General features: G+C 36.1%; 4 protein-coding genes across 5 annotated transcripts; 3 read left to right on the forward strand and 1 right to left on the reverse strand.

Annotated features, from left to right (window-relative positions):
- Positions 1-18,443: 18,443 nt before the first annotated feature.
- LOC108977422 (kallikrein-6-like) lies at positions 18,444-19,567 on the reverse strand. Its single transcript, XM_018947101.1, has 3 exons — positions 19,262-19,567; positions 18,904-19,177; positions 18,444-18,830 (listed from the first exon to the last, which is right to left on the reverse strand). Exons 1-3 carry the CDS (start codon positions 19,558-19,560, stop codon positions 18,468-18,470), a joined length of 936 nt encoding a protein of 311 aa, XP_018802646.1. The 5' UTR covers positions 19,561-19,567; the 3' UTR covers positions 18,444-18,467.
- Positions 19,568-42,522: 22,955 nt separating this feature from the next.
- Positions 42,523-43,570, forward strand: LOC108977402 (trypsin-1-like). Its single transcript, XM_018947069.1, has 3 exons — positions 42,523-42,791; positions 42,861-43,131; positions 43,202-43,570. Exons 1-3 carry the CDS (start codon positions 42,523-42,525, stop codon positions 43,559-43,561), a joined length of 900 nt encoding a protein of 299 aa, XP_018802614.1. The 3' UTR covers positions 43,562-43,570.
- Positions 43,571-46,537: 2,967 nt separating this feature from the next.
- On the forward strand, positions 46,538-47,840 carry LOC108977420 (trypsin-2-like). The gene is made up of 3 exons (XM_018947098.1): positions 46,538-46,926; positions 46,994-47,267; positions 47,347-47,840. The coding sequence occupies exons 1-3, from the start codon at positions 46,559-46,561 to the stop codon at positions 47,701-47,703; spliced, it is 999 nt and encodes a 332-aa protein (XP_018802643.1). The 5' UTR covers positions 46,538-46,558; the 3' UTR covers positions 47,704-47,840.
- A 2,020-nt stretch (positions 47,841-49,860) lies between these two features.
- Positions 49,861-51,043, forward strand: LOC108977421 (trypsin-3-like). 2 transcript variants are annotated; one of them, XM_018947099.1, is made up of 3 exons: positions 49,861-50,250; positions 50,310-50,583; positions 50,652-51,043. In XM_018947099.1, exons 1-3 carry the CDS (start codon positions 49,919-49,921, stop codon positions 51,009-51,011), a joined length of 966 nt encoding a protein of 321 aa, XP_018802644.1. In that variant the 5' UTR covers positions 49,861-49,918; the 3' UTR covers positions 51,012-51,043. The 2 variants fall into 2 exon arrangements, with proteins under 2 accessions (XP_018802644.1, XP_018802645.1); XM_018947100.1 differs by having other exon boundaries at positions 50,706-51,043.
- Positions 51,044-61,296: the final 10,253 nt, after the last annotated feature.

A 61,296-nucleotide genomic window follows, 5' to 3' on the forward strand; every position in this document is an offset into this window, starting at 1 on the left:
GCATTTAATGTGCTCCTATGAAGATTTACGCTGAAACATAATAGAAGTCGGTGAAAATACTTTTGATTATGAAATTACTATGAAGCACCTCCGTGTGAAGTTCTCCAATGTCCCAACTTTTTAAAAATATCTTAATGGTTAAATATATGACAACATCCGATAAGTTAGGGGTTAGAGTTAGGTTCAAATGCCGATTCATGCATTCGACAAGGTTTGTATTCTTACCGCCGAATGTCTATGAGAAATGCTCACTAAGAACTTCTATGAACTAAGATGAGCTTTGTTTGCTAAGGGCAAATAATTTAGTAGCTTTGCTGCGCTTTATACTAGACAGTCGAGAACTTTGCGCTATCCCTTTATCCCTCTGCTGTCGGAGTTAATGCACACTTCCCTGAAAAAGGCTGCACTTCGCAGCAATGCCTACCTTAATTGCCTCCAGTTCCGTCTGAAGTATACCACAGTTCGGTGGCCTTAATTTAAGAGTTCGTCAACCTTAAATTTAGGACACTGAACTAGTATAGTTTTTTCAGATAGAACTGGCAGCCATTAAGGTAGCAGTAGACGTACTACTTTAAAGTACTGCTCTTCAAACAGAACTGGTTGACTTACAGAAAATTTTTTCTCCAACCGTCTCTCTTATCTCGACCTATCCCTGAAAAAGCTCAGTGCCGCCCGTCGACTCTGACTTCTTCCAAAGATTAGCCTGTGGTCCTAAATTTCAGGAATGCAGTTGAAGGAGGAGTGAATTTCATTCTATTCCTTTTTGGACCCTTTCATATACTCTCTGAACCATATAGCGACCTTCGGAACAATGAACCTGCAGGCAATATTCACGGGTGCTGTGTGTAAAATGATATTAAATGCTTGTGGAGAGTGCATCTTTTAAGGCATCTTCAAGCTTTTTATGTATAGAGAGTACCCTTTTCGAGCATCCTCTATCAGATAAATTCATCGGTTTCGTAATTGGTTGGTTGGTAGTCCCTTCATCTTCTTTATAGCTTCTTTATAGAAATATAAGGCAGCTGCTGCCTTCTTCAAGGATAAGCTCTGAGTATTTTTCCTTATCAACAGGTTTGAAGCGTGAAAGATTTTGAAAACGTGGGCGATTTATTGCCCGTCAGAAATAGTGGAAGTGAAGACCACGCCATGTGTATCTCAGAAAACGATGGTCATTAGTATTACGTCTGTTGAGGTATCTTTTCCGTTTTTCGAAACAGGTTTGCCGGCTATCTGGAGTGAGTAATTATCTTATCTATCCCGTCGACAGCTTTCTCACGTCCAATATATCCTACTGATCTGAACTCACAAGGCCTTTTGAGATGTCTGCTGTCTCAGCTGTTTTGCGCTCTTTAATTTGGCGGTCTGCCAATAAGAAATTGTGATTTATTGTCAAGATATCCTTTGCAGGTTCATCGAGTGGTTCGCGAAGAAAAGTAGTCCCCATATACAGTTTCCAAGCACTTTTGAAGCACTACTTGGTATTCTTCCGAAAACAATTCTATCATCGACCAATACTTCCCTGTTCCCATTTTTCCAAAACTTTTCATACGGGGTCAAATTACCAGTTCTATTTTTGACAGTAATCGTCTGCGAGCTGTACTTCTCGGTAGCAAGCCTCTCGTGTGACGCTATTGAGCGACAAGAACTGCCTTCGTGGTTATTGAATCTCTCCACAAGAATTAATTCACCAATTGGCCATTACATGTACTCCTTTATCAAGAACTCCATCCTTGATGTTATTAATCTTCTTCGGTCTTAAGAATTCAATTCAACTTTTTTTTTTAAGTCTGCAATTTAATCAATAAATATCTTATATTTCATGCAAAAAGATAAGGCATAAATAATTTTCCCTCCTCTCGTATCTTTTAATTATTTACTTACTTGCTTCCCCTGTTTACACCAAATTTCAACAATATCAATAATAATATAAGCAATAATATTAATACAGTTTTTTGTGTCCGACATTTTCATGATATACTTTTATTAATTATGACCAAAGTCAATTTTCTCTGCTTCGTTGGTTGCCACTTTCCGCCAGCTGGTACACTATTCAGAAGCACAATAAAAATAACAAGCCCAGCAACAATTACTAAATAGCTCTGCTTGTAACAACAGTGGTTTTCTGATGGCAATAACACTGTCAGCAATGACATGCACGTGCTGCCGACAAATTCTGGAGGTGCTCCACTTACCTTCCCCTTGCTCTCTCAAACATGCACCAAAACTCACAAATCCTTTTGTGCGCTGCTCCTTGTCTACTAAGCAATTGTCATCAAGAAATGGTTTAATTTTCAATTTTTTAAAAAGCTTTCATTGCGGTTACATGTCCAGCCTTGGCACGGCCAAAGTATATTTTGACAGTTGCATGGCAGGCGCCCACATGTGTGGCATATGCCAGCGAAATGAATTACGAATTTTATTGTGGAGCTGTGTAATTGAAAAATGTTTCATTTGATGTGGATGTTACCAATGCGGTTGCTGTTGGTTCTGGTTCTGTTTCTGCCGCTATTGCAGTGGACAGCTGTCGCCGTACTGTATTACAAATATGAAGTTGCTAATTTTTTAAAATTTGCTGGCGAAATTAGTCAAATGGGTCTATACGTAGAATGGGATTTTGGTTAGCTAGATGGCAGGAAAGATAATATTATCCTTCTTTGCAAGCATGTATGCCTTTAGGTAATATGCTGTAGTATTGGACACTGCCTGAGTAGATTGAGACTTTTAAATGCTAAACGACCTTTAACGTATTAAATGGCCATAACTCTGGAATAATGGTAAAGGTCTGTATATGGCGCATTATTCTTTAGGCTGCATTTTAAATTTCTAAATTTTTTTCAAAAAAATGGGGAAATATGAAGAAAAACCTTAGATATTTCATGCGATAAAGTTTTTCTATATTAATATAATCTTCTTTAAGTTCGTTTGGGGCTTGATCTTCATGTTTGATCACAAAATTTGTCTGACGATTTTTACCACAAAAAAAAAAAACAAAAAGAATGAACATCGAGTCTGCTTGAAATTTTATGTTTGAATGAAATCACGCCTACGAAATCATGGAAAATGTTTCTTAATTATTTTGTAGAATCTACTTAATCATGAACACAATTTGAGTGGAACAAATCATTCAGTCGAAGGTCGTAAAGTTATCGAAAGCCTCCTTCATGCGAGTGGTCGATTAATTACAGTACCATCGAAAAAGTTAAAGAAACAGTTCCTGATGATGAATTTCATGTTGAAATTAGAGAGATTGCAGAGGATCTCAAAATCTCTTATTGATCGACTGAAAACATTCTGGTAAATGGTTTGCGTATTAAGCGTAACAATGCTAGGAAAACCGACGAAGGAATTACAACAAAGATTACTTGACAACATGAGGACCCTATATTCACCCAACACATCATTACTGGTGACAAGGTGTGAGTTATGTGTATGAAGTCAAAACTGTCCAAAAAACTAACGAATGGCGCTTCCGAAATGAGTCGAAAGTGAAAAACTCCAAAAGTGCAAGGCACCACCCCAGGCGAAGCTTATAATGATCAACATTTTTTCAGAGCGATAATATAGATTTTTAATAAAATCCATAAAAATTTTGTTTGTCAGTCCGGGTCAAATTTGATCACGAAGTCTAGCCAAAAAAAAAACATTCGATACTCAAAATCTTTAGCCTTTTGACGTCGTTTTTGCGATAAATTAGAAAATACTACATAACAGGTTGTCAAAAAAGTCTTGCGGTATTTTTATTGATTTTTTTTCAATTTTCAATTGTTCATAAATTTTTTTTTGATGACTCATGCCTAGCTTTTGACCGATGCTACGGCTGCTACTATGCCGGTCTCTTTCGATCAATTCAGCGATTTTAACGCAATTTTCGACGACAGGCCTTCCGGAGCGNGAAAACGTTGAAACCATCGTTGTGCGGTGGAAATGGAAACTGTATCGGGTCCATAAACTGCACAAATTTTATTGGCGGCTTGAGATGCATTTTTGTTGTTTTTTCTCTTTATTTTGCTCCATGTTTGCGACGCTATAACTCACGAACGACTTAAAAGAAACGACAATCAATCAAAAGTGTTAGCGCGTGAAATGAGCTTTCCAAAAAGGTATAGCATGACCCGATGCTACGAATAAAACTAGAACTACGCGCTCTCAGCGCCAACTAGCGAAAATGCAGCAAGACTTTTTTGACAACCTAATATGATGTTTAGGCCTGCTATTGCTGCTAAGCATGTAAGGTCTAAGAGGAGCAGAAAAGTCATTGATCATCAATTCGACGAGCTATCCAGATATTGATTTTCTAGCAGTTTTAGGTATTTTACTTCATTTCATCTACGGTCATGTAAAATTAATTTATGAATTTTTTTGATATTTTCGTCAACTTATTGTGACAAAGGAACACAAAATACTAGTTACTTTATTAAAAAAAGATTATTTCTCTTTGTATTAAATTACATATCGTCAGAACTGATAACCTAAGTCTTATATCTTAGTCTATAGATCGATGTTACCAGTTTCAATCGGTTACGTTTTTAACTATTAGAAACTTGTCCTAAAATGCGCAAACTTTTCAAATCGTGTTCATAACTTGTCCGATAACTTCAAGGTACGTTCAACATTTAAGGAGTTAAAAAAATAGATAGATGTGCCAAACAACGAGAATAATGCTAGATTTATAATATTATATATTAAGTAGTCGAAACAGTCTTTTCGTATTTTATCAATAGATATCTCATCATATTGTGTCATACCATATAGTGTTAGAAAGTGGGAATGTTGGAAATGAGTTACAGCTATTCAAAAATTAGGGAAAATAATGAAGAAATTAGCTATATTTTGAAATACGAAAAAACTTTTTCGACTACCAATATTCAGAAAATTGTTGCATACATGGCAATTTTTGAACCAATTTAGTTCTGAAATCCGTAATTTTAATTTTTCCAAAACCATTCATTTTTCTTAGACTTTATAACAGTTGTGTTACTCAAACTATATATTACGCTCGTAGTTGCTTGTTATTGTTGCAATATTGTTGTTGTCATTGCAATTGTAGACAAGCTGACGCATGTTTACTCGGCACAAACCGCAAACAAGCGAACCAGCAAAATCTCTTCCGCCCACTAAGCGAAGAGCCGAAAAGTCAAGACTAGACAGGGCCGGCACAAAACACGACCGGCCAAGCTAAGAGCAGCAGTTCCAACCAGAAAACAAGAAAACAGTTGCCAACATCTTCAAACAAACATGAGCTGTAGGGATACATGTGTATGCGAGTGTTTGTATGTGTACAAATAAAATCATTGCTTTGAGTGTATAACGAGCGGCGACAGTTTGTGAAGATGCGCGCCGCCGTTAGGCTGAGTCGAGCGACAAGTTTCCAAAACCCATTTGCTTAATGGATATAATAAATTTTAACTCTAAATTGAAACTCGTAATTTCTTTTGTCTTTTTCGTTTAAATTTTGGACTGTTTTATTTTTCCTCTGCCCCAACTATTGCCACGCATGTGTTGTTGTCGTTTTGTTTGTTCTGATTTCACTTTAACTTCTTTTGGTCGCCACAGTTGAGCAACTGTGTTTTACACTTTGGCCCCGCGGTGACTCATTCTTGCAGGACGAACCGTGTCAAGTTTAGTGTCGTCGAGTTCATTTGCGACCCGTTTAATAAGTTGAGCTCCCGCGCAAGGCTTTCACGCCGACCGGCACTCAGTTTTCTTGTTTTTCTTGGTGCATCGCTTTCGTGAGGCTTCGTTGCAGTGTCGTTGTTTTCCAGTCGCTTTCTAGGCCAGTGACTTCTGCCTGGTTGGGTTCGTGCTATCAACATTTCAAGTAAGTCTGTTACTTTCACAAGTGGTCTCACTTGTTTGATAACCAAAATTTCGGCGGCTTTCTGTGTAAGTTTTTTGTCTGTCTACAAAACTTTCTACTTGTCGATCTTCCAGTACCAAAGTGTTTATTTTTCGCTTGAATTTACTATTGTCTTTCCTTTCTTTTTTTGATTCAAAGTGGTTGAGTGCAAACTAATTGCTATTTCTACTTCAAGGAAACGATTTCAATGTTCTTAAATAGATGAATCGAAGAATATGACTTTACAGTAGGCGAAATGTCCTACAAATATATACATTTCATTTGCCAAGGTATTGTTTAGAACCACTCTCTATCCCAAAGTTTTGAATCTAAGTTTAGGTTAAAGTGGCGTGTGCGAGTTAGAATAGGTTAATTAAATTCGCTGATTATTGTGGAAGGAGTCGCGAAGGATCCCACTTAGAAAGTTGTGAATGCCAGTCCTTTATGATGCCAACAACTTTTGGATCAACATAACCTCCGTAAGTCGATAAAGCATATGAGCCTATCACAAATTTGTTGGGTCGACTAATATATATTCCGGTATCTGTTTTCATTACGTCTTCTTTTATGCAAAGTTGGCGTATGGCATAATTTTTATCACCACCGCATAAAGGCCTATAGGAAAGTGTCGTTAAGAGCGAGTAATTTAATAGACCTCTAGCGTTCCACCCTGGACTAGAAGCATTTCACATGCCCACATATGCTGAGAGTGGACCAACACTTGCTAAGCTCGCTCCTGTTTGATGGATCCAGTGTCAGAACGCAAGAGGACAGAAACATAACTCGTTCCCAGCCCGACGTGATTTGGTTAGGTTAATCTCGTAGAACAGAGTCCGTTGTGATTTATGTGAGTACCTGCCAGCGATGTAGTGCTTCAGCTATAAGAAGCAGTAGGTATACATATTATTAGCGCTGGTCTAATATAATATGCTTGGTCGAGCTTCCCTTTTCAATTTTAGTGGGTGCCTCCAACTAGATGCTGTCCAACAAATGACTAGCTATGGTAATAGTTAAAATTCGAATACTATGAAGTTGCACGACCCTTTAAACATAAGCAAAAAATTTAAAAATCTCTAAAAAATAAAAAATGCTCAACTCTCATAAAATTACTTCGAGGATTTTAATTTATATTTAATATTATTTTGCTTTCTGTAATTTATATAAATCCATAAATTACCGAAAATAACTTTGTATAGGTACTTTTAATACATCAATCCCAATCTAGTTGGGTAGATCTAGAAAGTCTTTCACATTGTGCTCTAAATAGAGGTATATTTTATTGTTTTATATTATCAACTGCCTTCACTAAACTATAATTAATTTTCTAATTCTAAAAGCAAACAAAATACACCAAATTTACCCGTCTTCATAAAAGTCTAATTTTTGGTGCGACATTTGTTGGAATGAACTACATTCGAACCGACAGCACAGTGGTGAATTTATGAGAAATTTTTATATAAAATATTTTTGAGCTTTTAATACCATTATAAAAAAGTTAAGGGACAAATAATTGGAAATGCAAGTGCGCAAGAAAGTATATTGAGGACAACTTATAAAAATATAAGCCTTTCAAAAACAAAGTGTTGTCTACATTTAGGCTACCGGTATTCGATATTGTATCGAAGACCCACACCAAGTACAACTTTATACCATATATTTTGAAGCTGAAGAAGACTGAAATTTAGTGATTATTATTAGCTTTGAGGGTCTTTAAAATAAATTTTTTCAATTAAAATAATTACTAGAAATTTTTCTTGATACCACTGTCTGATTCAGGCCGATTTAATTTTAACCTGCCCCATATGCTACGCTATTCACAAATTATGCTGCCCAACACCATATTTTCTTCGGTAATCGCATAGCCGCATTTTCCTTTTCCCACGTACAATAGCGCATAGACGAGTCTATCACCTTCCGCCGACTGGCATCATAAATTTTCTGCTTGTGATGTTTAATTTTCCTGCTAAACCTGAGACAGCTACGCTACGAATGGCGAACTGAATTGTTCGTGGCCGGAAGATGGATCGTTATCGCTTAGAATAACTACCAGTCTGAGCAACCGACGCGGTGAATACACCTCTGTGCGCCATTGTCGACCAACGGTGGCTGGTGTAAATTGCGAGTAATTTCATTATAGTATCTGTAGGGCATTGTGAATATTAGCATCTTAACTTTTGCCAATGCACTTACATTTGTGGCGAAATTGAAAGAATTGGAACAAGAATGTATAAAAAAAAATACAAAATTAAAATTTTCTACTCACTGAGGTAACACGCGCCTAATCGTATGCCTTGCAATAAAATGCTAGCGAAGAAAATGTGGTCTTTAAGTCGAATTCTTTGTCTGAGGAAAATGCCAGTTTTTAAAGTAAGTTGCAAGGCTGTAAAACCATTTTCAGTGCTGAAAATACTGTGCCACATTTTAAGCAAAGATTTAGTGCGCGTGGTTGCATAAATTTAGGCAAAATTTTATTACATTTTCAACTCTTCACCTTGGCGCGCAGAGGGTTGACTAAATTGTTCGGCTTGCTTGGCATGAACTGAAAGAATTTTTTAATTGTTTTCTTGTGCATGGTTAGATTACTTGGGCGTGGATTAAAGTCATTAGCAGCTACTGAGCTAAAACGCTTAATGGGCCCTAAAGTAGGCAAGGTGAAAACTATGTACTTAAAAAGTTGTGCGTGTGTCAGCAGTAAACTAAAGCAGCTGACAGCTGTTAAAGAGGCGTCCAAGACGTAACAAAAAGTAGGGAGTAAAAACACAAATATACGCCAACAAACAAGCACACGAAGGCAAAGAAATAATAAATACCGTCCCCCAAAACAAGGAAACATTTAACACGCTTCAACGCCTTTGTCGCGTTAACGGAATGACTAACAGGCTGCTTGCCGCACAGATTGCCCTACTCTCGGCTTGGCTGCTTGCTGGCGTATTTTGCCAACTGACTGATGTTGCTGTGACTTTCGGCATCATTTGCTGCTGACTCATGAAATCAGGGTCAACACGATGTTTTCAGCATCGTTGAGCAGGCAGTTATGAATCTGGGGTCAATTAAACCTTACGCAATGACACCGTGTGTTGGATGTGGAAAAAAAAGCAAAGAGGTATTTAACATATACACACACACACATAGACGCTGGTAGCAGAAAATTGTCGCTGTGGGCACACCGCTTTATGCATTCCACCCCAAATAATGGCATTGTGCGAAAAGAAAGTGGCATGAAAACAAAGGCCACCGCCGTCGATGTATGTGCCTGTGCAAGGCTTCTCTTTCGACTGTTGAACTGGTTAGTTAGCCGGTAGTTAGTGTGTTGTCGTGTGATAAGTGAGTGAAAGGAAAATGATTTGAAGATTTCGTGTGTGTTGAGATGAGAACTGGTGTGTTGGCTTGCTCGGCGGGGCGATTGTCACATGCACGCAGTCATAAGTATGTATAAGTATGTGTGTTTGTATGCTTGTAGGTAGTGCTGTGTAGGCATGTAGTGTACCACCCGCTGGCAATTATGTGCAGCACAAAAAATATATTGAAAGGGTGTTTAAAGCAACCAAGTAGGAAACTGTATGCAATTGGGGATACTAAATATACTACGAGAAAGAACTGTCCTTAATCTGGATTTTTGACTGCTTAATTGTGTTTCTTTCGGTTTCGATTCTCCTTTGAAAAATTGACAGAATTTTAAAATTTCTCGGCTTTATAAAGTCCAATTTAGACGTGTTTTTATGAGCTTGGCGATCAAAAGAATTTGCTCGTGAATTATTGGCCAAAAGAGATACTGTAACCATTATATTCACCAGACAAGTCTCCTTGTGACTTTTTTTTTCAATTTTCATAAATAAAGATAATATTGAAAGGTCGTTTTTTTTGTTACAAAAATAGATGGCATTAAAACCGCATCGCTGAAAATACTATAAAAAAAAAACGGGTATGAGTAAGTGTTTTAACGATTGATCGATTGAGGACGCGACTAAATTATTGTATACAAATTAATAAAAAATTTGTTTTCAAAAAAATAAAAGTTACGTTATTTTTTAATGATTTATATCATAGTCAAAGTGGGACACATATTTAAATATGTATCTTTACACTTAACTTTCTAAACTTTATTCAGTTCAGGAATGGGCAGAGATCATATAGAGTTTACTTATGCTTGTATATAAAACATCAGCGTGACGAGCTCAGTCGATTTAGGCCTTCTTTATATACCTGAACTAGTCCCTCAGTTTTTGAGACACCGATGTGAAATTTTGCACACGTCCTTTTCTTCTCAAAAGCTGCTAATTTACCGGAATGGTATAGTTAATCCTTTTATTTGACAAAATGACTTCGCAAAACTTGGCATATAGTTTTCGGAATGGCCGATATCGGACATATAGAGCTGCAATAAAACCGACCGTGATGAAAATCTTTGTATAACCATTAATAGAAATGTAACAAGTTAATTGAAAGGCTTATCATAGTTTCTATTAGCAAAATTCGTTTTTATTTATTCAACATAACTTCCAACTTTTGGATGCCATTTTTGTAGTACGATTCGTTATTTGCTTCAAAATTTCGGTGATAGTTTCGGTGATCACATCTTTATTAGACGAACATTTCTTCCCAGGGAGTATTCTTTTGAGATCTGAGAACAGGAAAAAGTCGTTGTGAGCTCGATCTGAAGAATACGGTGGCTGCAGAGGTAATTCGGAGCCGAATTCGTGGATTTTTGTTATCGTTTTCACTGACCTCTGACACGGTTCAATGTTCAGGATGAAATCCAATATAATAGAGGCGTTGTATAAGGTCATTCCTTTCTCAAGGTAGTCAATAAAAATTATTCCACGCACATTTCAAAATTCAGAAGCCATAATCTTGCCAGCTGATTGTTATTCACTTAAATTACCATCGACTGGACTTCGGAGTTGAATAATGGAGCCATTTCTCCCAATGTCAGTGCTCCGAATCATCAATTTGTCGTTGGTTTTGGTCAATGTGAGCTCGGCTGCCATCCACTTTGCACAGAGCTGTCTCATATCCAAATACTTGTATTCGTGAATGAAATATTGTACTTGTTTAGTTAAAATTTTTAAAGTTATTCTGAAAAACTTTTTTTTGAGGTCATCCAAAAATTTGTTTTCGGATTTTATTGATGTTTTCGTCGGTAACAACCTCTTTTGTCCTTTCACTGTGTTCGCTGTGTTCAGTGTTCACCCTGTCTACACTTAGCATACCAATACATGATATTTGATTCTTCTGGAGTAGTGTCCGGAAACTTTTGATGACTCAGGTCAAATTTTTATTCAACAGTATTTTTTCTTCAAATCTTTCCTTCGAAAATCAATGTTTTATTAACACTCGAAATTCCCTTTTGTCTATTTGTTTCTCAATAAGAAAAGTGATTTTACTCAAAATGATATACATATTTCACAAACTAATGATCCGACAACTGTTGAATTTGTATACGCGCCTCTAGAAGGTTTCAATTCTGTCCCATGTGTAGGCTATTTTACTTTCGGTGTAGACGAAGCTAACTTTTCTTCTGCTAAAGCTATATTTTACCTAAATAATACAACTCGGATCGATATTGATCATATATCTGTGCATGCTTTATATCAAGGATATATAAATATAGTATAGTATAAATAAAAAAAGTTTACCTTGAAAGAAAAGTTGTTTTTTAATGTGAATATTCACACATAGAAGTTTGCTGACCATACATACATACGTCAAACTGGAAAATCTGACGACTTTCTAGTATAGTGACAATATGAAAATTAACTTCCTAGTTTTTCAGAAATGTATTGATAATATTGAATAATAAAATTTCTTCTTCACTTTCCTATAATAGATGATTATTGCTGAAAGTGCTCTATTTTTATTAAGTATGTAATAAAAACATGACAACCTAGAGTAACAAATAACTGACCAATCGGATAAATAAATTAGGTTAAGTTTCAGTTAAGGCAGCACATATTAACTTGGATTATACTAACTGGGGTTAAGACATTAACTCAACATGCTCTACTTTAATATTGTTATTATCACTTCCAAATTATAGAAACGAGTTAGAGACTGTGCGACCGATAATTTTTTTTAGAAATTCATATGCATATTTTAAATTAGGGCTGATAACGATATGGTTACTTTGATTTATTTTATAATAATTTTGTAATTTTTGACACAATTATCTCTTTTTTTTTCTGGTCTGTATTAACACAATTTACCGACCCTTATCATTTCCCAAGAGGGATGCGCACATATTAACAAACACACATATGGCTTTATGTCTCCATGCAACTAATTGTGTATTACAGTGTTAATCACAGTTACACTTCCGCCGGCATGAAGGAAAGGCTGTAGCACACAGAGTTTGTTTGCAGGATGAGTGTTTGTGTTTGCTATGGTCATTTAAAGGGCTTGAATTTTGACGTGCACAGACTAAAAGCTGTTACGCTCAAACACATTTGCATTAAGCATCATATACATACATATGGTATATGGACCGCTTCACTTAGGTACTCTTTTTGCAAAAGCGAGAGTCATCTTTCTACAACCCGTCTACCTTGTGTTAAAATAAATTACCAACACTTATGCATTGGCATGCCAAGCAACAGCAACAACAAAAGCGAAATGCTGTTAAGCATTGCTATAGTCCCTTGTGCTACGAAGTTGAATAACAGTGGAAGCAACAACAATTACAGTGTAACTTCTGACAACATTTGGACACTTGGCCGAAAACCATAAATGTCAGTTGAGATGAGACTTAGCCGTAGTTTAAATACCAGTGGACAGATTAAAAGTCTAACTAGTTGACCGTAGGTAACATAAGTCACTTTGGGTACGCCATGTCGTATGCGTAACTATGCGCTCGCATGAAAGTACATTTATGAGAGGAACGCAAGGAAGGTGGTTAGATTACGGTGCACAATAACGTATTGCTGTGGAAATTTACGAGCCACATTCAACAATATTGTATGTATGTATTTATAGGTGGACATATGTATGTATATACTTATGGCCATTGTATGTATGAATTTGTACATAACCAAATGTTGCTTGAAAGTTTCTAATTCGGTTTGCAGCAAACGTCTTACATACATACACCTTGTCATTGCTTGCACTTGGTTAAATTGAGAAATTACAATAAATACACAAGCACACACACATGGATATCCATACACACCGGAATGGCTATTAAGTATTTAAGGGTCACTTTAAATTACTTTTAAGAAGGTCAAATCTAATGAGTGTCATTTTTTGATGCAATTATATATACGTCTATGTATGTATGTCTGTGTGCGCTTGTCTTCTGCGTAAATTCACACCAATGTTTGCGGTTATAAGCATTTACGTTAGTAGTTAGGACACACAGAATCGTTCTCAAATGGTTGCCACACATATGCATACAGATACATGCATGGCAACCACATCTTTGGCACTGGCTCACGAATGTCTAAAATTTTTTATTGATCAATTTGCCACTGTTGAATGTCAGCAAAACAGCTGTTGTTGCCGTTCATTGTTCTAATTTAATGTGTGCGTAATTAAAATTAAAAGTTTTCACATTGGTCTGCAATTTCGGACTGCGTGTGACGAGTTTCGCTCTTATTTGTCTGCTGTGCATTTAATTAAATTGCTTTTAGAAGGAATTTTAAAGACGCCAAATCTTGTTTCTTAAAGTGCCTAAAATTTATAGCAAATTCCAGACGAATTATTACAATTGGATTGTAATTTAAAGTCTTTAGTTGAAAAGTGTTGCTTTAAGTAAGCTTTAGTGGAGATACTTAGATTTGGTAAAAAAGAAAATAATTACTTTTCCAATAGATGACTATAGAATTATGTAACTCAGGTTATATAATAGCGATTAAATTATGCTAAATAACGTTAAAAATAGAAGATTTTGTATTCAATTGCTTGACTGAGTATTTTTTGAACTGGCGTCAAAGATGGACACTAGAAAATGGAAAATACTTCAAAAAATTGTTTCAAGAGAGACGAAAGTGCAAGCTAGGCGGCTAAAAATATGTTATAATTAATGTTTATAAACCTGATATTGAAACAGTTAATCACGCTAAATTTTGGTTTCGTTGATTTTATTCCGGAAATTGTAGCAACGCTACACCTCACTTTGGAAGGGTCGAAAATGTAGATATAATAATGGAAATCGCCGGGTCGAATCTTCTTGTAAGCACTGCTTCGACTGCTCAGAAGCCGAAAATTGCACAAAAGACCCTTTAGAATCATTTAAATACGGCTGGAAAAAAATCGAGATTTATGGGTACCACAAGCATAGCGAAAAATTTTCATGGGCCGAATTTTCATTTTGAAATCACTGATTAATGGAAAGAATATCAATCAGTTACCGAAGCAGATGATTACTTCTTTCTACCTGGTTTTCTTTGGTATTTTTCAGATTGCCAAGGAATCATACTCGTATACTAGGTGCGGTTAGGAAATAAATGGAAATTTTAGATTTAAAATTTCGTAGGTGTGGAGCAGGTATTGCCAATTTTTTTTTATTATATTGATATAAATCTCTTGAATCTGTATTCATTACTAAGTTTATTTGTAGCCGTCGCTAAGGTTAGACATGTTTTTATAAGCTTGGTTAGTTTGTTAAAATCTTACACTTGGTTCCTTGTTCGGAAATACTTGGCCAAAAACTATAACTATAACTACATCCAGCCTCCATATTCGCTTAGAGCTAAGGGCTGCTCCAAAAATCAAATTTGAGAAGTGTTTCGTGCGAAGAAGAAGAGGAGAAACGCTGGTAGAATTGCTAATATCCAATGAGAACTATTTCGCTATCCTACGGCCAAACAATTGTATTGTCAGAAGAAAGCAACGCCAGACCGCAAACGATAAGTGACTCTTTTGCATCCACCTTTTAGGCTGGACCTGATACCACTGACCAAAGTCGGAGAAATACTTGACAGAACATTATATTAAACAAGGAAAAAATGAATTTCGGTTACACTGAACCCATAATACCTTTCCTTGCTTCACAAAGAAAAAGTTTCCATGAAAGAACTGGATTTTTATCGGTGAGTTTGTATGATTTGGACAATTGAACGGAGATTGTAACTTTGTCTGGGACAATAATCCTTGCAAATATATCTCATTTATTAAAAAAAAAAAATTCCACACAAGAACTTTATTGCGATCGTTCAGTTTGCTTGGCAGCTATATGATATAGGAACCCGATATGCATAATTTGTTTGGAGATTACACCATTGCTTCAGGCAAAAACCCTTTTCAAATTTCGAGAAAGTATTCTGTTTTCCAAACAAGCATATATGTCATAGTGGTACGTTATCGCTTCCGACAACTGAGCCTTCTGCGGAGAAAAGGACGAGCTTGAAAATCTTTATCTTAGGAATATAGGGTTTAGATCAAAGCATGGATCACTTTTATTCATATCTAGTGCTAAACCTAATTACTAATAGGAAAATGTGTGCTCTTAATTCCATTCAAATATTACACGTGTTGACCAATATAAACTGTTAAAGTCAGTCGGAACATACTGTATCGGCTATATTGAGATTTGGGAAAGGTTTGAACTGATTGAATAAACTTTTGGCAATATTTGAGCATTCTGGGGAATAATCAGGCATATTTGGTATAAATTCAGCTAGAAATTTTACATATTTTATACGGTAAAATCCCACTGAAAGTTGGAAATTTTTGTATTAGGTTTGTAGCATTGGGGATGATGGGATTTTCTACATTACTAAAAAACTTCTCTTCTCTATCGTACATAGATTCACAGATTCTCTGGTATAAAGTAAGTAGATTAGAAGCTCAAATAATTTCATACAAGGTGCGTTCCAAAGTAAACAGGACTTCAAAAAAAAAAAAAAAACAGAACAAATAGTTTTTTCGGCAAAATAAATAAATCTTGCTTCAATACAGATTTTTGGACGGTCCAAAAGCATGTCGGACGAGTGTTTTAGCTCGTTGGCCGGTGAAAGCCTTTTGAAATGCCTATTTATCTGCATAACGCTTTCCTTTCATGCAAATGAATTTTTCCGAAAAGGAAGAAGTCGCACGGTGCCCTATCAAGTGAATACGGGGAGTAGTTGATGCTTAAAATATGAGTTTTGGTCAAATAATCATGCTTCAAATCTTGGATTCTGTGCAATTTTTGGTCGTCAGTCAATTTGTGCGGAACAAACCTTGCACACTTCTTTCGTAAGCCCAAATGTTCGGTCAAAATATATAACCATAACGCAAACATACTGACATTTAAAATGCAATTACTGCACTTCCAATCGATGAAATGCCATGAAATTTTCACTGGACAATCGATAAAGCAGATTATAACGCACCAGTCGAGATATAGATGGCGCCACCGGGGGGCGCTAGATTCAAAAAGTCCTGTGTACTTTGGGACGCACCTTGTATTTTTTTCTTATTTTTTTTTACCAACTTTAATACTGATAATTATGGATGGATTATATGTGTTAATCCAGTAATTAAATTACGTTTTAAATTTCTCAAATAACAAGTCAATGATACTAATAAATTATATAGTTAATTTTGTAATTAAAGGCAAATATACTTTATATTAAATCAACAATCAAAATTTATATTGCAACAATATTTTCCTATTTAAATGTTTTTATTCACAACTGTAAACATTCGCTTTTGCAAATTGTTGCACGGCGAATATTTGTGGTTATTTGAAACATTTAATGTCAATCACTTTGAGTGATTTTTTGCTAATTACACACAAGGCGTGCTGCACATATCAATTTTGCATTATTCAATATTTATTGCCAATCATTTTGCGGGTGTGCCACAAACAATTTGCCTACCCACCAACAAATGCACACGCACATAGTAGGTGCACGCTTGCATAAACATTATTATGCAGTAGTAAATGAAATTTTGAAAAAAAAATGACTTCCCTCAATTAAAAAATATTTAACAATGTGCTAGCAGTGTGTTTGTGAAAGGGCAAACAACAATTTGAATGATTTAAAAAATCCGATTAAATATGCATTTACAGATCAGCCATTAAGCGGTGAAGTGCCAACATTTTGAAGAGTTCGATAAGGCAACAAATGCACTCATTGCGCGTGAGTTATTGTGAAGTGCACTATGCTCGGCGATAGACTTAATTTGATTAACTGATTTTTAATTGACTGTCAATGCGTGCTGAATTGCTTGTAAACAAACAAAATGAAAGTAGCGGCATACGTACATACAGATTTGCTTGTTGTTTATTCGATTAATGAGCGAATGAGTTAAGTGTACTTAAATACATGCATATATAAGAACTTACATGCACACATACATATATATTATATTTATAGGCACAAATATTTACTTAATTGCACGAAAGAGATAAGTTTTGTTATAATTTTTTAAATTATATCGCTTATTTTGAAATATTTTGCTTGATAAACGCATAACAATCAATTCACATTTCTCAAGCGGATGTCGGAGTTTTGAGACTACTTACAACATTGTTAAAATAGGTGAAATTAGATTATAATCTCGCCCACTCTCCATGTAACGATATTCCAGGATGATATGATGTCCTTGAGTTGATATCATTAAAATGCCCGCTAACTGATTTGGACTTTGATCTAAACCACACATCCCCAATATAAAGAAGTTCGAAATTCCACGGCCGATGTTTTTGAAATAGTTCTTAAAATTACAGTTGGGTGTCTAGTAGTAAATTTCAGTGCATTTTTCAGCCATTGCTGGTAACGTCACCTTCTAATGGTTAAATCGATTTTAGAAGTTTATGATAAAGTTCGGGCTTTTGTCATTAGGCTTTACTGTTAATTAGGCGGTTGGCCACTTGTCAATATGTTTTCCTTTTAATTACGCACACACCAAGCGATGCTTCAACTTCCCTAACCGGACAGAAAAATAATTTGTGTGGAGTACTACAAAATAGATTTCCTAATAGCGATTGTCTTCTCATACAACTAAAATCATACTCGACGCGTGAGTCATAGAGCGCCGTGACAATTCTGCGCTTCTCTAGAAAGTCTATGCAGTTCACACCTTGTGAATCACTATGTTGGCAGTCAATTTTACGGTTGATGCAGACATGGAACTTGTTCGGTGCTATGACCAAAAACCTCTTCAGTTTGCACTTAATATATTCAAACAGTTTTATGAAATCTCAAGTTAGCAGTTCGGAGTGAGCAAAAGAGTACCCTGTTGCGCCGATGGTATATATTACGGCTATCATCATTTTCGCAGTACATGGGTATGGCTTATCAAAAACCGACTACTACATTGAAAATCACAAATTTTTGATGGTCGCTTTCAAAGCGTTTTTTACAAAAACACGAAACCAGCCTCCCACTAATATTACTTTTTTCCATTTGTTTAAAAATCGCCGAAAACTTCGCTTTCAGACAATAACCACGAGTATGCTTTGTGATAGTGACGGCGTTGGGCGGTGAGCTTAGAACTTATCGGAACTCCCTCATAAATATAAGTTTTATTGATACTTTAACCATTTTATAGGAACCATCAAAATGTCTATAGACAACAAAAAAGAGTTAACTCTTTACATAAAATATTATCAACTGTTTTACAGTAATTTATAAAATGATAATCAAGGGTATATAAATATCAAACTTCTACAAATCCCCGAGCCAAACATAGTTGTCAAAAGTGATTCTCAAAAATAGATATTTATGTATAGTGTGTATAAAAACAAATCCAGCGATTTAATTGCTTTTACTATTGTTGCACCGCCTGCGCCTGTCTTTCGGATCCAAGCGAGATGATGATATACACTGGTAAAAAGAGTTGGTTTGCGAATTTCACCACAGTATGAACTCCAAGAAACAACGGCAGCCACAAAATCACCACAAATTAGTGGACCACCCGCGTCTCCACGACAAGCGTTCAAATCCCATGGATCTGTCTTGCCGGCACATATCATCGTCTCATCAAATACATCGGGATAAAATTGTTGGCAATAATCATACGAAAATACCGTTAAAACAGCATTTATTGGTGCAGCCGCGTAGGGACCTCGCTGTAGGAATAAAATATAATCAATAATATTTCCATACATTTGGATACGATACAGAAAGAAAGTCAGCACACACATAAAACAGTTGACCCCAACCAAGGATGCGGCACTTTGTTCCATTTGGTATAATCTCTTCATTGAGGGGTATTACTTTGATGAAGTCATTGTCGTCAGGAAAACTTTTAGCGATACGCAATAATGCTATATCGTGAGCACCTGCTGGTATAAATTCTTTGTGAGGCATAACTTGGAGCACTTTCATTTCAAGCGTTCTTTTTGTCCTAACTAAACGATTTGGCGCCCCTGCAACCACGACAAGACGATGTGTGCGCGTAATAATTTTTCGACGACTAAAGTTTGTGGTAGAGAAATTAATAAATGAAGCGAGTTACAATAATATGAGCACTCATTGGTACAGGTAACCTCCTACTCACTCAATAACACAATGCGCCGAAGTTAATATTAAATTGCTGGATATGATTGACCCAGTACAAATGTGATTGTCTCCGAAGTACGCGGTAGCTCGGGTGGTACGTATGGATACGATGTGCTTGTAAAGTTGAAGTCTTTTGAACTTATCAATTCCGGTAAACAATGAAAAGTTCGTGTTCTCCGGCAGGCAATCTGATAGAGTGATATCGTGGTTGTTATAACGGCTTTGAACATTTTGTGCGAGTTGCAAAAATAATGTAGTACAACAGAGAATAGGCAAGAGTTGTTGTAATGTAGACATCGATGCCAGAAACTATTTCTATTTGATTTTATTCAGCCAAAAACAAAGACAAATTTCGTAGAATCCATTTGTCGATTTTTTGGAACAGATTGAATTGTATATAGAGGGTAAACAAAATGCTTCATTGATATTGAAATTGAAAAATTTGATGAAATTCTTTAGAAAAGTCTTGCGAGCAAAGCTATAGGTAAAGTTGGAAAAAATATACACGTTAAAATGTTTTAAAATATGTTCATTCTCAGTTTGAAATTGGATATACTTGAAGTATAACAAGTTTTTCAACATATTATATATGAAAACGGCTGTGGACCAACGGTTACGGGTCACATGGATCCTTAAATTTATGAAATATATATATTTTTCTAGTTAACCATTGTCAAAACAAGAATAATTTCATGAATTTTAATACAAACTTTTAAATATTACAATCATCGCAAATCATTAAATTTAATATATCGAAGTTGGGGTAATTCGTACATCGATAGCACACATTTTTGGCTTTAAACTTAAGCCTGGTATTGACTCGATTTTTATCCATTTTTGACATCAATATACAAGGTGCATTTCAAAGTAAACAGCACTGAAAAAAAAGAGAACAAATGGTGTTTTTTGGCCAAATCAATTTGTTTTATTTAAAATAGTCTCCTTCTGCTTGAATACAGTTTTTTGCATGGTCCGAAAGCATGTCGAATGAGTGTTTTGTGGTTAATGATTAAAATGTGATTTTTGGTCAAATAATCGTCCTTCGAATGTCAAATTCTGAGCAATTTTTGGGCGTCGGTCAATTTGTGCGGTACAAACCATGCCACACCTTTCGCAAGTCCAAATGTTCGGTCAAAATGCGATAATCGATGTTTTGGAGATGTTCTATTCCATTTCAATGAATTTAAATGAAGGTTTCGGCTGATTCTTGATGAATTCACGCAGAGTTTCGATGGAATTTCCGGTGATCACGGATTTTGATAGGCCCACATGTTGATCGTCATTTGTGTCCCCACGACCACTTTGAAAACGTCGAAACCACTCGTGAACTCTACTACGAGATAGGCAATCATCGCCATAAACTTGTTTCATCAATTGAAACGTTTCGGTAAAAGTTTTACCAATTTTAAAACAAAATTTAATGTTGGCTCTTTGTTCGAAGCTGATTTTCGCACTGATAACACAAACATACTTACACTTAAAACGCAATAACTTCACTTCCAATCAATGAAATGACATGAAATTCTCACTGAACATTCGATAAAGATAGCAGATTGTAAAGCACCTACCAGGGGGCGCTAGATTCAAAAAGTCTTGTTTGTTTTTTTGGAACGCACCTGGTATGTTGTGACCAGGAAATTAAGTTCTCAGAATATCTCATATATATTCGGTACCTGGTCACTCGAAAATTATGCCATTATTAGCCATTTTTGAGTAAGATATGGCGTTCTTTGATGTCTCCATTGTAGACAAGAGCGTTTTTTTCTTAAATATAACAGAAACGGTTTGGAATATTAACGAATGTTTTTATTTCTGTGAAAGTACATTCGATGGATAGTATGAAACTCGCTTTCTTTTCAATAAATCGATTGTGAAATTCACTGTGTAGCTTGTGACGCAGTCCTTGTGGAACCACATATTGTCCCAGTCCATATCATCTAATTCGGGCCAAAAGTATCCAGTTATCATTGAGCGGTAGCGACGCCCATTTATAGTGACGTGGCAGTCTTGATTATCACCATAAACCGCACCAAACCGTAATTTTTCCGGGATGCAATTCAAGCAGAAATGAGCCTCATTGCTGGAGATGACTTTTCGGTGAAAATCCGGATCATTTTCAAGTTGTTACTCAGCCCAATTGACATACATATGACGATTCTGGTTGTCAAACGGCTTCAGTTCTTGCGTCAGTTTGATATTGTAAGTATGTTGGTCAAGATCTATTCGCAAAATTCTCCACAACGACGTCACACAGATGTCCTACGCATGAGAACGACGTGTAACAGACTGATAAGCGCTAGCGGCAGCAATGTTCTCGATTTCTCTATCTTGCAAATTTTTCCATTAGACGCTCAATGATTAGACAGGATCATTATGACGATCATAAATTGGACGGTAGCGTTGTTAAAGTTGCGTCCACTGACTCCGAATTTCGGTAGTAAATTTTTGTAATTTTGTCTTGTTGTTGGATTATATATCTTTCCATGATGAATTGTTTAAAAGTATGACATCGTTTGCTATCCCTATCGGTTTACTTTTGTAACGACGTTATTGAAAACCTCGCTATGCTGAAAAGCGAAAACAAAACAGATAGAGTATTAATGTTCCTACCGTATTTATTTAGTGAGTTATTGTACTTTTAGTATTTTTCAATAAAACCATTTTATGTTGATTGGGTATGGTTATGATCCATTTTCACCCAGTATGAGGAGATGCTCGAGAGACTTGTTCTCAGTTAGTTTGCTCGATTTATTTTAGTGATTTGTGAGGTATTTACTTTAAATTCACTAGAGGGTAAGTGAACCATCCATTTATTTAAACGTTTCAAAACACAGAAGCTTCAAATTTATTGGGAAATATTTCTCATCATTCGTAAGAACATTCTTTGCCATTTATTTCTTGATGATTATATCTTTCAAATGTTAGTTCGACTACGTCTCAGGTGGTCCATTCATTGAGTTCAATTTTTGATGACTCGTTAGAGCATTTCGACTGGTAACTGGCGAATGACACGCTTGATGTTTTGCTCCAAGGCCTGAATCGAAGCGGCGGCCTGAATGTCGACGTAGACTTTAGACTTTACATATCCCCACAAGAAACGATTTAACGATGTGATATCACACGATATTAGTGGCCAATCGACTGATCTAAAACTTGAAAGTATCTGTTCATCGAAGTATTTTCTCAATAAATTCCTTTTAGGCGTCTAATAGTTGGTTACTATGGCACGATAGCGGTCGTCATTCTTTACAGAATGTGAATTTTCGTAATAAAGTTGAACGATGATCAAACGTTGGCAGCCTTAACTCTTTACGTGATGATAAACCAGACAATACTTAAAAATAACATGACAGCTTGACAGTTGTTGGTTTTTTGATTAACGTTATTTTATGGGTGTGGCAATGACCTGATTTCGCCCACATGCAATACCAATTTCTTCAGAGTGTCAGAGAATACGATAAAGAGAAAATACATATATCCACCTATAGAGAGTGCTTTTACCAATTTTAGAGTAAATCAGTTAAGTGGAATTTAAGAAATAAAGACAAAGCTAAATGTTGGATTGAGTGTGCCGGTTTGCATGTCGTGCCACTAAAATAGCTATATCTTTGTAAATAATTAAATTTTTGACGAATTCTCTTAATATATATACTTCAAGGTTAAAATGTGATTGTATGAAAGGCCTGCACTAACAACAACTTTTAAGTACTTTTCAAAACAATAGCTAAATATATGAATCAGTGCAATAAATGATTAAAATAAAAGATTTGACTTTGCTTTACTTTTAATATGTATATTCCGAGGGTACATATAAGCAGATATAATATACTAACATTTATGATGTATATACATATACATGTTTCTATATTCCAGCTTTATGTTGAATCTATTAGCTGAAAAAGTATTTGTATTCACATTCACTAATAAAGACGTAGACGCTCATCACAGTAAGTCATTACGATTATTTTTTTTGCCTCTTTCCCATTGCCTTCCGTCATTTGTCCAGTTTGTCGCAGAGAAAATTACTTTTCCACTTGGCATACGTAGATAAATGTAATGAGAATAATCGCAAAACCGCTGATGATAATAAGGTTATTTCGAGAACAAAGTAATATTAAGACGCACTATCATAATTATTGCGGAAAGGAATGCTCGAGTGCATGGCTGTCATTATTATGCTATGTTTTCTTTTACTTTTAGTCATTTAGTTTATATTTTCTGTTATTATTCGTTGCAATATGATTGCAATTTTAATTACAACTGAGAATTGTACTCTATTCTGTGGTATCTTGATAGCGACATGAGTTTTTCTATGAGGATAACAAGTCTCCATAGTGTAGTGTTTACTTGTAATGTATTGTGACAGGTTTTAAATAGTTTGCTAGTTATGTTATTAAGATATAGAATTGATAAAGTTCAGGCTAGGGTTAATTAATATTTTGATTTCTTTGAAGTGAATACGTTTCTACTTGCCTTTATACTTCTGAAATTGTTAATTATTCTAGGGAAAAGGGTTCAATATTTTAGTTTGTACTTAATTTGAATTATATTTTTCCTAATCATTTCTATAGATTTTAGTACAATGAACGTCTCGCAGTATGTTTAAGTATTTATCTTAAGTAAGTAAGTTTGAAGTTACACAATTTACACTTACATGAAATGAAGGCCTTCCCAATAATTCACGGACTTCTTTGCACACCATTTGGAAGATAAGAAACTTTCGGGAAATAAAAATATTAATATGCAAAGTTAAATAGCAGGAGATATCGATTTTATTAACCACACATTAATGTATAGGTATGTAAACTCGTATGTTATATATCGTTGTCCTAAAGATCATAAATAATATTTTCACATCTACGAAAGGACCAGAAGTTCTGTCAATATTTGGACATGGCTAAATCGACTCAGCTCGTCTGCTGACCATTTTTGTTATAAATATATTTTATAGCGTCTCGGCATTTTTTTTTTGTGTGTTACAAATATTAAAATTAATTTACCTATTCGGGGTAAAATATAGATCTTAATATTTATATAATTTACAGAAATCGATTAAAATACCCGTGAAAGCAGAAATTAGTCCATTCCCACGGCAGGGATCTTGCTTGGTCGTTGAAATTGAACTAAGGAACTTTGACAGCTGTAAATGCTGGTTCTTTTCTATTCAAAAAACTCTTAGATATGTATCATCAGAATCTTATAGAAATTTTTTAAGGCGGGAAATATCAATCCCAGCTGCTCCGCCAAGTACTACAAAGGTGTCTCTAATAAGATATTTCAATCTTAGTCTGGCTAAGGCTGTAACTTAAACATTCATCTAGGTGATGTTGCCTTCCCTTCTTCCATATAGCTTTGGTAATTTGCATCCAATAAGAGAAAAATTAGTATACACTTGTAGTCTTACCGTAGGAAGAGAACAGCCGTGTACAGACTTTTTCGAATCTAATGAAATTGAGGTATGTATGTCCAAGGCTTTCAGTTTACACCGACCGTAACGCGATTATCACGCAAGACGGATAACAAAGTAGCTTGATACAACTGATTAAGAGGTAAAAGTTTCCTTGTGTAAAGTAAGCGCAAAAGATTCAGGCCAATATTACCGCCCTGCTAAACCCGAAGGTAAACTCCGGAGTAGTACTTAAGCCTATATATAATTATTTTCTAATTAATACTGTGTGGTTCCGATTCCAGATTTTAAGGTTTGCATATGTTAGATCATGTCTATTAAGTTGCTGGATTTTCATTACCTCTTTAAAAAAGATATATATATATAAATATCCTAATGTCTTAAAATTTTAATTTAAAACTTTACTTCAATGTTATTTGCATTTTCTATTTTCAATTACTTGATTTTCGGATTACATTTGAGTAGAGTTTTGTTTTTTAGTTTTTGGACCACCTTGTTAATGCATACATTTCGATTGTATGCTTTGATAAAACGTGACTGTGAATCAAATATGGCGCTCAATCGAGGGAAAACATCACATAAAAGGCATACCCCAACTCTTCCTCAGTAACTTAACGGGTATGCAAATCTGTAGTTTGAGAACAAAAGCACAACTTAAATTTTGTAAATAATTTGAATTATTGTATTTACAAAAATTGAATAAGCAAATTCAGTTCTTTCATATTCAATCGCCATCGAAACCAAAAATTGCACATAATTCATAGAATCATTTAATTTGTCATTAAAACCAAACTAAATTAGGTTTATGTCACTTTATATAGTAAATTTAAAATTTTATGGATCACTCATAGTCACTATCATTAGTGTCTTCGTAAATATTTCCTCTTATTCAACACTTAAGTGGCAATTATAATGTTAGTCTATGTCCTTAAGGGGGTCGTCTACCTTCGCGGTAAAGAAAAAAAAAAATTTACATACTATTTCTAATTTCTAATATAGTAGTAACTCTAAAGAAATTGATTGAAGGTTCAATTGAGAAATTGAAAGTATGTTCATTTACGGGATTTTGAGCCCCAAACCCGACCACGCGGTAACTATTCAAATCGCTCATTTATCTTTAAGCTCGATTTCTAATAAATAGTGTTTTTAATTTTGGCACGATTTTGACAAAACTATGAAAAATAACTGTAAACTGTTACCAATTCAAAAAGCATGTCGCTGAGTATATTATAGGCAGGTGACTTTTTGAGGAACATATTTCACGATTTTTGGAGTTTTTTTAAGAAATGTATTTTTTTTTCAAATTGGTGAAAAAAAGCTTAAGTCTTATCGCCAATAGAGTTATAAAGATTATTAAAAAAAATTTTTGTTTCAAGAAGTCAACAATCCCGCACCAGCAATGACACATTCAATTGATTGTTGTTTTCTATATAATAATAATAATAATAATAACAATAATTAATTGATGTAATAAAAAAAATGTTGCTCAAATATAATCTGTAGAAGATAGATAGATAGAAATAAATTGAAATTAGATTTTCGACCTAAGGTCTTTCCGTTCAGTCACAGAAACTTATGTATACCCAACAATCTGATAAATTTCGAGTATTTGGGTGTCTTATTAAGGCAATGTGATCGCTATCACAATATTTAGACTGTGCAGTCTACAATATGGTGCTCGGCAGTTTTCGGCTTCAGGGCGGAAACTGGCAGTTTGCACAAGAGGCAATACCCACATTAAAAAGGTTTTTCTTGAGCCTGCAGTGCCCTTTGTGAAATGCCACAAGTAACCGGAATTTGTATTTTGGAAGCTTAATTATGCTTTTAAACCTGTGTGGTATATCATGTGTAGTTTTTGTTTTTTGCAATCCGTCGTCAAAAATAGGACGAAATTTAAGGGCGAAGATGGACCATCCTTTTAAATAAAAAATGTTTTTAAGAATGTCATTCATATCTCTTATTTCTTTATGACTTGCTCTACTGAGCTAGGTGCTACAAATTAGGCAACTATTGTTATGTTGAAATCTTTATGTTTGCTTTTCAAATAACACCTGAGATAGATGTCTATACCCTACCCCAAGATTTATTTTATATGTAAACAATTCGAAACAGGCTTCATATGTAACAGGGTTTAGACCCGTGATAAGCTTAATGTTGAAGATGTCTGATATCACGTATTTAACCAATTTGGACAATATTCATACATATATTCACATTGTCAACAACATTTCAAAACTGAAAGAAGCCTTACCCTGTACTTATGTAAAGGTCCATCTCTACATATTACTCATACGCCATGTTGTCCAACATTTATTGCGAATATTCTTCGGCATGTCTGTATACTAAATGTGTGATTAAATTTGAGTTAGTTCTGTATTTACATTTTACATATAAATATTAAGACTCCTGATCTAAATAAAAAATTATTAGAAGACTACGTAAAGTATTTTGGAAAATCGACATACTGATGAGGTTATTATACCCCATTGAAATAGTTTTATAAGACTTACGTTTAAATGAACATTGTAAATTATTTTGCCGGCCTCAAAAAAAAAAAAACACATTTTTCGTCTTTTAAATTTCAATGGAGATTAACGATTATGAAGTCGTGAAATATTTCTAAATTCCAAAATCAATGCTTAAAGTGTTGCTGCCGAAATTCTTAAATTCCAATCTCACTCTTTCACTCTTATGAAAAGCTTTATTGTCTACATAGCCAACATCTGCAGTAAATTGCTCGAACGATGCCACGAAATAACCAAAAAAACACATTACACTTTATAAATATTTTCCTGAACTTTTCTTTACCACCGAGAAAAGTGAAATTACTACGCATTCAACTGTGCAATAACGCATTTCGATTGTCCAAATTGTTGTTTACTTTTTTTTGCCATAACTCGAGTACATCCTTTTCATATGAATATCTGTTGCTACCAACATGGGTGACCTTAACCACGAGCAAAGCTTGTAGCCCCCCCAAAAGAAATGATGAAAAAATATATGCTGGCTTTCACACTTTTACTTCGGCGCGAACAGACACCTTTTTTGGCAGCTGTTTCGAAATTTATGATAAAAGTTTTCTTCAGCTCTTGCCTGTGAAATGGCGTCTACACATTTCGGTTTCGTCGAAGCAAAGCGAGCAATCACTAAAATCGGCACAATCGAAGGTCAATGGTAATATTGTTTTGCTGACCTCGCAGCAGCCACTTGTTTCGTATTTCAATAAATGTTAATGTTGCTGTGGCTCTTGCTGCTGTGATTTAAGCTTTGTAAAGCTGTTGTAAATTGCTTTATTGAAAATTCTGAGAGTGAATGCAAATGTTACGCTTGGGTATGAATATTATTTTAGTTAATATTTGCATTGAGCGCAGAAGAACATCTGCGGATTTTCTCTTTGAAAAAGAAACAAATTATGGCAATATTAATATGTTTAAGATATGTATGTATGAATCAAAGGTTCTTATTTTTTTGGTTGTTATATATTCCACAGTTATGAGTGCTGGAAGCAGAGCCTATATAATCATATGAATTGATTATTACTGTGCTTACTCATCTGATTTTAACTAATGCCCAAATCAACCATTAGAGAAAGTATCAGTGAAGAAGAATTTGTAATTTTTTTTTTGTTATTTATGCTACCCTGAACGGTGTATGACATGATCAAGTCAACATCGTTTCATCCACTGCGGTATTCGCCGTTACCAATGTGCAGAGAACTATAAATCTTCTGCAAAATATAGGGCCGACTCATCAAATGATGTCATTGCCCATGCCTCCGCACCATACAGCATAATTGGTTGGTGTTTGTTTGACGAGAGAGCCCTTTGCTTTTATACTCAGTTTGAAGTAGCACCTGTTGGAAAAAGTGATTCTGAGTTAGATTTCAAAGCTGATATAGTTTTTGGCGATGATGCTGGTTTCAAGATAGACTTCACAGGTTAATACCATCAACAGACACAAGTGAGCGAAATCGCGAATACGATGATTGTTTGTTTGATGACATGAGATATTTCGTCTTGTCCTCGTTTACTACCAGACTAATTTGCTTTGTTTTCTTATCCACTCTGGAGAAAGCAGAATTAACGGCACAGATGTTGAGACCAATGATATTAATATCATAGGCATACGCCAGAAGCTGTATACTCTTATAGAATTGATATAGATTACACCTTCTTTATTTAGCTCTGCAGCTCATATCATTTTCTCCAGCAATATATTGAAGAAGTCCACGATCGGAGCTCGGAGAGGTCCTTCCCGATCCTAACGAAGTTTTTGGTGTTACTCAATGTCAGCTAACACATTCAGATATTACACTTTTACTGCCGTTCAGCAATCTTGATAAGTGTTCGCCCCTTAACTTCAATTTGTTTAGAACAGTAGCCCCCCCTTTGGGTCCTACAAGAGTATGCTTCGGTCTTGAAATTTTCTGTTAGTTTCCGCATCTTTTCGTGAAATGAGGCCGTTTTCATGTCTTGCTTCTCTTTTCCAATATCGCTATCTATCCCATTTCTCTCGTTTTGTGGTCGACCGCTTCATCGTAGGCTTCATCGTACCAGCTGTTCTTGCGACCTTTCCCACTACCATTGATTTCGCTTGCAGCTGTAGGGAAGAAGCTTGAAATGATGTATTAATCCGATCAAATCAAAGGAACATTTTCCCCAAATCTCAATAATATACCATATTGACCATTATTTTCGGCAGAAAGTCAGAAATACATTCCGGCTCCACATACATATTTAGAGACTGGGTTTTTGAAAAGTTGGGTGTAAAGGGGACAACCCTTTTGGTGGTATTTGGGAGTAAGATTTAATATCTTAAGAGCCTACAGGAGGGTGTCCAGTCATTATAGTAAGTTTACCTATGTACCATATGTAGGTTTTGAGACAACGTTTAGGGTGTCAATATACAATATTTACAGACTTAAAGCTGGGTATCTCGAATTCCGAGGTGAACTTACTATAATGACTGAACTATATTTGATGGTAAAAGGATCATATAGAATTTAGAATTGTGTTATACATATGTTATGTGGGCGTGGTTTTGATTGATTTTGGGAATTTTCACACTGTAATATAGAAATGTCAGGATAATATTTTTTTTTATCGGCTCATTAGTCACAAGATATTGTTTTCCACTTAAATGTGAGCAGACGTTAGTGAAGAAATCGATTTTTATTTTTTTTTTGTGCTTTCTTATATGCGACATTTGTGATAAGTAATAATTCGTTTTTGATTGATTTTTCAATGACCACAAGGGTACGGTGAAGATACGATATCCTTTCCCATTTATTTTTTAAGGACATATACTTATCTTTATGAAAATTTACTCTTTTTTTTTCTGGATCAGATTTGGCCCTTAACCTTATAACAATTACAACAATCAAGTTAGAGTACAAAAAAAGCAACAATAACTTTATTATACTTTACTACTTAACAAAAAAAAAAAAAAATAAAAAATTATCAGATTATTGCTTAACATTCTGCTCCTTCTAGGAATTCGAAAAATTAACCATAATATATTCCAAACAATACGTTTAAACATACACCCTTCACACATTCGTATAACATACTGGGTACGTGGGCATAAGCATACCCGTTGAAATGTGTAAAAGTTTCATAATAATTATTATTTTAATAGAGTTAAAATAATATACGCCGTCAGCGGGCGTGAAAAATATGAAAAGTGTTTCTTTATTATTTTGGGAGCTTATTTTGCATATTTTTCGCAAGTTTTTTCTTTTGCTCAACTCCCAAATGGCTTGACAAAGCGACAAATAACGCGGTAAACCCGGGAACAGTCAACCGAACCATCAACAAAAACAATCCACAGTTAGTCAACCAACCGAATAAATGGCGGTTAAAAATACATGCAAACACACACACGCACACAACCATAGCGCAGTACATTCGAAAAATAAATACCAGCAAATGCGAATGAGTGGCGTTAAAAAGTCAACTTGTCCGTCCACAGGTCCCTCTCTGCGTTCCACATCCATGCGCTACTGCCAGGCTCATCAAGTGCTCCTGCCTTCTTTTTTCCTTGTGGCTTGGTGTGGGTTATATGGATGCAAACAAGTGTAGCAGCCGCAAAAAATCCCGCAGGACAAATAATTTCAATTTTTCTTCGCTTATTCCCACTCGCACTCGCTTTATTTTTCTTTGCGTGTAACTTTTTATATAGTATTTTTTTTTTTGACACAAAGTTTGCAGAGCATGCAGAATACGGTGAAAAGAAGGAATGGGTGGCAGCTTCTTAGTCGTTCATGTTATTGTTACTGCTGTTGTTGTAAGGCGCAATGGTGCGCGGCAGCTTAAGTAGAGTTTATGCATGTTTAAGCCATTAATATGCGACGCGTTGACAGTGGGTTAGACTTTGGCTGTCGGGCTGGAACTGGCGGTGCCGAGGCTGCGTCTACAAGCACTCAAACTCCGCCTACAAAACACTTGAAGTTATATAATACAAACAAATAAAAATGAAATGCGGATAAATGTAACAGATTGGGCTTAAAAGTTGTCGGGATGAAAAGGTCGCGCTGGCCATAAAAAACCGACTACTTATGTAAATAGCTTGCATGCTTTTAGTTAAGAGGCGATTTCGTTTTGTTTATGAAAATAAAAGAAGTCAATAAAAATGGTGTTGAAAATAAGCAAAAGTGCAATTCGTGTAATGCAAGTCACAACAAAAAAGTGTTAATTTTGTTGTGTGATGATATGTACTTAGACGACTTTATTAAGTATACAAACATAAAATGATTATTTGTATTGAGTTCAAAAAATTAAATATATATTATAATAATACTGTTCGATAATTTGCTGCCTATTAACCAAATATGAACGAAATTACCACCCAAATGTCCCCAATGCGTTTGTGCGGTGACTAATTGCGGGTTTTTAGCGGAATTTAATCAAGTGCTCATGCCTTTTGAATCATTTAGAGTTTACCACCTATTTTCATAGTTATGTTCATAAATTCTCTCATAAGTATATTCTCATACAAAATAATTTTTCTTATCAAGTTCTCCTTAGTTCTGTTCAAGAACTTACCGATTAATATATTGTATTTCTATTTTTCTTTAGGAGATATCATTCGTTTTAATAGAATTATTCATATCAAAATTTGATGTTTTATCATCTTTAGTTCAGTATAGTAAAATTTTAAAGAAAATGCATTACGCTAACTATTTTGTCGGTCATCTGATCTTGTGGGGTTTGCATCCCATAAATACGCTGTCCAGGTTCTGGTTTTATGTAAAGGGTGATCCATCCCTATTTTTTTTACAGAAACACAGAAACTTCAAATATCACGAGGAATGTATTATTATTCTAAAGAAAATTCTTTGGCATTTTTTTTTTTTGAGATTATCCTTTTCAAATGTTCGTCGCAGCTATGTTTGAGATGGTCCCTCCGTTGAATCGAATTTTTGATGACTCGTTCGAGCATTTCGATTGGTAATTGGCGACTACGCGCTTCAATTTCAGTTATCAAATAGTCGGTTATCATACCGGTCGTCTTTGTTGAATTGTTTGCATGGAAAAAATCGCCAGACAAACTTTTACCTTCGTGAACAAACAGCTGTCAAACACACACTAATTATTCTATGGAGGACAAACTTTACATGAAAAAAGGATTATACCAATATAGAAAATATTTTTTATCGATTTCGTTTGCGCATGTACTTTATATGAATCAGTCGGGGAAAGTTTTTATATATATAATGTTATGTAATGTCAAAAATCATTACAAACTTCTATTAAAAGTATTCATATTTTTGTATCTTTGAATACTGGACTTTGATTCGATAAACTCAATGTTTTGCGAGATTGAAATTAGTATCAAATTTGCAATTCATTAAGGACAAGAAATTCTATTAAAGCATTAGAAACAGGTCTCATTTGATAGTTAAACAGTGTTTTGTTAAATCTAAAATATTACCATAAAAACATCTTAAGCGTATATTTAAAGAGATATTAATGTACTTAGCTGCATATACAATACAGAGATGTTTTCCAACTAAACATGCACACCTTCAACTACAGAAACTCTTGGAAGTCTACTTACGTCAGCATTGTCTGTGCGTACAAGGTCCAGCCTGCATGGCACTGATAAAAAGAAAATAAATCTGCGCTCGCACACACACACATACACGCGTAGACAAAACGCATTACAGGCTTGAGTCGCAACGTTGCTCCTTGAGTCTCATGTTGCAAGCCACTGATATCAGTGAAACTACTTAATTTTGTTCTTATTTCCTCTTCTTTTTCGCCTTTTGTTGGCAACATGTTGGTTATATTAAAAGCTCTATGCCACTTATGCGAATCTTTGGCAACAAAAATGTCTTCAAATAACTGAATGGTCCATGTGTGTCGTCGAGCCTAAAAACAGAGGCCAAAAATAGGTGCTTATAAAATAAGTGCTGGTGTGGTGATTGCAGCAGTTTACTTAAGTAGTTTGGGCGTAAACGGCAGAGACTGCACTGTCACATTAGGGAGGGATATTGAAACGAAATGGATATAAGTAAAATAAATAATAAAAATTGTAACTTTTTGTGAAAGAGTCTTCACTCATTTTTAATATTTTAATATTTTAATTTAACAATAAAGGGTCTTATTTTAGAGTCACATTACTTTTTAAGTGTCATAACTGTCAAAAACATCTGTTCACTTTCTCTGTCTGAGAAATTATGTAACTCTAAAAAACTAGCATTAATTTGCGATATTTCATTTGACTAGTTAAGAGAGTTTAGAGTACTTGACATTTTCGCCCAGTGTACACTAATATTTTTCCTCTCCAACCCTCCTAAACATATTTCAAGTAACGGAATATGCATGCTCTTATGCTCTTATGTACTTATGGTGTGTGTGTAGGTGGCAGTACTTGCTGAAGTACTCATATGCAGCAAATTAAAGACAGCTTGAGATATCATCAGCGGGAGGTGGAGCACACACAAAAAACAACATAAGTGACATTTCGAAACGGCAAAACAAGTGCTGCTGAGTTGGTTAAGTTATAGTAAGTGTGACCTGCTTCCAGACGTCGACATTATTTATGACCTAAACTTTTTCATGCTTCATATCGCTGATCACTGCAAGTGCAGACACTGGCGAGTGAATTTTCTATTTCTCTTTTTCTTTTAGTTGGATTTTTTACATTCGCAAAATCTACGACGTTGTAGAGCTACCAAATGTGCTGCCTTGTGTTATTGTGGCTCATATGTGTTGCTATGTGTGGGTAAAAATTTCTTATATTACTTTTGAGTAGTGAGAATGCAATTTGTTAAGCAAAATTTGTACTTACTTTATTTAATATAATTTTTTACTTTGACACTTCGTATGGCGAAAATGAAGTCATATTTTTGTGACCTTCTTTATGTTGAATCTGTTGTGATTGCAGCCTCTCGACGTCGAACCTTTCTTATGTTTGTTAAAGTGCGTCTTCTGTTGCACAGAGACGGGTGAGTATCTTGGTTGCAACAAGATATTCTTCAGAATCGATGTAAGGACCTCGGAGTGTACGCACGTTTAAAATACTGGAGACGTGTCTTCCGCCTATTACAGATAAGCATATTTCGGCCCCCTCGAAAAACGAAGAGCCTCAACCTATGTGGGGATGTTTCTTCGTGGAGGCTGAATTTAACGACTGTCGTGTCAAAGATATTTGATTCGATGAGATTTGGTCACATCGTTCTTCACTTCAATCAGCTGAACAGCGGGACCAACCTAATTAAGGGACCGGCCATTCCAGATGCATGCCCTCAAATCTTGGTCCTTAATGCGTTTGTCATGGTCGTCATTAAAAGAGGGTCGTCTTATCCGAGACTATTGACTAGTTTTTCCGGGGCGTTTTTTACGTGGCGGTTCCCAAATCCAGCGCACAACTCTGAATAGGGATGGTTCGCCTTATCACTTTGGCGCGCCTTCTTTGGCTACCCAGAGGATACTTGATCTAATACCGGAAGTCGTGAGATGCTGAACCATATGTAAGAAAATCGTTTGTGGTCATATCCCAGTGAATGGCTATCAGATAACTTTCCTCACTTGCGTGAACTCTATACATGACTCCATCTTCTGTTAATGGTCAGGAAGCAAAAAACTTGAGTTGATGAATAGTTCGCAAAACGTTCTCCTTTTACAACCCAGACCGCAATCTTAGAAACGTAAAACATGGATCCTCCGGCGATTCCATCCCTTTCATACTTCGAAGGTATCTGAGTAGAAAAACATCAACCAGGGTCGGTGACTAGTTGAGAGTATAGCAGAGTACTAGCAGTCATGTAGGTATTAAATTTTTGTTTAATCTAATTGCGTAATGATGTCACTAACCATTTCCCGATTTCCTCTTTCAAAACAGTTATTCTTTTGGAACAAAACCTGTATCCATCAACCCAATGCATTTTATTTTTTTACTTTCCAACGAATTCATAATTTTCGAAATACTTTAAACGACTTTAGTAAATAAGAATGTGAGGCAAAGTGAAAGAATAACACACTTATACACTTTTATGCTTTCATAGCACATGCACTTACTTGCCGGCTCCTATATAAATATGTGTGCTATATATGAGCGCATACTTGTACGAATTCACTGCATTTGCATGAAAGTCTCAACGCGTTAAGCATTCGGAACATATGAAATCATATATACATATACCTATATATATGAACCTCAGTGCACTCAGTGCAAATCGGTTTGTCTCCGCCCAAACAGATAAACAATCAACAGCAAGATAATAAAGCCCAACCAGCAGCTGGACATTTTCACATGCTATGCGGATCAGAGGGCGAGCGTGTGGAGGGTCTAGGTGAATAACAATAACGATTGATCGACCATTTAACTATTGCACCCCAGACTGATGCCACAACATTGATTGTGCCCCACACCACTTACTATATTGGTGAGGTGTTTGCAGGGGTAAAGGTTTTGCAGATTGCTCGAATGCATATGTGCCAGTATATGTTGCATTTACGTATAAATATTGATATTTGTACAGGAATTTTACAGTTTGCGGCACTTGTTTAGACCAGTTTCTTCGCTGATAATGGTATTAGCATTATATTTTTATATTCATTGCCTAAACGACAATTTATAAGTTCATTTACAATTTGTCTCTTTATTTTTCAGTCTTTTGCTGATATTTATGCTTTTTTGATATTTAAATCGTTTTTGGTTCACAACTCTCTGTTCATTTCGATTAAAATTTTCTCTCTGGTGTTTTGAAAGCGACAACAACGTTATTTTCGACTCTTCTCTGATTTTGCAGGTAATTGTTTTTATATTATAATCAGACGTTTTGGTAGTTTTGTATATGGAGAGATCACTTAATCTCCATATAGGTAGGTAGGTAGCAGTGCAGCCCTGTTGTCTACCTGGCTACATTAGCGCTTGATGTGCCATTTTGATATATTATTCGCAGAACCTTTTGTATCTGCTATTACGTTTCACCTTCTCTCTCAAACCATTGAGAGGTTTCGATGAAGCTACTTTTGTCTGATATGCTTTTAGTAGTGTCGGATCTCTGTTAAGGCTGGGCATTCACAGAGAAATAACAATTTTCCAATTTCCTTGTCACCTGCTATTCCGCAGCCTCGGCAGATGCCATTGTAAGGTATACCCATTTTTAACGCATGTTCCCCAAATGGGCAGTGTCCTGTTGTGGCAGCTGTTACTCTGTAGAAACTCCTCCTTGACCTATTTAATAAGTCGCTGGTTCTTTTCCTGTTATATGTTGGCCATAATTGCTTAGTTATGATGCATTTTTTAATCTCCAGATAAGTTGACAAATTGATTTCAATTTGGATACCAAGGTTGGTATTGCTTTAAGTGGGTAAGCTAATACGAGTATATAAGATTTTGTCTACTGGTGAGAATAACTTCAAAGTTATAGTTCTAGGTTTCCCTTACGGATGACTGTAGTCTAAATGCCTAAAGTCGTACTGATAAGGCCATATAGTACGTTCATCTATATTAAGTGTGCTAATCCTATACATATATAAATATTAATCCAGTCAATATTAATCTGAAAAATATGAGATAAGAAGGGCTACTGTTTTTATATTCTTGCAACATGTTGCTACATATTATAATAGTTTTAGTCACCTAATGGTTGCATGTATCACCTAAAAGTTAGCGAGATAGATATAGGGATATAGATATATAGTGACTCACTTACTCGATCAAGCTTAAGTTATTTATACAATGTATTAATAAATTCTCTGCAGTGATAAAAGCGAAAAAATCATTTGTTGTGATAAATTTATGTGACTTAGCAAATATTTCCTTAGAAAGCGATATTCAAATTTTGTATAGCCTCCTTTGGCACCAATGACTGCTTTTATTCTCCTCGGCATATTATCAACTATTGTTTTACAGATTTCTGGTGAAATAGAACTCCACATATTTTCTACCCTGTCGCATAATTCACTAAGAGGAACAGTTTCACGCACAATCGATCTCTTTATTGCCCACATGGGTTCAAGTCGGGAAACTGCCGTGGCCTACTGAGCGTTGTAAATCCATTGTTTTGAAGCCAGTTTTTAGTTTTCTGGTCGGTATGCTTCGGATGGTTTTGCTGGAAAACGATGTCCGAAACACCTACACCTAAATTTTCCATAAAGGGAACTAAATGATTACCCAGAATGTTAATGTAAGAGACTGCCATCAATCTACCCTCAACTTCGGGCTATCACTAACGATATGATCATACAGCCCCACACCATAATTGAGCCGCCTCCAAATTTTAGTGTATGCTTAACGTGGTGCGACCGTAACTTCATGTTATAACTCTTCCAAGTTCGCTCGCGACCATCTGATCCTACACCTTTCTGACACCGATGGTTTTTTAATTCTCCGAACTGTTTCCGCAGAAACTCTCACATGGCCGGTCGCTGATAGATTGTGGCCTACTTAGAGGATATATACAAGGTGCTTTCCAAAGTAAACAGGACTTCTTGAATCTAGCGAACCCTAGTGGTGCCATCTATATGTCAACTGGTGCGTTCTGCTATCTTTATCAATTGCCTAGTGAGAATTTCATGACATTTCATCGTTTGGAAGTGAAGTTATTGCGTTTTAAGTGTCAGTATGTTTGTGTTATGGGTGCGAAAATGAGCTTCGAAAAAAGAGCCAACATTACATTTTATTTTAAAATTGGTAAAACTTTTACCGAAACGTTTCAATTGATGAAACAAGTTTATGGCGATGATTGCCTATCTCGTAGCAGAGTTCACGAGTGGATTCGACGTTTTCATAGTGGTCGTGAGGACATAAATGACGATCAATATGTGGGCCAATCAAAATCCGCGATCACCGGAAATTCCATCGAAACTGTGCGTGAATTCATGAAAAATCGGCCGAAATCATCATTGAGATTCATGAAAATGGAATTGAACATCTCCAAAACATTGATTTATCGCATTTTGACCGAACATTTGGGCCTACGAAAGGTGTGGCATGGTTTGTACCGCACAAATTGACCGACGGTCAAAAATTGCTCAGAATTTAACATTCGAAGGACGATTATTTGACCAAAAATCACATCTTAACCATTAACCACAAAACACTCGTTCGACATGCTTTTGGACCGTGAAAAAGGCTACATTGAAGCAGGAGACTATTTTGAATAAAATAAATTGATTTTGCCTTAAAAACCATTAGTTCTGTGTTTTTTTTTAAGTTCTGTTTACTTTGGAACACACCTTGTACTTGTAAATGATTGAGATGACGAGACGGATGACTTTCTGTCTGTTTCTGCGAACATCCATTCGTCTGAGTAACTTGAATAAAAATTAAAATATCGCAATGAATGGTGTTCTTTATCGAAAACCTAAGGACGAGTTCTTAGATATGCGTAATCTGATGTTAACCCCACCCACTCCCCATATAACGGTACGGTTAAAAAGTACCAAATGCGCGATATATCTATAACTAAATATGCCAGAGGCATTAAGTTTTATCATCGAGATGGTATAAGAGTGCTTTAAAGGACTCGCATTCAAAATTGGGATATGGGCATGGCACCCGAAATCATATACCTCGGACCTTGCTCTAATGATTTCAATTAAAGTCAGCACATACAATTTATTTGTCATTCGAATATTACAGTGGGAAACTGAGTGATATTCGGCGAACACCACGCATACTTTCCATATAACATAATTTAAAACTTTTTTTTCCACTTCCAGTATGCAAATCAAATAATCAATTAATATATCAGGTTAAAACTTTTCACGAATAGTGCCTTTGAGGTGTGCCACCTCATAACTAAAAATTTCCCAAATCGAACAAAAACTGTTCAAGCGCCTAGGTACTGCAAATGTGGGCTTAGTGCTTAAAGTTAACTTTTTACCAAAAATATCGGTCAATGAGTGAGATGTATAATTGAAATTCAGAGAAATCATTTCCTCTTAGCAGTATTTCTGTGTATATGAATTGGTTGAATCCTGTCAATATTTCCTTTATCCCCCACACACCTAATATAAAGATTTTCGAACTTCCGGGTGCATTTATGTCCGACCAAAATGCGAGTTATCTGAGCGAGCGAGTGGAACCTAGCTCTCTTTGTTAGTTATATGTTACTTGGTAGTTATATAAAATTATGTTAGTATGACAGCTTTATGGGACAGTGTTTCGATAACAGTGGGTCTGATTAATGATCTACTAATGATCCTCTGCGGACATCTCAAAAATCGTGAAAAATATCTTGTATTTGGCATGAAAATCTACCAAATCAAATATGGCAAAGAACATGTCGCGCACTGTGACGGCTGTGTATGCGGGTATGTAGATAACAGTCATACTTGCATCGTTGCGGTTTCTTGCCTTGCACTTCTGTTTCCGTTTCCTTTTTATTGTTGGTTACTCCTTAGCTCACCCACTCATATTGCCATGTTGTTGTTCATTGTTAACGTTATTGCAGCCAACGCTGCAGTGGCAGTTGTTTTTGCTGGTGCCTGTCATTGTTTACATGCATTGATTGAATTTGTTTACTTACACCATTAAATTTGCAAATTGCCATTTTGGAGGTGAATTTTGCATAAACTGTCAGAAAATGTAGCTCTACAAAAACGTATACATGAACACACACACCTATTTGAATAGTGTACTTGTTCTCATGTTGCAAGGACACCGTCAAGCAGTTTTGCCCGGCAGAGTGTTGAAGCAATTATGAAGTTTTGCTGAATCGTTTTTGGGCAAGAGACTACATAAAAGCATCTACTATACTCAACTAAATCTGTATCTATGTATGTGTGAGTAAAATGTGTTGGCTCGCAGGTGTAATTTGAAGATATATCGACCATGACATTGTTGTTTATGTGGTTTTAATAATGTTAATAGCAATAAAACGATAACATTATGTTTGGTAATCGATTTAAGCGTGCATTTTAGTCTAGAGATCCGAATTTAGACCATTTTGTGCCAATTGATAAGAAAGTGATTTAATATTTGAACTATTTACTTTCTTATCGTTTGCTTACTCATTCATCATAAATATCCAAAATAAATTTAAAAAACAAATCTAATATATTTGCATAAAGCTATGCATCTCTGAAGTAGAAGAGGAAATAATTCTTTTCAAAAATAAAAATTAAACCATTTTTTTTTATAAAATGTAAGTTACTCAAAAATAATAGCCGATTTTTTATAATTTTTTTTAGAAAAATTACTAAGTAGAAATTTTCAGTTGATGGTGTGTGAATTTTTATTCATACGATAGTTTGGAGAGTATTCGTGAATCGACTGATTACAACTTAAGGTATTGGACGATCGCCTCGAAAAAAGAAATTTCAAGAGAAATGGAAAGCAAAATTTTATTTTTTTAGTCTAGTGTCTCGAAAATTGCAAACTAATTTGCTCAAGACCGCATAACAAAACGAATCCTTCGCACCTGTAAACACTTAGAACATCTTTACATTCGTTCCAACAGTCCTGGCTCTTTGGTAGCTTGCCCCAGTTGAAGCATTCCTGCTCCTTGGTCCACCAAGTGAGCTGGAGTCGCAGCGTAGAGCATACGTACTGAAGAGCTGTATTTAAGGCATTCGTAAATACAGTCACGCCCTTTTCAAGCTCTTCGTGGAAGTTATGTACGCAAGGTCTAAGTCTCTTGCCTATAGTATCTGCCTGTAGAGATCCCATTTGTATTCCTGGGATATCCCCTAAACTCGTTTCTAATCTTTGCCTCTGATCTAATGGGGAAGCATTAAGCAGCGGGCGTTAGCATTTGCGCCCACCACCAACGAATGCTTCCAATCTTTGGAGTTCTGCGGTTGGCATCTCGCAATCGTGTGGCATATAGCAGGATGCAAGGAAAAGTCAGATCAGCTGCGGAAAGACTGTGGAAAGAGGCATTCTTACTCTTGTGGAGGGTCACTTGAAATACCGTCAGCCTTGGTTTTGGATCATCAGACTGATTACTGAGTTCTTTTTCCATATCCACCTCCTGTAGGACAAGTGAAGTAGCCATGATCTTGAGATCCTTTCTACTTCACCTATTTCCAACATGTTTTTGTTGTCGTCCGCAGGGTGGAGTTTTTTGAGGCGAAGGAACAGGCTTCCCACGCCCCGCGACAACTTCCCGAACATCGCGTACAGAACATCTTCTGCCGCCTTATTGATCTGGACGATGAAGCTTTGGCCTCCATCATTGATTGATTTCGTCACGCTTAACACCCTGCAGTCGCTAGTTGGCACGTCCGGATTCTGTCTTTGTGGCAGCCGCATTTTCCAGGTGAACTACGCGAGATATGGTCACCTTCCTTCGCCTTGGGCACCGATAAAATATTGCTGCAGTCCATACCTTCAGTTTCGTTCATTTGTATTTCAAGATTTTGATTCCGCTAAGCCATTCTGCTCTATAAATGCACTCGGTTCGGTTTCGAGAAGCGAACTTCCTAGAGCTTCGTTTCCATTATTTTCCATCGCTCCTGTAACATTTGTCCCAGCAAGTTACTGGGGTCTATTAGCGCGACGGTCAAATGCTGCCTCGCAATCTCATTGGATATTATCGGTTTGTCATCCGAGTGCTTGACGTCTAACTTCCCGGCTACCTATTTGCATTTCCTCTTATTCGGGGGCACTTTCGGTTCGCTGTCTTTCGGAGGCTGCCTTTTTCAGTGATATGCTCCTCAATGCGATTAGCATACTCTGAATCCGAGGTATTCAACCAATTTCCTAGTGGCGAAGTGTGCACGGCCATTCGTCATCTCCTCTCTGGGTCTTGTTAGCCGTTTTACCTCTTCTTCCTTCTGACAAAACTTTCTCACGGGACGGTTGCATATTCCTACCGTCGCCTTGTCCCTTTTTTTGTCTTCAACCCCGCCATGTTTCGCTTCTTCCGGGACCTCTCTTGTTGCCCGAGTTGTAACTCCCGGTCACCTGCACATGAGAGCTAAGAATTTCTTCTGCTTTAATGCTTACAGCACTTTCTTGGCCTGAGTCTTTATTTACTGTGGCAACCTTGCTCTGTACAGCTGGTTTGACAGTTGCACTACAACCACCGTAACCTTCTCTCTTTGCAGTGGAGTTTTCATTAGGTGCTGAAGTTTTCGATGAAGTAGAGGCCGAAATTTAGAAATTTTTATTTCGTCTCTACTCAAGTATTTTGTTGTAATTGCAGTTTATAAAGTTATCTGTCATATAAGTGAAACGAATGTTGAATTTTTCCGCTCCCTTAATTAAAAGTTTTAAGTTAGAAACTATATTAATCAAAAACAAAAAAAAAAAAAAGTTAAGATTCATGATGAACGATAAAAAAATATGCAGTTCACCCTGTGTAGGCCACGTGACATGTGTAAATTTGTTTTACCTTTATTTACATTCTACTTATATCTGTTAAAAATATTTATATAATATTTCGCGTAATGTGTAGCGTGAGTATATATTTGTCCGCCTTCGTGTTACTACAATCATCACAGTTATGTAGGTCCTTTATTGCAAATTCATCATCGGATGGAGATTACAAATTTCTGGTAGCCGGAGGCCAACGCGTGGCGAACGTGCAAAACTATGCCCGCTTCATGGTCTCATTGCGTCAACGCACCGCCACCAGATACTTTGGTGATAATCATTATTGTGCCGGCGTCATTATCAGTTACCGTTGGATAGTCACAGCGGCGCAGTGTATAGTCTAGTACGTATATTTTACTTTAAAATCTACGAATATTTTGAATAATTAGTTCATTTACTTTTGTGTGTGCAGTCCTTCAAAAATCCCGCGACGTCCGCGTACAATAATTGTTGTGATTGGCACGGAGAATCGCATAATACATACTAACACTACGCGTCTTATGGCCGTCGATAGAGTTGTTGTAAATCGGAATTTCACATTGTACAGCACTCACGATATCGGATTGCTTCGATTAAAGCGTCGTATTACACTCAATGCTCGCGTACAAATTATGCCGCTACCCACACTTCCACCGCCGTATGGTGAGCTTTGTATAGTTCTCGGTTGGGGTAGACTTTACTACGTAAGTTGATACCCATATATCGGTTTGTTTGATTTATTTCTACTCATCGTCTATTGCTTGCTTGGTGAAGGATGGACCGTATGCGGGTAGCGTGTCACACGTTGTGTTACAGCTTTCTACCGAGGAGGGTTGTAAAAAGGCTTATCCCCGTTACTCACCGGGTGACTTATGCGCTAGCTATCACGGTCGCTTCGATCATGATCCATGCACCGGCGATGCTGGTGGACCACTTATTTGTAGGGGCAAACTCGTAGCTGTTGTTTCTTGGACTCTTGGCTGTGGTCGGACTGAAACACCAAGTTTATACACTGATATATATTACAATTTGAAATGGATTAAATCGGTGATGGCAGGTCAAAGCCGTTTATCTGTGTTGAAAGAACTCGAAATTTTAGAGTTAATATATTTTGTATTGTTGTATTTTCCATAAGAGCTTACTAAATCCATGGGAAATAAAAAGTTTGCTTTATTTATGTGGTATACTTATATGTAGTATGTTAGTGGTCATGCTTTGGAATTTCAGGAGTAAAGACTGAAAATAAATCAATTATTTTTCCAATATATCTTATTTTTTAATGGCGCAGACACAGCTTAGGCGGTTATAGCCGAGTTAACAACAGCGCACCAGTCATTTCTCGGTATTCTCCGTGAACGCTGGACGGGAATAATGAGAAACTTATAGAGTTTGGGATTTGTTCGTCGAGAGAGGACTTTATTTCTCAATCGTCTATTCAGTCCGAAGTAGCACTTGTTGGCAAGAGGTAGTCTGTGTTGGATTTTAAGCTTGTTGGTTGCAAGATAGAATAATTTATCTACGACTTCGATGTTATGACTGTTCCAATTGCGGCCAATGATATCAATATCATCGGAATTGCCAGCAGCTGTACACTCTTATAAAAGATTGTATCTGCTCGTTTAAGTTCTGTAGCTTGAAATATTTTATCCAGCGGCAGGTTGAAGAAGTCGCACGATAGTCAGTCGCTTTGTCTGAAACCTTGTTTGGTTTCGTACAGTTCGGAGAGGTCTTTGCTGATCTTGAGTGAGCTTTTGGTATTGATTGACGTCAATTTACACGGCCGTATTAGTTTTGCGGAGATAACAAATTCAGACATCGCGGAATAAATGTAGCTTCTTTACGTGCTGTCAAAAGCAGCTTTGAAATCGACGAAGAGGTGTATCGGTTCTCTTTTCACCGGTCTTTTCCAAGATTTAGCGTATGGTGGATATCTGGTCAGTTGTTGAGTCTCCATGTTTATGTCCGATCTAATTCTACATATTCTACAAAAAAGCTGATGCTCCTTATCAGTTATTCGCCGCTGTCTTTGAATAGCTCGGCCATCAATCCATCGGCACCCGACGCTTTGTTGTTCTTCATGGTCACGGGCAATGGAACGTCTTCTCCATCTCCACCGATTGTGTAATTGGATTCGCCGTCTCCTGGTGTTATGCTTTCACTGCCATTCAACAGGCTGGATAATTGTTCTCTCCATAATTTTACTATGCTCTGGGCATCAGTCACTAGATTACCTCTGGGAGTTATACGAGAGTATGCTCCGGTCTTGAAACCTTATGTTATTCGTCGTATTTTTCGAGTATTACCCCTGTCGGCCAGCTTAGCAAGCTCTTCGGAGTCATGCATTTCCGCCTCTCTTTTTTTTTTTTTTGTTTCCAGTATATACTTTAGGAATACTATATATACGAGGTGTGTTCAAGAGGTATCGCGAATTTTGTGTTTTTTCAAGAATTATTTTTTTATTCATCAATATCTATTCTGTCCCTTCAAAGTAATCCCATGAGATATTATACACTTGTGCCAACAGTTTTCCAATCTTCGAAGTACTTCAAAAAATCATTTTTTTTATCTTCTTCAGCTCCTCCTTCGATGTCGTCTTTATCTCGTCAAGAGAAGCGTAACGTCGTCCTTTCATGGGCCTCTTCAGTTTAAGGAACAAGAAAAAGTCACAGGGGGCCAGATCTGGAGAATACGGTGGCTGCGCCATCATTAGTGTGTTGTTTTATGGGCAAAAAGTCGCGCACAAGCAACGATGTGTGAGCAGATGCGTTACCGTGGTGCAAAAGCCAATTTTTGTCACATCTTCTCGGCCTTCTGAGAAAAGTTTGTACCACCGATAAACGTTGCTTCGGTCCAATATAGCTTCTCCGTATGCCACAGTCAACATTCGGAATACATCCGCTCACTTAATTTCGTTTTCCACATACAATTTTATACAGGTTCTTTGATCCATTTTTTTGCAATTCTTCTTCGATTAAGGCGAAATCAGTCATAAAGTTTTTATTATGCGTCTAAAGAGATTGCTAGGGAAAGGTCTATTATGAGCTGGTATTCTACTGTGAAACTCTTAATTCAGACCAGTACTGTCAGCAATTAGACCGTCTAAAGGAACTAATTGTACATAAGCGGCCAGGGTTGGCCATCAATTGCCTGGCCCCGAACGTCGATAGGACTCGGCAGAAACTTCGGGAGGTTTGTTGGGAGGTTTTTATCAACCACCTTACAGTCCGGAACTAATATCAAGAGATTGCTTGCTACCTATTGCTATTTAAAGCAAATCATTATGCTGTTGAAAAATTTACCTTCAGAGAACCTAGTGAAAATTGACTGCTTCAGTTTCATGGCAATAGGAACGAGAGTTTCTATGAGAGTGATGTTATGAAATTAGTTTCAAGATGGCAAAAAGTTATTGGAAAAAATGGTATATACTTGATCTTATTTCGATTATTCAAACTATGGTAAATAAAAGCTTGGGAGCTATAATACCCTTCACAGATCCAAGTTTTTCTTACAAAAGCTTTCGTTTAATCGATCGATCTATATATATACGAACCAGTCTTTCAGTTTTTGAGATATCGATCTGAAGTTTTGCAGACGTCTTTTTCTCATAAGAAGTTGCGCATTTGCCGGTACCGCCGATATCGGACAACTATAGCATAAAGCTGTTATACAAACTGTTCGATCAAATTTATGTACTTGTATAAAGAACTCTTTTATTTGTCAAAGTTATCTTTACCAAATTTGGCAAATGTTATTTTCCAAAGCATCACTACAATCTCCGAATATCGATCGAACCGCTATAGTTTATTACAACTAATCGAAATATATATACTTTTCCGTAGTTCCTAGGTTGAACATAGGGCCTCAATCGAAATTAGAATAAGTATATCTCTCTATAAAAAAGCTCTTGTGGTTGGTACAATAACTTCGGTGTTGTCGAAGTTAATGTTTTTTCTTGTTTTTTCTTTTATCATTCGTTTTTTCTGACTTCACTCAATTCTAAAATAAACAATTACTTCGTGTATGCCCTGTGTACTTTTCAACCTGTTCCATGGAACCCACAAATCTATTATACATTTTTTAGTACTTTTAATTTGTCTAATAAAATAAAAATGTAATTTTTTTGTGGCATTAATGTCGACATCTCTGCAATTTTCGAGTATTCTCTATTGTATCACATTATATTTGCTACTCATCGAAAATGCGTACAGCCTTAGGAACATCAGCAGCCATCACGATTATTATCACCATCAGCCTCCAAGTAAAAAGTTCAAATTACCTATGAACATATCTTATATGCCGCAGAAGGAGAGAAAGTATAAAATGATTGTAACGGAGGGATATACTCGTAGGAACTATAGGAACTTTTACACTGTGCTACAAAGAAACATCGTTTCCATACGCACCGCCCGAGCGACCGCTTACTTCGGAGATAATCACATTTGTGCGGGCTCAATTATATCGGACGATCTAATATTAACTGCGGCGCATTGTGTTATCGAGTGAGTAGAGTTTTGCCTCTATAAGCGACTGCTGTAATTTATCAAATTTCTTCATCAAAAATTGTAGTCGCCGCAAGATTGTGACGCGTGGTCATCGTATTATAGTAGTTGGTGGTACACCAAATCGCTTGAATCCGTACGTAGGAACAGTCGAAATGAAAGTACTCGATGTGATTCCACATCATGACTTCGTACCAGATGGTGCACACGATATAGCATTATTGCGTCTTGCTGAGAACTTTCGCGATGACAATGATTTTATTCGAGTAATTCCCCTCTCCGATGGAATTATACCAAACGGTACAATATGCACGATCATTGGTTGGGGTCAAATCTTTTATGTGTGTATACTATTTATATTACTGTGAGTTTATAATATTAAGATTACTCTGTTATTGTTTTGTTTGTTTTTTGGTACAGCGTGGTCCCTATTCAGGTGATGCTATACATGGTGCTATGATTGTGTTTTCTTATAACTATTGCCTACAATTTTATCCAAATGTATTTGATGAGACGATGATGTGTGCCAGCAGAGCAGACGCATGGGATGTTAACACATGTCGTGGGGATGCGGGTGGCCCGCTAATTTGCGGTGGTCGTGTAGCCGGTGTTGTTTCTTGGCGGTCGTATTGTGGAAGAGACACGAAACCAACGGTATTTGCTAGCGTATATCATCATCGTGATTGGATCAAAATGGCGAGCTGTGCAAATATATTAAAGTCACTAAAGAAACTACATTTATTATTAAATATGTTGTGCATTTATATCTCTTCTTAAAATTAATCTATATATATTATCGATATGAACATAGTTTATGTGAGTGTGAGCAGGATGGGCATTAGCTTTTGATTCGAGCATTTACACATAATTATGTATACTTTTTAACTAAATTTCACAAAAAAATATTACGGAAGTTTCCTGTGAAATAATATAGCTAATAAATGAAATTAAAAATTTATGTGGCGACTGTAGATTGTAGATTGAAATTACTGTATTTATTAGCCTCAGGGCTAAGTATTATATGCTGTGAAGATTTATTCCGTTTACTACGTTGTTGTAAGCTTTTGATTTATTCGTTGTGAATACCACTCCTCTGTAAATTTTTGGGTTTTCCATACTGTTGGTGCACTAAAACGCTAAAGTTAAAGTAAAGAAGTTCGAAAATCTTTCTATTTAGTATATACAGCCTAAGGAATTATTGATCCGATCGTACCCGTTCTTGTCATATACTATAGGCATACTGTTTTCCAGCGGTGCCACGCCCACTTATTTATTATTTGAAATGTAGATGTTGCTCCGTAATTGAATAACTAACAGCCTGGCACAGCTTAGTCATTATCGATTAATAGGGTTTTGTGATCGTCCGATCAATCCAATATCCGCAATACCAACCCTCCCTAGGCGCTAGGACGTGTGTGATACCATCAAGGTATCTCAATCTAAGTGGTTTCTAATCTCGATTCGTACCATCTATGTTTCTATGCCATATAATAGAAAGGGAATGATAAGAGCCTTATAAACTTTAATTTTTGTTCGTCGATAGCAGGTTTTGTTTTTCAATTTTCTGCCCATCCCAAAATAGCACCTCTAGGGAAAAGTTATTCTGCACTTGATCTTCGAGCTTATATAGTTGGTATAATCCTTCACTTTTTCAAATTTATTGCTGCCAATACTGACGTAGACTGCAAGACGCGAGAAAAGTTTGTGTGTGGATTCCAGGTACTCTACCACCACAAGTTTCACTTCTTTTTATAGGCTGAAAAAAGGTCTACGATGTCAATTTCATCTGAATACCCCAGTAGCAATGTATTTTTAGAGTAGACATAGATAGTTATTGCAGAAGACGCACCAGAGATAATCACTCTGCTTAAATCGTATAATATCGAATGGCTAGGAGGCATCTTTCCCGATTTTGTCGGAACTGATGGTTGTGCTCGATGTCATTCTGTAAAATAGTATAAAATTTGCAAGGACACCAAATTAAGACATCGCGTCGAATATGGAGCTCCTATCAGTGTGGTCAAAAGCGGCTTTGAAATTGATAAAAATTTGATGGGTGTCGATCTGTTTGTGGAGGATCTTCTCCACGATTTGACTTGTAAAATCGGATCTGTGGCGGATTTCCCAGGTCTAAAGGCTGACTGGTAAGGTCCAACTAATTTATTTTCAATGGGCTTACGTCTTCCACTCAACGCTGTGAATGGAACCATATATGCATACAATGTAAGAATGCTGATTCCGCGTTATTTAGTACAGTCGGAATACGACACAGTACACACATATTCCAATCATTGGGTCTATATTCATACGGCAGAATCATGCTCAGCAGCTGGAATATATGCCTTTCCAGCTCCTCGCCGCCGGTTTTAAACAGCTTAGCCGGTAATTGACTGGACCGTGGGGTTTCGTGGTTCTCTTCGAGCTGTCCTCCCATCGTCTTGTACGAGTGGTGAGACGATAACGTTGTCACAGAAGATTGTTGTTGCGGGTTCTTCTTTATCCGTCCACTGCTTTAGCTATTTGAGTGCCGATGAATATTACCTCCGAATTTCGAGTGTAGTCTGTTATTAGGGCTTAAAACTATTTGTTAGGTCGTTTAATTTAGAACTTTCAGGTCAAACTATTGCTAGACAGCATCACAAGCTTTTCGTACTCGCGAGAACTAGTCAAAAGAAAAATTTTGAGGCCGCTGTAAGTTCGTAAGAAGCCATTTTAGAGATGCCTACAGTTGTGACGTCACTTTAGCCTGCGCAGACCGGCGACTCCGTAGCGAGCAGGAATGACGCTTTCAATTTAAATGAATAAAAGAATTTATGATTCATTGCGCCGACAGACTAGACGGCACTCTGTTCTGTTCGCCATATTCATTAGACTTTTATTTTTTCTAATGACATACAAAAATTTTAGAAGTGGCATATTTGTAAATCTTTTTATTATTTATTCATATTTTTGTATAAAAAAACTAGAAGTTATTTAAAAAAAATAAACGACGATGGTGCTTTTATTGGATCTTTTGCATATTTTCTACCATCTCCTGCCCTTGCTGTTGTGTGTACCAAAAGCCTTTGGTCTACACGGCAGAGGTTATCATAACCATAGCAAAGAGCTCGAGCTGCCGACAGATCTGCCCAATATCACGTATGACAGCGGCGAATACCACATGCTAATTGCTGGTGGCTATAAGCCTTTGAAGAATACTCTTACTAAATATGTGGTTTCCATACGTACCTCCCGCGCAACTGCATACTTTGGCGATAATCACTTCTGCGTTGGATCGATAATATCCGACAATTTAATAATGACTGCAGCGCATTGTGTGGTTGAGTGAGTGGTTGAGAGAAAGTTTCGGTCCTTTTGTTGATTTTGTATAATTCTCTTTTTAGTCGTCGAAAGGTTGTCACCCGTCCGCATCGTCTTGTCGTTGTTGCTGGCGCACCGAATCGTTTTCAAAAACTGCAGACCACCGTTGAAATGAAGGTGCGAGATATTTTGCCTCACGAACACTTTAAACGCAAGGGAGCGCACGATATCGCACTCCTTCGGCTGGTTCACCATTTTCCCGACGACAATGATTTCGTTAAAATAATAGGTTTGACTAATAAAATGGTGCAACCAGGCACCTCATGTCAAATCCTTGGTTGGGGTCAACTCTTTTTTGTGAGCACCCACATACATTCATTATTTCTATACAAACAGTTAAACAATTTTCTCTTTTATACGCATAGCGTGGCCCATATTCGGCACATGCTATTGTTGCCAATTTAACGGTATTCTCGCAGGAATATTGTAGAATGTTCTATCGACATCACTTTCATGAAACGATGATTTGTGCTGGCAAGCAGGGCGTATGGGATGCGGATGCCTGTCGTGGCGACTCAGGCGGTCCATTAATTTGTAATGGTGAAGTAGTTGCTATTGTTTCATGGGGTTCACAATGCGGCGAAAAGGGAAAACCGACTATTTTTACTAGTGTATATCATCATCGTGATTGGATTAAAATAGCCAGTGGCTCGGAAACTATGCGCCTAATTGAGTCAAAGCTTTTCTCAAACCTGCTGCTAATATATTTTTTATTGCAAACTTAAGTCCGTATATATATTTGTGTGTATACTAATTATACACAGATTTCAAATAAATAATTGCGAATAAGCAAGAAAAATGGTTCGCATAATAAGCAAGAAAAATGGTTCTAAAAGACATAGCGGTTACTGATATGTGGAATGATTGTTTAACAAATGTCTGAATTATTAGCGAATTCTATAATTTTTTTAATCTGAAATACGGATAAAAAGAAGGATCAAAACGAGAAAATGTGGAAAGTAAAATATTTGACATTACTTTAAAGAATTTCGGTACCGAATTACCTGTTCTAAAAATCATACAGTTTTGACCCAGACTGAACAAAAAAAATAGTCGATTGCAATGAGTGTATTATACATTTATCATTCCCAAATATATAAGATTTATGAAGAACTTACTTTATTAGAAAATCACAGTTTTTTGGCTAAATTCATTTTTTTAATTAGGATAGTTTCCTTCAAAGATGATCAACGATCAAACTTTTTTCGATACCATTTTTGTTGTAGATTTTATCCTTTACTTCAAATTAGATCTCAGTTTTGGCGATCACCTCTTCATCCAACGAAAATTTCTTCTCAGCAAACATTATTTTAAGATATGAGAACAGAAAATAATCGCTGGGGCCAGATCTGAAGAGTTGATCGTCATTTATGTCTTATTTGAAAACATTGTAATCACTCATGCACTCTGCTACGGGCTAGGCAATCATTGCCATCAACTTGTTTTCATCAATTGAAATGTTTCGGTAAAAGCTTTACCAATTTTAAAACAAAATTTAATGTTGGGTCTTTGTGGGAAGCTCATTTTCGCACCGATAACACAAAAATACTGACACTTAAACGCAATAATTTCACTTTCAATCAATGAAATATCATAAAATTCTCACTGGACAATCGATTTTAATGCAACAGTTGACATGTAGATGGCGCCACTATGGGGCACTAGATTCAAAAAGCCTATTCATGGATTTTTGTCATTGTTTCCACTGACTTCTGACACGTTGCATAGTTTTGGCGAAACAGCACTTTCTTTTTCTTTAAATGCGTTATTGTTTATATTTAGTGCCATTTTTTAACAAAGATTTTAAAGCACTTTTTCTTTAAATTTTTTGATGTCTTCAACAGAGGTGGATGGATGTCTAATTCGGCTAGTCTTCACGACTTTAATAAATGCTTTGGGGTTACTAAATATATGTGTTGTTGATAAAGCAGACTACCAAAAACATTCCTATAGTGTCCTCAGCAATTTCGTTATATCTACGATATCCATATAAAACAAAAAAAAAAAAAAAAAAAAAATTCAAACAAATTTGTTCAGTTTTTTCATGACAAAACAAGTCAGACAAACTGTTTGTCGTAAACAAATAGCTGCCAAATTCACACTAGTTCACAACTGGAGATTAAGTTCTACAAGAACATAAAAAATGATGGTCCGGCTTAAAGCCGGATATAATTCTATATATATATTTCATTGACTGCAGTTGCTTCTTCAAGCTTTAGAGAGTAGCGTATCGAAGAAGCTATACTGTTCTGTTCAAAGTTTCACATCAATTAACTTTGTCGCAAGACCTTTAGTTTCTTTAAAAATTCAGGATTCGGCAGTTGGGGCAATGGGAAATTTAATATCCAACATTTTTCGCAAGTGAAAATTTCTTATATTTTTCGGTATATTGTGATGGTCTTTGCTTTTAAGTACTTCAAAGTGGAGTTATAAAGTATTTTTATGGTTTGTTACAAAATGAATTTAGTTTTCTGATTTCTGATTTCTAAATTCTTTTTTCTTCCACGCTTTCTAAACTCCATACTTGTCGGGTATATGCTTAAATGTTTCGCATTTTTCAGATTTTGGCAATGATGTTCAGTTCATTAGTAATATTTTTATATACTTATCTATATAAAGTTGATCCATTTCGAGATTTCTTGTTTTTTTTTAAGAAAAAACGCAAAAACTTCAAGTTTAATAGATAATGTTTATTGTCATTCGAAAGAACATTCTGTGGCCTTTATTTTTTGAGATTATCTCCTTTAAATATTTCCCGCGGCTACGTCTCAGATAGTTCATACATTGAGTCCAAATTTCGAAGACTCGTTCGAGCATTTTTACTCATAACTGTTGAATGACACGCCTGTTATTTTACTCCAAGGCCTGAAACGAAGCGGGATTGTCCGCGTAGACTTTAGACCTTACATATCGCTACAGAAAAAATACTCGGAGTGTGATATCGCACAATCTTGGTGGCCAATCGACCGGCTCACCGAGAGGGGAGTTCTTTCAATAAATCCCTTAGTTGATGCAATGTGTGGAAAGTGGCGCCTTCTTGTTGAAACCGAATGTCGCCGAGTTCACGCGCTTCAATTTCAGGCATCAAATAGTTGGTTATCAATCACCGACATCATTTTTGAAAAAATTGATGATTACACCGGCCCACAAACCACACTAAACTGTTGTTTTTTCTGTATGATATGGCAGCTCTTGATTTACTTCAGGTTGCTCTAGGTCCCAAATGCCGCAATTTTGTTTGTTTTGTTTAGGAAACCCTATGCGGAAATAACAGGATATTGCTATAATTTGTTATGTGATAAGTAATATTTTTTTGAAGGTTTGTTTCCTATATGATTTTCAAATACCTATATGAATTTCAAAACCCAAAATTTCATAATACAGAGTTTCCCTCGAGGTTTGTATATTTGCTAAACGCTAATTGGGAACTTCATCACTTGCTTTAATTGACTTCATACCCATTTAAGGCAACGAATCGATTAGTTATAAGAAACAAACTGATTATAGCAGAAAGAACAATTTTTTCCAAACTGAGCTGAGTATCATATTACGAAAACGCTTACATATACACCTGCAGACGGTATCACCGCTGAACGACAACATTAGATTTTTTATGGCTGGATACAAAAACAATGATAACAGAGCATGGTGGTAATTTGAGCCGCGGCCAATACCTAAACAAACAAAGGCAGACCCAACTTACACTAGTGTGAATGTATGTATGTGTGCAAGTGTGCGAACGTGCTCACGTTCACATGTAAATGCTTGTTTAGTAAACCGCAAAAATAACAGTGACAATGGCAGACAACCGCAAAATAACACCAACGTTTGCCGCTAACAATGGCGATAACCGAGTGGACTAACTGCAACAACAACAAGCACAACTACATATAACTGTAATCAAATCGCTGTGGGTAAAATGTAGCGCACAAAAACCAAAGGAGTTAAAGGAAATTTATCACAATAACTACTACCAATTAGAATTCGGTATCCGATTGCTATGCTTGTGGGTACCTGACCGGCGATACCGTGCTCATAATACGCTAACCACCACATTGCTTTGACACGAACTTATACGGTTACGTATACGTAGTGTGGATCGAACCGAAGTGAATAATGTTTTGTTGAAAGGGTGTGCTCAGGTTATAATTACATAACGATATGGTGTTGCTTGCGTTGGTGTGCTAGTAAGCCGCGCGTAAAGTCGATCGACTCGCGTGGCGTTGATTTATGGTATTGCGCCAGAAGATTATTATATTCTCGCACTATTTGACTTGACTATTCAAATAATTGGTCTTCTTTATTGATGGCATGTTCTGGAATAAAGGTTGTGTATTATTATCCATAATATTGACTAAAATTTGGGAAATTTATTTGCGTATTATTCAAATTCTTTAGAAACATTTGTGTGTTTTTAATCCCATTTTTTTATTGTGATTACTGTTTATCTGGTACTAACTCAGATTTCCTGGTTTTAGGCTAATCTTTTTCGTGAAAACCTCGACTACTTAAGTGAATGACTGTCTTGTAAAAGTTAAAATTTTTATATATTTGGTATTCGATATGATATTCAATTAAATTTAATGGAAGCGCTGATGATTATATGGATGTAACGAAATCCGGTACTATTTGTTGGTTTGAACTTTTTTCTCGTTAAATGTTTTTTTATATTATATGATGAGATTTGGAACAATGCTAACATACCGTTATGGTTCAATAATTATACCTTTTTATATATAATATAATTATTATATTATTTTATTTTTACTTTTATTGTGCCTCCCAGTATTTATATTCGGAAACTCAACGAGGATGTACGATATAATAAATTTATTACTTCATATAGTTTTTGTGAATTTTTTCTATACCATATGTAGCTCTCCCCCAACTTCATTCCTCAGTCAAGTGGAAGTTGATAGATTTCGAGCTGAAACTTCCATTTAATGTCATTCGAGGATATATCACCTTATGAATATTGCAAACTGTTTCCTTCTGTAATATGCTGATCATAGTTAGAACTTTGTCTAAAATCCTGTTTGTCCAGATTTGGCCTTTTTGTGAACTCTGTGCATTGATTGGAATGAATTTTAGCATCCTATACATAAAATCGCTTCATAGATATATAAGAGTCTTTTGATGCTACATTGCAGTTCTTAGCAGCAGATAGGATCGGTGTTTTAATTCGATTATCTATATCTTTAAAAAACAGTACTCAAAATTTAATTAAAATTTCAAGTATTTTTTGAGTTACAACTTCTTCAATGTAGCCACTCAGTTGGAAGGGCATTATTACATTTTTTAAAGGGTCTTTCTTGAAACAGAGTTTTATGAATTTGCTTAAGGTGAGCCATTCTTTGGCAGATGTCCTACTAGATGCAACTTTGCTTTATGTTTTTGTCTTGATACTGGCTTTTACAGAACTCGATGAGAATGCTGCGTTTTTTTTATATATAGTATAGTTTTGGTTGTTATACATACATATATACACAAATGATCAGGTTGACAAGAAAAGTTGAAATCCGGTTGACTGTCTGTCCGTCCGTAGAAGCAAGTTATAGCATAAGTAAAAATTGATATATTATATATTGATGAAACTTGGTATGGACATAGAACAAGTTAGAAGGGCTTAATCGGACCACTGCCACTTTCATAAATCGACATTAACCGAAAACTTATAAAGTGCCATATTTCAGAACTCCATAAAGATATAAAATTATGCTTATTGTATCGTCATCAATGAAGAATCCGATTTTATATATAAATCTAAGAAATGGAATTAATATTTATTTTTAATTTCAATTTCAGGTACGTGCGGAGTATACATACATTTGTATTTTTCCATGATCAGTTATGTAAGTTCAAATATGTAAATCTTACTATATATATAAAGTTTCGTATACAGTGCTTGAAAATTTGCACATTTATGTTGTTCTCTGGCTTAGATTCGTGTAAGAGTATAAAATGTTCGTTTGCAATCGAACTTAGCTCCTCCTTACCTGTTTAATTTAAATTTTTATGTTTTTATTAATAATTTGGTTCGTTTTTGCACTCAGCGGAGTAAGAAAAGCTAGTCCGCTTACGCATAGCGCCTATTACCTAATTTAGGCTATCTAATTATGCAGGCTCCGTTTGAGATTAGGCTAGTTAAGAACCTTCTGCCAGTTCGTTCATGCTTCCATGACGCCTTGATCCTGCCCTGATCGTAAAAGTTAGGACCTCCTTTGATCGGTTGTGCTACTGAGGAGCAATGCAAATTCAGTTACAAAGTCACAGTCGCGACAATTGTGCTATCAATTACTCTCGAGCAGCGTTCTGCGGAGCATTTTGCCGACCAATTTCGGCTTGTCTAACTTTTTGTAAATTTTTATTTTTTTTCAATCCTATAGGTCATTACACAAAATATATTTTTACAGATTTTTTATGCTTTATTCGCGGATAAGAGCGAAATCACTGCAACAATAGATAAAGTCACACTGTGTGTTCTTTAAAAAGAATTTCTTTGCTTCTTGAAAATATATTTTGTTCTTACTTAGGAATTCTTGAAACCATAAAGTATCTTTGCTGTAATTGATCAAGTGAGACGCTATTAACCTGCGTAGCCGAATCTATCTGTGTGCAGTAACCTGGACCCTACCTTATACTTACAAGTGAATACCTGATAGATAAAATGCAGATTTACTTGTGCTAATTTTAAGGGAACAGCCTTTTCGAATTTGAAATTCAATAATTTTTGCTCAGGCTCAACGAAGCTTCGACTTCTTTAGGTTACCTTCTTTTAGTAACTATTAGTATTTTTTTATTGTAAATTTTTCTGAAAGTACTTTTTTAAATATCTAGTTTTTAGGACATACATATAGAACTAGTATTTGGAATAGTGTCATAAATTTGCAAAACTGAGACGTATTTTTATGTGACAATTGTTTCTCACAGCCTTTGGTTTATACATACCTTTATTTGACAACCTAATAAATTGGTGAGGATATTAGGTTGTCAAATATCTCCCTTCCCCTTTTTTGCTCTTTATTCAATGCTTTATAAAAAGATTTCGATCAGATATAGTTCAACTTTCGATAATCTGTTTCCACCTAGACGGCAACTTCATAATACCTCACTCCTTTAACGAAGGAAACTTTAAAATAGCGCGAATTTCGGCGTTAGCAAATTCCATGTTTACACGTCTATAAGTAACATAGCGTCGTTTTGTAGGTTATGTCAAGACCTTTCGAAGATGTATAGTATTGCCAGATACGAGCTCTGCAGCGTTTTATCCATAGCCGCGAAATTCAAAATACAAGGGCGGAAGAGAGATATTTTCCAACCTAATATGTACAAAATTACATGTCACGTTGCTTGTCCGCGATAGACTCCTAAACTACAAAACCGATTTTAGTAAAATTTAACACGGTATCTAGTTTGAACTAACTTAGAAGATACTATAAGTAAAAACCATTCATAAATAAAAACTACAGTGAAAGCTCTTTTAAATCTTTGGACAGAAAGGCTGATAACCAGACATTGAAAAGGCAGCCTTAAATCAGTTATTTTGTCCAATTACCCTTATTTCCATGAACATATTCCAAATTAAACCTAAAATACAATCCCTTAGATTCTTATAGCGACAAAAACGTTTTCACCTTTATTCGTTAATAAAATTTTCACTGTATTGAATAGCTTATTATATGAATAATAGTATAAAATGTATATCACAGAAACGCGTGGCTGGATCCACAAGTATAAATATATGACAATAACCGTTTATACTGCCAGCGTCGTTGACTGTCAGTGGCACCACCTTAAATCTGAAATTGACAAACTCGCCTACGCTATTAATTGTTTCTCTTTATGCTTGCAAAAGACCTTGAATTGACGGTCGATGTAATTCTTGGCATTTGAAGCAATGGACAGACATCATGTCACTACTGACTCTTTACCGCTTTTCTATGCAAACACAACTATTTGTCTTAGATATGGCAAAATAATACACTCAGTTATTGTTGCTCGTTTTTTGCTGTGATTTATATACTGCACAACAACAAACACATACTTAACATTGATATGAATGAACACAATAGCCAAAGTGTTAGAGAGGAATTAGCCTTGGTGAGCACGGACTCGCAGTGTATTTTCAGTTTCATTTAACACCCTTTTCTGTTGTATGTGTATGTATGCACTTGTGTATATATTTATGTATTTGTTTGTTTGATGTTTTTGTTTATGGAGATGTGGCAGCCAAAAGCGATTTGCATACAAATTTGGCACGAATGGTAAATATTTAACCAAAAACAACTGGCAAAGTCTGCCTAAAATGCGGGCACACATCCAAACTAATGTACTCTCACACATATATGTATGTATAGGCGTGTATGTATAAGTTACGTTATCTTTAAGTGTGTGTTCTGGTTGTGTGCGCGAGATAAATTTTTGATCATAATTAATTATGCATGTGTAAATTCCAAATAATAAACGCTCAACCAGCTTTACTCAAGCGCCAACACCCAACACTGACACCCACAGCAACCCTTCCAACTGCAATTAAAGTTCAGTTTGTTAGAAAGTGGTGTGTGTTTGTTGTCGTAAGTGCTGCGATTGGTTTTGTTGCTACTCTTATTTATCGATACAGGGTGGCACTTATTTCTGAAATGCTTGGAAGAAGAGTATTAGAATGTAAGGAAAGGTTAGTTCCAGTCTCAGCTGAACAGGAGATACATTCTTATTAGAAATACAAATAGCGCGATTTTTAATATTGGCCGGTATATCCAGCCTAAAGTCACATGGAAATTCGAAAATTATTATATTAGGTATATGGGGGCCCAATAGGTTATTGACCCGATTAAACCCCGATTATTTTTGGTACACAGAGTTACTATTATCAAGAAAAGATTATCGCTGAATTTCAAATGTATACCCCTTACATTGACAGATATTTTCAGTCAAAAGTCAACTATAGATACTGGGATCCACATATTCGGTACTTAGGGCTTGAATTTTTTATATTGAATTTGGACAATTTTTGGTCATAAGGTGGCATAATTTAAAGGATTATTAGTGCAAAATTTTATTCCGTGTAACGTGTTCTGCAATAAGAACGTAACCCAAATATTTTTTTTAATAATTCAGCAATTCAGCAAGAAATAAGCCTTATCGGTGAAGATGATTTTTCAAATGAAAATCCGGACCATTTTCAAGTTGTTGTTGAACTCAGTTCACGAACATACGACTTCTTCTGTTCTTGCATCAATTTACTCTATTTAGGATGTAGGCCAAGCTTAAGAACGACGTGTGACAGACTGATTTGGGCGTTCCTCAATTGATGCGTTGGTGGCAGGAATATTCTCGAACTTCGGGCTCTTCTTTGTCTCACTGGCAGGAGAACATTTTTTACTGTGCCGGTGTATTAAAATTTTTCCGTTAGACGCTCAATTGTTGATCTGACGACCATAAATTGGGCGTACCGCTCTTAAAGTTGAAGACACTGACTCCGAATTTCGGTAGTAAATTTTAAAAATTTGACTCGCCAAAGAGTTGGTCGTTGTAGTGTGCCTATTGAAAACCCCATTGTTACTTCCGGATTTACTATATACACTGGCAAGTGAAAGAATAAAATGGAATTTAAAATTGCGTTATATGGGAAGTAAGCGAGGTTGTAGTCCGATTTGAAAAATTTCATTGTTGGCGTTAGTGGGCGTTACAGTGAGCTGATTACGCCCATTTACGAACTCGTGATTTTTTGTGTACTAAGGAACATGTCTACAAAGTTTCATCAAGAGGTGTCTGTTTTTACTCAAGTTACAGCTTTCACGGACGGACGGACGGACATACAGACAGACACTCACCAGGATTTCAACTCATCTGATCATAGATATAATAGTTTCTCAAAAAAGTCTTGCGGTATTTTTATTGAATTTTCAATTGTTCCTAAAAACAAAAAAATAAAACTCATGCCCATGCCCCGATGCTACGGCTACTACTACGCCGGTCTCTTTCGACCAATTCAGCGACAGGCCTTCCGGAGTGTGGCGCATCTTCGACCACCTCTACACCAGAACAAAAACGTTGMAACCATCGTTGTGCGGTGGAAATGAAAACTGTATCGGGTCCATAAACTGCACAAATTTTATTGGCGGCTTGTTATGCATTTTTGCCTTTATAGTAGTAGTACTGTAAAATATGCTTTATTTTCTCTTTATTTTGTGCCATGTTTGCGAAGCTATAACTCACGAACGACTTAAAAGAAACGAAAATCAATCAAACACGTGTTAGCGCGTGAAATGAGCCCTCCAAAAAGATATAGCACTTTTTTGACAAACTAATATTATATATATATCCTTATATACAAATCGATTAGGTTTACGAGATACATACAACAGTTAGGTGAACAAAGCAGAAACAACATGTTGCAAGATTATAACAAGGAAAAAAGCTATAATATGCTTCACAAATATAAAAGATTTCTTACAAGAACTTTGATCAGCCAGTTTTTAAGGCAGCTATATGCTGTAGTGTCTCGGTCTTCACAATTTGTTCCGAGATTATACCGCTGCCTTAAGCAACAATCAATGCAAAAGTTCAGGCAAATATATACTTCAATGAAATAGTTGCCCATACTAGCATTTTATCCCGACTATTAAGTTTGTACGGCAGCTGATTCGAGATGTCCACTTTTTTACTCAAATAAGAGTAACTGTATATTTAGTTCTCTTCTTTATTGGCGTAGACACCGCTTACGCGATTATAGGCGACTTAACAACAACGCGCCAGTCGTTTCTTCTTTTCGCTACGTGGCGCCAATTGGATATTCCAAGTGATGCCAGGTCCTTCTCCACTTGGTCTTTTTAATGGAGTGGAAGTCTTCCTCTGCCTCTGCTCGTACTGCGTCGAATACTTTCAGAGCTGGAGTCTTTTCGTCCATTCGACAACATGACCTAGCCAGCGTAGCCGCTGTCTTTTAATTCGCTGAACTATGTCAATGTCGTCGTATATCTCGTACAGCTCATCGTTCCATCGAATGCG

Source organism: Bactrocera latifrons, unplaced genomic scaffold, assembly GCF_001853355.1.
Source record: "Bactrocera latifrons isolate USDA-ARS-PBARC rearing strain unplaced genomic scaffold, ASM185335v1 scaffold_89, whole genome shotgun sequence".
NCBI lineage: Eukaryota > Metazoa > Arthropoda > Insecta > Diptera > Tephritidae > Bactrocera > Bactrocera latifrons.

Excerpts from the sequence above, each read along its gene's own strand:
- LOC108977422 (XM_018947101.1), bottom strand. The coding sequence starts at position 19,560 with ATGTCTACATTACAACAACTCTTGCCTATTCTCTGTTGTACTACATTA. Across the intron at positions 19,178-19,261 it reads TCGGCGCATTGTGTTATTGA|TCGTCGAAAAATTATTACGC; the intron begins GTGAGTAGGAGG and ends CACAAACTTTAG. Across the intron at positions 18,831-18,903 it reads GTTGGGGTCAACTGTTTTAT|CGAGGTCCCTACGCGGCTGC; the intron begins GTGTGTGCTGAC and ends TTATTCCTACAG.
- LOC108977402 (XM_018947069.1), top strand. The coding sequence starts at position 42,523 with ATGTGTAGCGTGAGTATATATTTGTCCGCCTTCGTGTTACTACAATCA. Across the intron at positions 42,792-42,860 it reads GCGGCGCAGTGTATAGTCTA|TCCTTCAAAAATCCCGCGAC; the intron begins GTACGTATATTT and ends TTGTGTGTGCAG. Across the intron at positions 43,132-43,201 it reads GTTGGGGTAGACTTTACTAC|GATGGACCGTATGCGGGTAG; the intron begins GTAAGTTGATAC and ends TGCTTGGTGAAG.
- LOC108977421 (XM_018947099.1), top strand. The coding sequence starts at position 49,919 with ATGGTGCTTTTATTGGATCTTTTGCATATTTTCTACCATCTCCTGCCC. Across the intron at positions 50,251-50,309 it reads GCAGCGCATTGTGTGGTTGA|TCGTCGAAAGGTTGTCACCC; the intron begins GTGAGTGGTTGA and ends TTCTCTTTTTAG. Across the intron at positions 50,584-50,651 it reads GTTGGGGTCAACTCTTTTTT|CGTGGCCCATATTCGGCACA; the intron begins GTGAGCACCCAC and ends TTATACGCATAG.
- LOC108977420 (XM_018947098.1), top strand. The coding sequence starts at position 46,559 with ATGTCGACATCTCTGCAATTTTCGAGTATTCTCTATTGTATCACATTA. Across the intron at positions 46,927-46,993 it reads GCGGCGCATTGTGTTATCGA|TCGCCGCAAGATTGTGACGC; the intron begins GTGAGTAGAGTT and ends CAAAAATTGTAG. Across the intron at positions 47,268-47,346 it reads GTTGGGGTCAAATCTTTTAT|CGTGGTCCCTATTCAGGTGA; the intron begins GTGTGTATACTA and ends TTTTTGGTACAG.